General features: G+C 31.0%; 5 protein-coding genes across 6 annotated transcripts in view; 2 read left to right on the forward strand and 3 right to left on the reverse strand.

Annotated features, from left to right (window-relative positions):
- Nucleotides 1-1,755, forward strand: part of LOC113867239 (superoxide dismutase [Cu-Zn] 2) — a 6,317-nt gene extending 4,562 nt beyond the window's left edge. Inside the window, exons 6-7 of the mRNA XM_027502408.1 lie at nucleotides 897-950; nucleotides 1,510-1,755. Of these exons, the coding sequence (XP_027358209.1) occupies nucleotides 897-950; nucleotides 1,510-1,538 (83 nt within the window). The 3' untranslated portion in view covers nucleotides 1,539-1,755. The remainder of the gene's footprint in view (nucleotides 1-896; nucleotides 951-1,509) is intronic.
- Nucleotides 1,756-5,628: 3,873 nt separating this feature from the next.
- LOC113867337 (eukaryotic translation initiation factor NCBP) lies at nucleotides 5,629-9,825 on the reverse strand. Its single transcript, XM_027502598.1, has 6 exons — nucleotides 9,502-9,825; nucleotides 8,729-8,824; nucleotides 8,525-8,629; nucleotides 8,351-8,428; nucleotides 6,352-6,471; nucleotides 5,629-6,269 (listed from the first exon to the last, which is right to left on the reverse strand). Exons 1-6 carry the CDS (start codon nucleotides 9,673-9,675, stop codon nucleotides 6,138-6,140), a joined length of 705 nt encoding a protein of 234 aa, XP_027358399.1. The 5' UTR covers nucleotides 9,676-9,825; the 3' UTR covers nucleotides 5,629-6,137.
- An 8,147-nt stretch (nucleotides 9,826-17,972) lies between these two features.
- On the forward strand, nucleotides 17,973-26,118 carry LOC113867833 (5'-adenylylsulfate reductase-like 5). Of its 2 annotated transcripts, XM_027503327.1 has the most exons (6): nucleotides 17,973-18,475; nucleotides 23,881-24,062; nucleotides 24,558-24,682; nucleotides 24,838-25,230; nucleotides 25,921-25,965; nucleotides 26,083-26,118. In XM_027503327.1, the coding sequence occupies exons 1-6, from the start codon at nucleotides 18,296-18,298 to the stop codon at nucleotides 26,097-26,099; spliced, it is 942 nt and encodes a 313-aa protein (XP_027359128.1). In that variant the 5' UTR covers nucleotides 17,973-18,295; the 3' UTR covers nucleotides 26,100-26,118. The 2 variants fall into 2 exon arrangements, with proteins under 2 accessions (XP_027359128.1, XP_027359129.1); XM_027503328.1 differs by lacking the exons at nucleotides 25,921-25,965; nucleotides 26,083-26,118 and having other exon boundaries at nucleotides 24,838-25,696.
- A 1,099-nt stretch (nucleotides 26,119-27,217) lies between these two features.
- On the reverse strand, nucleotides 27,218-30,274 carry LOC113866584 (protein RRP6-like 2). The gene is made up of 11 exons (XM_027501404.1): nucleotides 30,122-30,274; nucleotides 29,464-29,619; nucleotides 29,206-29,364; nucleotides 29,044-29,127; nucleotides 28,792-28,871; nucleotides 28,593-28,643; nucleotides 28,294-28,402; nucleotides 28,007-28,089; nucleotides 27,756-27,801; nucleotides 27,525-27,612; nucleotides 27,218-27,429 (listed from the first exon to the last, which is right to left on the reverse strand). The coding sequence occupies exons 1-11, from the start codon at nucleotides 30,272-30,274 to the stop codon at nucleotides 27,218-27,220; spliced, it is 1,221 nt and encodes a 406-aa protein (XP_027357205.1).
- Nucleotides 30,275-43,024: 12,750 nt separating this feature from the next.
- LOC113867746 lies at nucleotides 43,025-49,225 on the reverse strand. Its single transcript, XM_027503198.1, has 3 exons — nucleotides 48,586-49,225; nucleotides 48,188-48,377; nucleotides 43,025-44,951 (listed from the first exon to the last, which is right to left on the reverse strand). Exons 1-3 carry the CDS (start codon nucleotides 49,143-49,145, stop codon nucleotides 44,733-44,735), a joined length of 969 nt encoding a protein of 322 aa, XP_027358999.1. The 5' UTR covers nucleotides 49,146-49,225; the 3' UTR covers nucleotides 43,025-44,732.
- Between the last annotated feature and the right edge of the window lie 5,050 nt (nucleotides 49,226-54,275).

Raw genomic sequence — 54,275 nt, forward strand, 5'->3', positions numbered from 1 at the left:
CTGAGACAACAATTTCAATTGAGCAAAAGGATTTCCAGAACGATGTTCATCGTAACAATCGAAGAGAGCAATCTTCAAGTTCTCCCAAGATAATTGAGGATTTGATTCCCTCAACACCTTGAACCAATGCGCAAATCCCTCCATACAAATATGCGCAAGTTGACCACGAGCCTCAGGCAGTGTTCCTTGAATTGTGAAATAGGCTTCGCTCTAGAAGTCCAACCAACAAGATCGATCCCCTGGAATGCAGGTAGTTCAATCCGTTTGGCCATGAAACGATACTAGTCAGGATAAGGTATCGATGAACCTTCTCCGGTGTGTGTTTTCTCTTTTCTTGATCCTCCGATCACGTCCAGTGAATTCCCTGGTGACGTCAGAATACTTTGTTGTCACTGGAATCCCTCTCGGATTTCAGTTTGCATTGCCGCAAGGGGAAGAGCAATTTCCCAGACGCTAGCAAGCAAGGAACCCAGTTTAGCTCAGTGTCGTCATTCTCCTTTGCATGCACAAAGGTTCTGGCATCAGTGTGAAGATCTCAATGAAAGCACCAATTGATAGGATTAAATTTCTGAGAGAAATGAGTTTATTGAACTGAAATTCAAATGCGATAACAAAAAGATAAGAGCAACGCTCCCAACAATGGAGAGAAGCCCAGCCTAAGCTTAAGGAAAAACTGAATATACATCTCCCCTCCAACCCTACTCGTTATCCCCTACAAATTCTCTCTTTTGTAACTAATTCTTCATACCTCTTGCGCCACCGGTCCGCCTTCGACCTTGGCCTACGAAAATAGGTCTTTCCCCAATTGCCCTTATTTGGTTGGCCTTAGTAGCATTTGGCCCATCATATCTCATCACCATTTTTTAGTTTTTGACTTTCTGTTTATTATGAAACAGGTGGGCATGAGCTCAGCAAGACTACTGGAAATGCAGGTGCAAGAGTAGCATGCGGTAATGCTCACTGTTGTTCATATTTTTTCCATACATTAATCAATTAAGATCTACTCCAGGGCTTGAATTCATTGCATGCATAATTTGTTAGTAGCTTAGTGCCTCTACAATATGAATTTTTCTTGTCAAACTTAAATAGGTACGGTCATAGAAACACTTATTGAGTAAGGATGATAAGACCTTGTTCACTCACAACATGATAAGTTATATGGGTGTAATTTGGATAAATTACTCAATAAGTACTTGTAAAAAAAGAAACAAAAAGGTAAAATGAATCAAACTTCTCCCATAAGTTAAAATCAATTTATATACTCCAACTTTTGATAAAGCTAAATGAAAGATCTTCTAAGAGAGATAAGGTACATAAGTTGATTTTACCTTATGAGAAAAATTTGATTTATTTTTATATCTTTATTTTCTTCTCTTATTGATAAATTTATTCAAACTGAGTCATTATCTGTTATATAGTTGAAGTGGTAGCATGTGACATTGTACAATTCGGCCTGCGGCTTCTTGTTCTATATGTTGAAACGTCTGACAATTGCTAATTGTTGATCAGGTATCATTGGGCTTCAGTCATCTGTTTAGGATAGTTTGCCTACAGATAATATATTCAGAGATGGTGTATCCAATTTCATTTAATTTCTGTATGAAATTACAATCATGATGTAACTACTGTATAGCAACTCTTATGACAAGCTGAAGTTCTACTACATTGTTACTCGGTTTCCTTGCCCTCTAGTATGCGAGGACTGGGCTGAAGTTGATATACCATCTATATAAGCCATAAATGCAATAAAAGATTACTATAAACTAGTTTATTGTTGGGTAATTTACGAGTGTCTAACAGTTCAATTTAGTTCATTTTTACTCAAAAAGTCATCTGAACCCGACATAAAAATAGTACCTGATTCAATTTGAATGTAATGTCAATCGAATAAACTCAAACTGATATTTTGCAGTGGTTTGGATAAATTCTTTTGGTTTTGTATTTATTTTTAAATGAAATTTATTTTCTTAAAATTATTTATTTTATATGACTATTCATTTAATTTCAAATTTAGATTAAATAGTAGCCTAATAAAAGTGTTTGTTGAAGAAAAATAAAACAACGTTAGTTAAAAGGGAAAATTTTAAAAGAATAGTAGATTTGTTTATAGAAAAGAGAAAAGAAAGGATACACAGTCGAGAAAAGTGAGAATAGAGTAAATGAAGAATTTTACCTTATATTTATACAATATTATTATAAGAGGAAGGAAATAACAATAATAAGTTTTATCTCATCACGTGAGATTAGCTTATAAATGTCATTAAACTGATTAAAAAATAAATTCTTTGATTTGTTATTTATTGTTAGATTTTTTTAATAATTTTATCCAAAAAAAATTTAAATCTCTATCCTTTTTTATTAGAAAAATTATGTCATTGATTTCTTTACTAGGATTTTTAGTAGTCTTCTTTTGCTCGTGTTTAAATTATCTTTAATTTATTATCATTTTTTTTCACATTAGATGTTACTCTGATATTTTTATTTATATAATATTATGTTTTCTCTTATGTGATCGTTTATTCATTTTAGTATTTTTATTTATGCAACTCTCACTTTTTTATATTGTTTTATTGAAGTTTAACATTCGCTAACATTCAAGATAGTTAATTGTAAAGTAATACAAAAAAAAAAAAAAAACTCTTTCAACTCAATAGGTACTTTACTTTAAATAATCCTATAATGTATTTGTTTACTTAAACAATTTGACTTGTATTTGATTAATAACATCATTAGTTTTTCTATGATCCCAAGTATTTAAACTTAGAGATCTTAAGTATATTATCATCTTCAATTTTAACTTTCAATGCATAATCATCATTTTGTTTCTTATTAAAATTACAATATGTATACTCTTTTTTTCTTCTGCTAAAGCAAAAAATCCTTAAATTTCAAAGTATGTTTCTAAAGCTCAAGTATAGAGTTAACCTCCTATTTTGATTCCTTAATCAAGAATATGCATTTAATTTAGGAATAATTTTTGCATGTCACTCATAAGCACATCTAAACTAGCTTAAATAAGGACTCAAAGCAAAATCTTGATATAAACATATTTTTATAGGAAAGTTCTTAAATACACTTGCAAGAGTTTTTACATTTTTAGTTATTCTCTTATACATATGTTGTATAGCACCAAATGTATGCTACATAAATGCATTTTTTTCTAAAGTCTTCCTTCCATAACACTTCTTTGAATACACAATCATATACTTTTTACAAGTCAATAAAAATTATATATATATATATATATATATATATATATATATATCCTTTTTTTTAGTGTACTTTTTCATAAACTTTCATTTGTAAAAGATATATAGCATTTATTGTAAACTTTCTGGATAAAATTAAATTAAATTAAATTTTTATCATTCCAAATTATTATTTTAATCTATGCTCAGTCACCTTTTTCGTGCTTTTGAATATAGAAACCAAAGTGTTATTCCTCTACTCATTTGGCATATTTTAAATCTCAAAACATTGTTAAAGAGTTTAGTAAGTTAACCAATTCATTATTCTCTTGATCAATTTATATTAAGGACTTATTTTTTGAACCAACTTGAATTTTATGATTGTATATTAAATATTTGCTTGGCTTTCTAATCCTTTTATATTTTCATTTTATATCTAATATAATAGAAAAATAATATAAATGTATTATAGATGCGGTTTGGTTTGATTCAGAAACTTGTTTGACAAATTACAAGAGCAAGAATTAATTCTTTCTACTGTGACATGTTTCAACTTAAAATTTATTTTATAGATTAATTTGGATCGTTTTAATTACATTTAATATTTTAAAAATAATCACAAAATGAGCTTAAATGGTTGATACTGTTTAACCAACAATTCCTGTGAGTAGGAATGGTCCGTTAAGAACAGAAAATATTATCAGTAGTTTTACATGTTCTTCAAAGCTTTGTCCATGGTACCGATCAATATTCAAGCATAAACGTTAGTTTTAAAGCAAATTCATTGTATTCTTCCGTTACATATTTTCAATTCTATTTTGTTAGATTGCTTGCCTTAAGAGTGGATCTTCTAATTTAAGGCCATTATACAAATATTCGTTGTGAATAATACCTGTATTACAACTTTACAGTTATACCAAAAATAAATTACAACATTCAGTGTTTTTATTCATAAATCAATATTTAAATACCAAAGGCATAAAACATATTTTTCATGCGTAATTGAGAAATTTTAGAGGCATTGATTCATTTTTCATAAATATATCACCTATGGTTTAAAAAATAGAAGTAAAATTAATTTGTAGGTCTTTATAGTTTCACAAAATTTATAATTAGGTTTTTGTATTTTAAAAATTTTACTTATTTATATTATTTTTTAAAAAAGAAAATCTATGAAAGATAACACCATTAAAAAATTTATCCATTTCGTAAATTGAATTTATATCGTCAAACTATTTGGCTCGTGAGTTTTGACCATTATTGCTTGCAATTTGATATGAATCAATTAAGACGTTAATTACAATGCTATTAAATCTGTTAAAGCAGTAGTTAGTAATTACAAGGATAAATATAAATAGAAGAACAATCAAATTAGCAGGTATTTTTGAATACTTGTAATTTTTCTTAATTTCATTGACTTTCTAGTTTTTAGATAGTTTTTCCATTAGATAATTTTTTTAAAACTATCTCTCCTATCACAATTTTCACTAATTTTGTGGTGCTTTTTTTAATGTGGTTCCTGTCGTTAACCATTTTTTGTTGGTGTCGTCCATCACACCCCTACTTTCTCAACCGGATTGAGTAAGGAAATCCAATGGCTTCAAACAGTGATATATCAGCCTACTAAAATAGAACATAAAAATTATGGCAGGGTGAGAACAAAAGGTAAACTATGTGTAAATAATTCCACAAAATTTCAAATTATGTTAACCGTAGAGGGGAATAAATTTAGGACTTGTTTGATTTAGTTTTTATTTTATTTTTTAAAAATTACATTTTAAAACAATTTAATAAAACTGTTTTTAAGAAAAAATATAAATAAAATTTTTTTGGATAATTTATTTTTTAAGACTGTTTTTAATTGAGTTTTCATTAGTTTTGGAAAGAGAAATAGAAAAATAAAAATAAAAGCATCCTAAAAGTAATTCTGATTTTTAATCGTAAAAACTGAAAATAAAAAATTATTTTTAAAAATTATTTTTAAAACTTAAATTAACAAACAAGTTTTTATATTTTTTATTTTTGAAAACAAAAAAATATATTTAAAAAGAGAACAAACGGCCCTTAATTTTTCTAGTTATCCCTGCGATACAAATAGAACGGCCAAAGCATGGCTTCACTCACAAATGGATTTTAAAAAAGTGGGCTAAATCAGATTTTGGTCTTCCAAAAATTTTAGATTGAACTTAATTTGTTATGTTCACATAAAATTAAAGTTAGCTCATAATTTTATTAAAACATAATATAGTCAAGATGTTTCATCAATAACATTGTATCATTATGCTTTTAGTAAAATTATATTGTCTCTTAAAACTGAGATTAAAAAATATATATAAAAAAATGGAAGTATAAATGCTATATTATCATCCACGTCACATTTTATAACATGTTTTAATAATATTAAATTAATCAAATCTATTGACAGAAAAAAGTGTGTTTCGCGATGGATCGCTAACTAATCTCATTTTATAACATTTGTATTAACCATTATGCTTAAAACCCCCCAGATTGAGACCTTATCACAACAGTGTTCAAGTGGAGACACAAGTAGACCCTAATAAATAAAATTTCTTCAGTTTAAAGGATTGTGTCTTTGTGTCAAAATGCACTACTGAAGTACCTATCATCCATGATTTGGATGAAAATAAAAGGAAATGCTTCTCTCCTTCAGCGAGGTTATAAGGCAACAACACGAGAAACTTTATTTACAACAATGAAGTAACACATTACATGAAATTAGAGAGAAACCCAAGTAACCAAATGGAACTACATAAAGCAGTCAAAATGTAGTTGTAGCACATTGAATTCAAAAGACAGAAACCAGTCCTGGAAAACTCAGCACCATCATTAGAATGTAGCCAATGATTAGTTTGGCCGAGTGAAAGCTGTGTCAGTATACAATATAGCTTCGACAGCAGGGACTTCGGCAAGAACACGGTTGTATCTTCTTTAGCCTCTCAACCAAGTGTTCCTATAAGATGAATTGTCTCGCAGAGAGGCATCATGGGGCTTGTACTCCATAACATAGCTGTGAGGAAGCTTTAAGTGACGTTTAATTGAATCTCTCAGAGCCATTACAGCCTGTAATGAGAAAGCAGGAACATTACTAAGGACAAATATGAATGTATATTCGCAATTGCAAAGTATCAGTAATAATTCCAACCTGATGATCAGAAGCATTGCGATTCCACACACTCAATATATCCTCATTGAAACGAATGCTCAGTACAGCACCACATATGTTATCCCCATAATCCAATTGGTCACCCACTAAGGCAAGAACCTGCACTTAGCCATGTAATGCTATTACAAATTTCAAGTCTCCAACAATAGAAGACACAAATATAAGTAGAATCAATGGTATGTCATGAAGTCAAATTCACAAAGATATATTCCAAATGGTAATTTAGCTGGTCAACAATTTGCCATCATTCAAAACCTCACAACAGTATACAATATTAATGTGGAAACCAAATGAAAGGTATATCATTTGCTAAATAGCCATTGCATACTGTTTACATTAATGTCCAAAGAATCAGCATCATTCAAAACCTCACAACAGTATACAAAATTAGCCATCACAGATGATCTAGTGTTAGCTACATATCGTAAGCAGTGGGTTGCTATCCATTGTAAGGTTTATGATTACTTGATAGAATACCCAGCTACCGGCTATATTTAGAAAAATGGTCTAAGAAAAAGAAAGGGCACTCAGGATTCAAGAAGAAAGTCATTTACCATAATAAATGAAGAATTCCACCACTTCTTGACAAATTAGAAAAGTCCTTTACATTGAGCTTAATAGTCCTACTTCTCAATTGCAGCGGCAGATAAATTTTAAACCAACCAGGTACTTATGTGCTAAACTCATTAGCAAACAAAAAGAAAATCAGAAATTTTTCCTTACATTATTTGAAAATTAGCTAGTCCCATTAATGTGATTCTGTTCTGCACAAGAAGAAAATAGCTTCCACAGAAACAACTTCATGGAAATCAATAAACAGAATTACTTTCCAAATCAATTTCTATCAATGCTTCCTCCTCTAGTTATCAGGAACGCACCAACTTTATTTGATAGAAACTTACTTATTAACTAGTTCATATCATATAATGAAGTGGAATTTTTTGTGGAAAATAAACAAAATTTTTTTGCACAAATCAAATGACAGGTAGATTAATGGAGGCCTAGCTACTCAACATTATTCCACTGCAAGGACAATGGACAAAAACTAATTGGGCAACAAAACCAAGTACCCACAAGTCCTGGTGTTTCTAAAAGGATTAGTAGGTTTCAGTGGTTCTATATTAAGTTCAAATATTAATTGGCTGCTTTCGATTTGATCTTAACTTGCACATAGGGTTAAACTAAATATATATCACCCCAAAAATCAAAGGGCTTAATAGTTATAAAACAGAACAAAAGAGGGAAAAATACAAAACAAAAAACAAACTTGGTGGGGGCAGCCATTTTGGTAAGTAATTTTCTTACGATGAAAACAGCAACTGGTTAAATTAGCACCCAATATCTCTTAGCTTCCACACAAGAAATGTAGGCCCAGTGGGTCCAATATCTACTAGTCTGCCATCCACTCAGTGCTAACTAGAAGAATTCACTTTTTGAACTAACAAAACAAGTCTTTTCATTTTCCTTTTTCGGTTAAAAAAATGTTGACAGGGCTTCTGAAACATTTTCCCACCCCAAACTAAGTGACAAATATGTCAAGTTGTAACCTAGACAACCTCAAATGTGTGCACTGTGAACAACCCTGTGGAACATAGAAATCATGCTTCACAAACGGAGTAGTTCAGAGACAAATTTCTATTTTATAAATGGTAATCAAAAACTAGGTTCTGTCTTCACTTTCTGTTGAAAAAATCAACAACGGAACATTTTAGGCCCATAAAACATTTCAATTACTTGAACATAGCATAATTTTAATGGCAAATTTAGATATCAACAACAACAACCAAGAAATATTCTATTTAGTGGGATCAACTACATGTATCAAATGAAGCTGTAAATGAGATCTATCAAAAACCAAATTTTCATTAAAACTATTTGATGGAAGAACAAATTTAAATAAACACTCAATAAATTAAAGTGTTAACATTTTATCAAGGAAGATACAAAAGATGCTTTGGAAGAAAATCTTTGCACTTACCAGGTCTTCCCAAAAACGACCTGAGACAACCTTTTTGAATCGTATAATCCATTTACCACCATTGCAGTTAGCAGAGTCCTTCAGAAGAAAGTCATGCACCATGTCAAATGGAACAGCTTATAATTCTCAATCAACAAGAAAATACAACTCCAGCTACACATTTTAAGAACCTACCTCCCATAAGGGACGAATTCCTTCCTTGAAAAGGTGCAAATCTGTTGGACTAGGCAAAGAAGAAGGACGAGCAAGATGGCAATAGCAGACCCAAAATCCTTCAACCTATAATAGTATTAACACCCACATTTGCCAAAGTAAGAAAATTTAATGAAATATAAACTACAATTCAACTATAGTCCCTCATAAAGCAAAAGACCTTACCGTACTGAAATCAACAATTTTCTTTATGTTGTCTTCGTACGATGTTTGATTTCGAACTCCGGGCGTTCGACGTGTGTACCAAAATACAAATTTGTGCTGCTCATAAAGACCACCACCACCGACACAAAATAAATCAACCAAAATGTAAAATTGCACAAACAGTAAACCACACAAAGATAGAGTGAAATAAATAAGCATAGCCACCAGCCCACCACACATAATCTACAAGCATGTCAAATCATTAAGAGCCAAATCTAATCAACAGAGCATAATCATCTCCCACATATCTGCATCAAAGAAGAACAACCCACTACACCCAACATAGCATTTGATCAACTCTTCCAGGATCACAACCATTTCTATTGTAAAAAAAAAAAACCAAAAAAAATAAGACTCTGGAGGCACAGTGATAAATCAAAGCAAGCTACCCTTAATCAAAACCTTTACAAAAACATGCGAAATTTTTTAACCATTCATTATCTTCCTCATCAAATAACATATACCCGCAACCCAAAACTTCCGATTTGGTTCATTATATTCCACCTCAGCATGTCTATGCGTAACTGCAAACTTCAGTTATATCCATAAATCGCTAATAAAATCCCGAAATCTCAACAAAAAAAAAAACTAAGAAACATTAAAAATCTAGATATCAATCACCAGACTTTTCATTTAACGCATTGCATACAAATTATTAAAAAAGAAAAGCATCGGCTCAACGTCAAAATTACCCTAAATAATAATAATAATAATATTTTTGGTACTGTTTGAACCTTCAGGGGGTGAAGACCAGCTTTAAGGTCACGGGCTTGTCGTTCTTCGGCTTCTTTGCTGTTGCTGTTAGCATCAGCTGCCAATTGAGAAGAAGAATCCAACGTTTGATGAGTACTTTCGGGGTTATTGTTGTTGTTGTTCTCAGACTCCTTCTTCTCCGCTGTCAAATCCATTATCGCTTCCCAAAACCCTAAGCCCCTTTTTTCCTTCTGCTTTCAGTGTTGAGGTTCAGATCAGAGAGATAAATTGTGTTTGGGGTTTTAAGCTTTATAGGTAGCTTCAGTTCTCAAATATTTTAACTTTTTTTCTTCTTTTTTTTCCCTCATTTCTTGATTCTGTCTAGTCTTATATTAGATTTCAAATATGAAAAATACAAGTTTTTTATAAAAATATAACGTTTTATTTTTTATAATATTAATCAGGTATAATTTATTAATGATTTTTATTTATCTTAATGAATATTTTAAATAAATTAATTATTCAAAAAAATAGTAAGTTATTCAAATAATATCTTAAAAATTCACTGAATATTAATTTAAAATAGTCATTTCATTAAATCATTATAATTAAAATAATAATTATTTTAATTATATATGACAATTTATCTTCTATTTAAGAATTCATAGAGGGGACATAACATTAGGGACCTTGAAGTTGAAGGTCTTTTTTTATGGGAATGGGAAAAAAGACAATTTTAAAGATATGTTATATTTAAAATAAAAAATAACGAGGTACCTGGGATTTGAAGATATACCGTGGATGAATATAATTAGTTTATTAATTTAAATTTATTTTTAGTATATATTTTTTTATAAAATATTTGTTTTAATACAAAATAGTCTTTTTGAAAAAAGAAAGCACAGTGTTTCATTTCATTTTCTCTGACTTTTTTTTTTCTTTGTTCAAATTTTTGAAATCTTTTTTTTTATTTTTTATAGTTATAAGTATTTGTTTTTTGAAAAAGTCTTTTATATTTATTTTTATTTTATTTCATCTGCATAGACGTATGATTTTCTTTAAGATTGACCTCTTTTTCAAATGAGTCAAACCTCAATACCACATTCATCAAAGAGAGACGACAATCTCTAAAGGTCAATAGCCTCCTATTAGAATAATTAGACGACAATCTCTAAAGGTCAATAGCCTCCTATTAGAATAAGCTAATTATTTCTTTAGTTCTTTATAGTTGTAAGTATAAACTAAGGTGTATGAGTGCATGATTTTTTCTCCCACGAGTTTAGAAGAAAGAGACTGCAAGAGGATATTAAAAATCTACAAATTCAAAAGTAGCTACTTCCTTAAAACTACTCCTCCGAGATAGTTTCAAAGAAAAACTCACAAGCAGAAAAAGGGTTTTGAAGAAGCTAACATAAAACCATGATAGATTGATTGCAAAAACTAGTAACCATCAAAAATTATACTAACAAATGAAATTCAATTAAATGGTGGACTAAATATTCATAAATTACTTGAGTAAGAGAGGTTCACGAACAAAACATGAAGGTTTGTTCAATCTGTAACAAAAATCACATTTCTGCAATATATGGGACTCGTCATACCAGAAAAATGCAAAGAGGCTGAAAATGAAAAATAATTGAAAATTGTAGGTGAGAGTAAAGATAAGAGAAGATATAACACCCTTATTTTATTAGTTATTATTATTACAATTTATGTTAGTTATTTGTGCATGTTATCTGAAATTAGGAGAGTTTGATTGGTGTAAACTACAAAATATCTCGTTGAGCAAAAGAGATCATCCAAAACCAAGCCCTCTCACTATAACGAGGGAGTCTCGCTGTAGTGATAAATAAATAAAGATGACCCAACAATACTCGCTATAGCGAGGGATTTTTGCTGTAGCTTAAATGACAAACAACAAAAGGAAAATGTTGTCTGATTTTTTTTGCTGTAGCGAGAAAGTCGTGAGTTTGAGGGATATTTAAAGAATTTCTATCCTAAAAATCTTTATTTTAGAACCAAAACGCCTCTCCTTTTCTATTTTCTCCATTCTTCCCCTCTTCCTTCTTAGAGAAAGCCTGTCTAACCCTAAATCTCTCTCGAATTTCAACTCAAAAGTATATTCCACTCAAATCTAAGTAAGTTTTCAGAACTTAGTTCTTGAATTTTGTTCCTATTTCTTTGTTCTCTTTTTTTGTAATAATACTATACTCTGTGATGTTAGGAAGAACTTTGGTATTTGGATAGTATCTTTGGTCAAGATGTAGAGTTTACTTTAAAACCCACGAATAACTTAGTTTTAGAGATCAATTTCCAGGTAAGGAGAGTTATTCCTAAACCCTAGATATCACTTATATATATATAGATTTTGAAAGAATTGAACTATCTCATTCCAAATAGCAAATCTATAAAGTTTTCTTGCAACTATATGGTGAAAATAGATTTTTGGTATAAAAAGGGTCAAGATAAAGTTTATGGTTGAAGTCACAAACAAGAATGAGTTTAAGAAGTTTTATAGATAAGTTACTCTATATATATATATATATATATATATGTGTGTGTGTGTGTGTGTGTGTGTATGTGTATGTATAACTGATATCGTAAGTTATTATCTCTTTGAATAATATATGTGTTGAATAATGAAAAAGTAGAGAATGTTAAACTTTAGGATAGAAGACTTTGTTAAGATAAAGAGAATATATTCTCTAGCAAATTATTTATGAATTGCAAGATTGGTCTGAGTCCGAAGGTGTCCAACCAAAAAAATGTTTTCTATTTTATAATTATATGCGTGATTTATTGATTTGGTATGATTGATGAAGAATTTGTTTAACGGTGTGAATGATGAAACGTGTTTCGTCATTTATATATGAAATAGACTAAGTCTAGGGGTATGAAGTATTAGACACGTTTCATTTAATAAAATGATGAAAAAGAGATGAAGGAAAAATTATTATAAGTGAAAGGTAAAGGAAAGAATTGGTGTGAATAATTGAGAACTATTGAGAATAATATGAGAAAATGAAAAAAGAGCAACTAATATGTGTGTCATAAAAATACCAATTAGTGCGATTATAATATGTGTATTGTAATACATCGATGTGTGAGATTATAATATTGATTGATATAAATAGTATGATTTTGATGTGTCATTGTTGAGATATCGTAGGAATAATTCACGAACACACTGGGGGTATAGGGTCTGAAGTTGTATCCATGTGTAGTTTAACTTATCAACCACTATTCATGCGGTGTAAGTTCTTTGTAATTAGGAAAAGTGCGTTGGTAGCGATTTAGGGGTCCGAGAGTTCCTGAAATACTGTTAATTGATAAAATATTCATATTTGAAATAGATATAGTGGCACGAAATATTAGAGTAGATAATGATGTTTGGTTAAGTGTGGAATAATGTGCATGGATGACTTTTGTTTGATTAAAATTGTATAAATAAATAAAGTGGCAGTATGAGTTTAACAACTAAAATTAATTGGGTTGAATTAAATAAGGAATGGAATGTGTATGGTTAAATTTATTAAGAATGGAATATATCTATTTCGTTAAATGTTGTATTAGAAAATGTTTCTGCCTTTATTTTGATTATTTTATGAAATAAGAATTTTAGTGGGATGAGAGATGATCACCCTTACAAATATTTTTAGGTAAAGAAGAAATAAATAAAATTGATCTGTTCTAGGATCATACTCGCAAAAGATGATATAAAAGGAACTAGTATGTAGGATTTAAATTTATTAAAAAATGTAATAATATTGATTGAATTTTCATTCAAGTTATTTATAATATATAATTATTATAAATAATGATTCAAAGTTGATGTGTAATATTTAATAGTTAATTGTTTAACTTTTAATTTATATCTAGTTTTAGTTAGAAAATTATTTTTCTTAAAATAGTTTGTTATCATGAATTTGAAATATGTATATATAATTTGAAATTTTAACTTTTATTTTATTTATAAATTTAAGTTATGAAACATGTTTTATTTTGTATTGTGAATGAAATTTTATGCGGATGAAATTTTTTTTTCTCATTTTTATTGTTTCAGATTTTATATATATGAAAATCTTTTTTAAATTATCTATTTTTTATTGACTTTAATCACATCATATTAATATCTATATATTTAAAATAAGAAATTGTTTAAATTTTAGAAGAATGTTACTTAAGAAAGTTAGGTTAACCGAAATCTTCATACTTTATCAATGTTTAGATCTTAAATTAAAGTAAAGAATTATTTAATAATAATAATTAAATATTTTAAAAAATTAATTAGTATATAATTTTTTTAAACCCTTTAAATATAAAATTAAAATTAATAAATTTAGAGAAGATATTATACTCTCTTAACAATGAAGGGTACAGGAGATTTTACCAAATAATAATTGTATTTTCACTCTTTTATTCTATTAGTTCTTTTTGACTTTTGGATTTTAGTTTTAAAATAAATAATTTTTGTTTGTATTTTTAATGATCTAATTTAAATAAAAAAAATTCATAATATCTTATTTTCACTCCCAAATTGTGGGATTTGGATCCCCCCATGTTCGATTTCGAACATGACGGTTATGTTCGCATGTTTTTTAACTTTCACTTAAGTGAGTAAATTTCGCTTAAGCGAAAGTTAAAAAACATGCGAACATGATCGTCATGTTCAAAATCAAACATGAAAGGATCCTAGCGCCCAAATTGTGATGCGTTTGAGAGTGACCGTGAAAATATACCAAGAAGTGAAAAATGAAGATAAGATAAGGAAATGCCTCGAAACAAAGAATAAGAAAGGATATTGTGGACAAAGTCAGAAATAGACAGTATATATTTTTATTAATAATAAGTATTATTTATTGAATATAATTTAAGTATTTAATATAATTATATTTAATTTTACTCAAATTCGATATTATAAGTTAAGTGGTAATAATTTCTTATAATGTTTAATTTAATATTTAATAATTTTAATATCATTAATATATAAAATATTATTTAATATTATGTATATTTGTAAAATGTTATGGATATATTTTAAAAGACAAAATTAATACGGTCAAAAAACTTAAAATTTTACATTATAATTTATAACATTTCATCGTATATATTATTTTATACTATAATAATAATTTATTGTATATAAAAAATTAATTAATAAAATAGTTATATATATCTACTCTTATGTAAAAGAATTATTCAAAATATGTGTTTTATATTAATAATTATTTATTTTTTATTTCAAATTATTTTTTTTTAATTTTTTTTTTAACTATTAGATAGAGTTTGGATACTGTTCCTAGACAATAGAGTTAAAGACACTAAAACAATGAAGGATAGAGATATTAATGTTTATGTTTATGTATTGTGTTTAGAAGTGATGATAGGATGTTATGTATTGCATCTTGTATTATGTTTGAATGTAAGAGACAAAACATATAAAGGTAGTGTATGTAATTTTGTAGAATTATCAGGAGTATTTTATATCTTTAAAAGTGTAGCCTCTATGTCCTAACGCTGAGACACGAATGTCCCTTCTTGCAGGAGATACAAGCGTGTCCTATATTTGTGTCTTTTCAGTGAGACACTAACTAAATATGACATGTATGTCTCTATTCCATTATCTCTGAACTAAACACTATTTTAATATTTATCAAATTATAAATAATTTTTAAAAACATTAACTTTTATTTATTATTAATCTTATTTGTTTGACGAGTTTACGAAGATCTATATTAAATTAGTTTTACGTGATAAAAAAAATATTTATACTTATAATTTATTAGTCATAGCTATAATATTAAAATTGTCAATAGTTAAATTTGAAATATTTGTCACTTATAATAAGTAACTTAGATAACCTTTGAAAATTTATATTTAAATTTCTTAAAAAAATTATATTTATGTTAGAATAATCTAGTATTTATATTCATAACTTTGATTATTTTTTATGTTATTATTTATTTTTTAATTTTAACTAGAAAATGTTTAATATTACATCAATATAACTAAGTATTTCTATATAATCTAAATTTATTATTTACTTGTTATAACATTAAATTTTGTAAGTTTGCTTGGTACATTAGTATTTAATATATGTATATTTCAATTATAACGAGTTTCATGATAATAAAAATATTTAGAGTTGTTTTTAAATTATAATTTTTAATTAATGGATAAACCTCAAATTAAATATCATTTTTTATTTATGGAAACAACTCCATACAATTAAATACATATACAATCTAATTAAATTATACATTTATATCATAATCAACTTGTTAAGTTTTTTTCTTCAACATATACTAGTAAATAACTTAACATTTGCATAAAGCATTATGTTTCATAACACGTTGCAAAAGTTATATATCTTTAGAACAACAAGTTTGCTTTAATAATTGTTTAGATTAGTAAAACTAAATTAGAAAATTTATATGCACTTCTAGTGATATATGAATGCTATTTTAAATCAATTAATGAACCGTTTTACACCTTTAGCTTGATAGGTTCATGAGAACTCTCAAAGAATTTTGAAAAAACTAAAAATATTTGATTGAGGGAAGGCATTGTATTATTGACTTTTTGGAAAAAGTATAAAAGATAAGATGATGATACAAACAATAGGTACATTATTTATCTCAAACCATTGTTTTTCTAATATTGTCATATCATGATATGTTGATCAACAATAAAATTAGGAAATATATGAATAATAAACAAATATTTTTATATCAACATATTTACTAATCCAAAACCAAAATACTATAATTTTCTCTCCATTCTTTAGGAATAACACACACTAGAACAAATAAAAGAACTTTGTCACTAAAATCTAACTCTTTTTGCTCCCAATATCTTTTAAACTTTCTTCTACTTTTTACTTACAAAATCCTTTTTATCAAATTTATAGCTTCCATTAATCTCTTTTCAATCTTGTAAATCTATTCATATGTTGCTTTTTGTTAATGAATCTCACTATAATTTTTATATTTCACATCCATCACATTTAAATTAGTTATTATACTCATCTCTGCAAACTATAAGCTACCAATGTGATGAGATGACCAATTTTGCCTCAAATGAGTTTTGAGGGTTTACTTGGTAATTCAACTTAAAGGACTTGACTATAAGCCAAAGTCTCAAAGTTCTTATTCTAGGAGGATGATCCCAACATGTATCTTTTATGTCTTTTATAATAACATATAATTATTGGGCATTATTGTGATCACATTATCATATCATAAATTAGGGCCAAAATGACATGAGACAACATAACTCAACCTTTAAAGAAATAGTTATATATTATGAGCTATTTATTGGCTAACATTCTAAATATTTATAAACTATTTTAATGAGTGAGTCAACTATAACCTTGAAGTTATGAGTTATTATTAGTAATATAACCTTAGAAGTCTGTGATATATATGAGACAATTGATTTTAGATTCTTGGAAGACTTGAACTCCTTGTTTCAATTGATTTTAAGATAAAGGAAGACGATGATCTCATGTTAAAGAATTTAGGCTTGATGTGAGAAACACTGTATCTTAGTATAATAGTTAGAGTTAATAAGTTAAAAGGAGTTAGATCCATTCATATATGAAGCTTTATGATAAATATTGTCACTATGATGAAACATGAAGGTGGCAAAAGTTTGCTGAAGACTAACTTTATGACTAGGCATGATTTGAAGTTATACAACGTTTTGTTTCATTGCAAGAGTGTTATATACCATAGATATAGCATATAACAAACAACCTTCGAACTTAAAATTCACTTACTAATTTTATAAGTTTTTATTAAGCAATTGTTTTATAAAATATAAATTCATATTCACTTTGGTAAGAAAGGAGTTCAACGTTTCCACTGTTTGGCTCCTTCGATAACTGTTATTACAAGTTTATCTTTTAAAGACTTATCTATTGGAGAATTTGGAGAACTTCACATTCATTTGCAGTTTCCTTTTTCCCGTTCTTTGTATTTTTTACTGATAAATAAAATAAAATAAAATAATACCTGTTGTTTATATATATATAAGCAAGATATTTTTATACAAGTTTAAAATTTTTTATATTTAATCTGAACATTTTATTTAACTTAAATTTAATTAGTTATAATTATTATTTTATTATATTAATATAAAAGGATCTATGTATATATATAATTTTAAAATAAATGAGCTTAATTTTTATAATAATAAAAAAATAAAGTATTTTTATTTGTATAAATCAAAAATAAAAATGATAAATTTTTAATTTAAGAAAAACAAAAAAACTGGCATTATATTTTCTTTTTATTTAAATACTATATATAGTTTATTAATTTACACAAAAATAATATACTTTGTTATACTTTTATATTCTTATTAATCATTAAATAAAATTTAAATAATTATATAATCAAAGTTTTAAAAAATAAAAATATATATTAACTAAAGTTTGAGTATTAAAATATAATAAAATCTGCAACTTTTTTTTAATTAATAAAAAAAGAATGGCTCCGGGAAACACACACGAGGTATACACGGGGGTAGGAGAGAGAAAGGGATTTTTAAGTATGAAAATGTAGAGAGAGAAAGAGAGAATACATAAATAACCATAAATATATACATCATTTCAATTTTGAGCTGGAAAGGTTGCTTCTTTGTCCTCACACCCTTCCTTCCTTAAGACATTACCCAACCAAACCAAACCAAACAAAACCAAACCCACTTCGCCACCGTCACCGTTACCTTAGCAACCCACACGACACAAACACCCAAAATCTTTCAATTTTTTCTTCTTTTCCTGTTTTACCCTTTCCTTCCTCTTCTTTTTACTCTTCCTACCCTTCTTCAATGGCGTTCTCGTCTTCTTCTCCTCCATCCATGGCTGCTTCCTTTCTTCTTCTCCTTTCCGTGATTCTGCTTCAATCCGCGTCTGGCTCTTCCCTCTCGTGCCTTCCCCATCCTCCTTCGTTTCTATTCAATCTTCAATCTCAGTGCCCAATCTCGATCCCGTCGAATCCACCTCTTCAGGTACTTTCCCGTTCTTACCTGATTTCAAAATTGCGTTTGATTTTAAGTTTTGGATGTTTTGGTGGTTTTGTTTTGTGTTTTTACTTTTTATCGGATTTTATTTCAATGTCTGGGTGGGTGGATGAACAAGGGTTCTGATTTGATTATGTGAAATTGGGAATCGGGGATTTCGCATCTTGTAATGACGATTAATATGGAGAATTTCTTACCCTGGGAAATGATTTTGAAATTTCTTTATTTTGCTGGCTTGAGATAATTTCTCATAATTTCTTGGAAATGTGGTTAAATGTTTTCTTTCAACTTTTTTGTTTAATTTTTATGGCAAACAATTGAATTTAGATTACCTTGGGCCTTTAAGACTTGTATTACGACTTTAGAATAGGATAGAGATTACGATGCTTAATTTATTGGATACGTTCAACTATTGTACTCTTTGTGGTTTTGGTTGAAAGGGTCAGTTTTGTTGGATCCTAAGGCATCAAACCTGGGTTTGGCTAGTTAAAAGAAAAGAAAAGAAAAAACAAAAAAAATATGAGGATAGTTTTGTGAGCTTAAAATTGGGGATCTAATTAAAATCTTCCCTGTAAACATTTTTTAGGGTCTATACCAAGTAGAGTTGTCAATTCGGGCTACTGGACCCGAGTCAGGTCACATCGGGTAGCGGGCTAATATAGGCGGCCCACTGTATCATACTTTTTCTCTAAAAATAAAAGATAACTTTATCCAACAAAATGAAAGTAAACCCTACAAAATAAACATTTTAACTAGTCTCTTATTTGAACTTTCATGAGAAGGTTTTGTATCTTCAATTGCAATGGCTTCCCTCGTCATCCTCTTCATCATAATTTAGAATCAAATATGAATTATATTGATAGATTTTATTATAAAATAAATTAATAATTTTAATTTTATAAATGACGATGTTAGTTTAAAATACATATTATTTACAAAAATATGTAATTAACTACGTGCACATGAGAGCTTGAATTGTTTCATCTCCCAATCAATTTTTATACTTGTTTAAAATTTGAAAGCCAATGCTAAAAGCAAATTCTGATGCCACATTAGTTATTGGAATACTCAATACATCACAAACATTTACAATTCTGTTCCTTTTAAAAAATCATAATATAGAAGCAATCTGACGGAAGAAGCCTTCGCTCTTCTAAATAAATATCAAGTTCTAACTTCCTGTTATTAATAGTTCTTGCACTTTCAAATTCTTCAATTTTTTTAAAAAATAAATAAAAAAATAAAATACCAATATTTATGTATATATATGAGAAAATTATTATTATTATTATTTTTAATTCTAAAATTAATTTACTTTATATAAATAATTCATATGTATATAACACAACATCAAGAATAATAATAATAAAAAAATATTTTAAAATTAATAGCGCAACAACAATATGCAAGTGCTCAGAGAAAGGATGGAGAAAATACAGGTGAGTTGATGTAGAAGTCTTGAAAAAGTTATAAAATTAGAATTTTGATATAGTGAAGAATGTACAAAAATAGGATAACATTAAAAACTAAAGAAAATCCCTATTGGAATTCGGAGTAATTAGTCACGGCCCATAATCATATTCACTTTAAAAAAATAATGCTGGCTGCAAACGACTTTTGGCCTAATCCTTCCTAAGCTTGCATGGGTTCGGGCTAAAAAGGCCTGGATTATTCGGACCTTCAATTTTAAAGTACAAACCCTCTTTTTTTGCAGGTATTTTTGGGCAAACCTATCAGGTAGGCCCATTTTGCTGGCTCTAGTCCTAAGCATCTAGATAAGTATATAGTTTGTATTAATTGTAGCTGAATGAGAAGTAGTTGACTTCATTATTTTTACTGGGTAGCATGGTATCATTGGTGTACCAATAAAATAGGTCCATTTGGGGTCCTCTAATAACCTCTAGTGAGTTATCCACTTTCCGTACAAGTAATAGTTGTATATGAATTATTGCTTTGATTCATGAGGAGATTGCATAAATTTCTTACTTTAAACTTTTAACATATTTTTTTACAGATGAACTTGGTAATATAATGCTGTTAATTTTTGTGATGGTCTCTAGCATCTCCTGAACCACTTGACATGACCACTATCATTATATTGTCTTCTTGGAAAAACAAAAAATTCCTATGGTATCTTTTGAATGATTATATTTTCCTCAGGAAAATAGATGACATTTTGATTCTATCAATGGGGTCATTCGCATTGTAGCTTTAATCCAAATCCTGAATAATGTCATTATTTTATTTCTCCTTGTTTCTTAAACCATTGGTCTCATAACCCATGGACAAAATCAAAATGTTGTTTAAAGATGGATAGACTCTGATATCATGTTAAAAAATTTGGGCTTAACTCACTTCCCAAAGCTAGTTGATAGGAGGAGGACTGCCTTAGCCCTTATAAGAAGTATTATGGTTCTATTCTTAACCAATATGGGACATCTTAATAATACCATAAGCACTTAAATAATTTCTTCGATCGGATGTAATTTGCATTTGCTGAACCTCTACATGACCCATAGCTAAACCCTTGGAATGTGATCAGCATGTAATTAAGATCTAGTGCAAAATTAATTTCTAACACATACTATGTTCATTGCTTAAAGTTAGTCAAGTTTGCTGAAACCTCAAAGTAACAAAATAAGATTAGTCTATTAGAAGTTTTCATATTATATGCATTTTCTTTTAGTTAATACTGTTTATTCTCATGGGCTGGATTGCTTCTGCTGATCCTTAATCACTGTAGACAATAATTTTCAACTTTTCTTTCTTTATAACTAGATTGTAGCTCGTTGGTTGGACATCCATTTTTCTTCTAGAATGTGAGATCCACACTGCATTGATGTTTATATTTTGATCAAACATTACCAAACTGTCACTATTGATTTTGAAACTAAGTGCTGTGTGGCTTTTGCGAACTTTGGTATTTGGATTTAATACTGATCAGTGATGACTGGCTGGAATTGATTAGTGTTACATGTGTTGCTATTTTGGTTAATGCTTAAGAAGCACAGGTACTTGTGAGGAAAATTTTTTAGTCCTACTACTGTGTTTGATCCTTTTCCTCGATCATCTTTTGATGAAATGACAAATCTAAGAGAAAACTTCCAGTAGAGTAAACTGGCTTGATCTGATGGATAAAATAGACTTCTTTTATCTTCCATTCATAGACTACTACTGATTCCTTTCCTTTTTCTCTCTGATTTCTCTTGCTCTACCCCTAAAAGACTCCCATACACAAACCAAACAATTTGCATTTCTTTTACTCTAACCTCTCATTCTTCATTTCTCTGGTCACCACACCCAAAATACACTTCAATCATCTAGTCAGTGTGCAGCAGTTCACTAAAATTGTATGTTCTTCTAAACTTGTCATTAACCAAGAGAAGACCCACATAAAATTTCACTGTCCCGGAATAACAACTAGAAACATACTTGTGCATGCATTGGTACTTGAAAATTTTTGTAAGAAAAATAATTTTTAATATTATTTTATAATTAATAACCCAACTTATTAGCATGTAAATTGAATGTCCATCTTATTAACAAAGAATAAGGATTTGAAGTGATGAGATTTCCATAAGACATCTTTGACTAAATGGTTGAAACTTGATTGGCTAATTTAGAAAACTGTATGAATAACCTAGCTGATATGATCTAGATTTGTCAAGATCACATATCCTTTTAGCCATATAAGAGTGCTCCCAGATTTTTCTATAGAAAAATTGTAGCAATGTTTATATGGCCATTATCCAAATATAATTTACTCAGAACAGGCTTGTGTAAAAATAATGTAACTTTTGAGTCTATTCTTGTCTTTTTGACCAATCAATGTTTATTTTAAACAATTTACCAAAAAATTGTAAAAAAACTTCCCTGTTTGTGGTTGTTTTGGCCATATGTACAGCAAGTTTCATCCGTGTCATGGGCGAAACAATATAATAATATTAAAAAAAGAAAACTAGTTTTGTATTTGTAACTGATGTAAATTTCTCATGCTAACACATGGTGTGTGTGTGTGTGTGTGTACAGAGTTTTTGTCCAAGCAATGGACAAAACTTGCCATACAAAAACAGACTACCAGCCACCTAGTTGGTGGAAAGTTTTCAGGAAGTATAGTCTAACTACTGGGCAAAACTAAAGAAAACAAAAGAAAAATAGAGTATTTGTACCATGGGAAAAACTCTTTTTTCTGAAAGTAAAGCGTTGAAAAACTAGCTCTGGTACTACCAAATGTTGCAATGGATATGTTCTTCACTTCTTGTAAGTCATAACCAGCACAAACATAATATTTCATAAATAATCTTACTGCAGAATTATTCTCAATTGTCGGTCCTTCCATTGGGCCAGCATACTGATTGAACATTTTTTTCAAGTCATGTGGTGGTACCAGTGCTAGTTCCAACGCCTTTTCTTAAGGAGAGTTTTGGCTGTGGTGTGGACAAAATACTCTTTCATTTTTGCAGCAATTGGGTGACTGGTAGTCTGTTTTTCCTTTATTTTTCCCTTTGCTTGAGCAAAACTCTCTGCATATGCATCACGTGTCATGATGCTTGAGTAAGGTAGGGTAATTTGTTAAAAGTAGGTGAACAGATGGTATTAAGAAGAGAAATTGACGCAAAATTTAACATTGTTAAGCCAACTGTGAATGATAGGTTTACTTCTATGAATGAAATCAACAGAGAATTCAGTATGATGATGAAGATTACAATGAATAGTTCAACACGCAAATCCTTCCCCCAATGCACACAATGTCTCACTATGATTGGTATTATTATGTGATTAACTTAACTAAAATTCACATAAACATATAAATTTCTTGCTTGGTTTAACCATGGGTTTATTGGGTTTGGTTACATGTTTGGTCAAGATCAAATGCAAAGGAGGTTTCCATTTTATGTGCTTAGCATGAAACCACAATCGTGGGTTTGACATCACATCTTTAGTTGGTAACTACCCATGATTCTTCTTTGCAAATAATTTGGCAGGATATAAACAGGATTTTATTCTTTGTTGAAAATGGTTATAAATATTCCCCATTTTAAAACCAGTTGAATTTTGAATTAATTGAACATTTATCAAGTTTAAGAAAATGGTATCTTTATAGACTGAAGTGACCATATCAAGGCAGAGAGAGGGATATATTTGCTTTGGGTTGATGGGATGTTGGTTCATTTTGTTGGTAAAAATCAAAATTTAATTGACTTTTCTTTTCTTTCCAGGCATGCTTGACTTTTCACTCATTTTCCATTTTTTTTTAAGCCTAATGTAATTGCTTCTGGTCTTTGTAACAGAGCTTTAATTATAGATTTGAGTAAATAGTTACATAGTTCTGTGATGTACCAATTTGCATATTCTGACATGATGTATTTATTTTTTTATTTTGATTTATTCAGGTCGATGGAAATTTCATAGAAGGAGTTCTGTCTGGCAGAAAGCGGATAGAGTATATTTCTATACTCTTCTATGCTTCCTGGTGCCCATTTTCACATAAAATGCTTCCTAAATTTGAAGTTCTTAGTTCCATGTTTCCTCAAGTAGAACATTTGGTTCTTGAGCAATCATCAGCTTTGCCAAGGTTTTGAAGCTATCCCTGTTATTATTTTTAAGTTTCTGGATATTGGTGAAATTAATTTCTTTTCCTGTTTGACTGGTCTGGGGATGGCATACAAACTACAATTGTTAAATCTATTCCTGGTTCAGCAATCTAATTTCCTGTTGAGAAATTCTAGCAACACACACTGACACACCTTTTTGGGAAACTCTATTATTGGGTGAAATCCATCTGGAACCCTAATAGGGAATAGGACCCACCAAAGGAGTGAAGCCCACATCATTTAATGGAAGTTGCGTATATACTAATAATAGTTTGTTGAAAAAAGTGTATTAAAAAGAGTATGTTGCTAGGATTTCTCAATTTCCTTATGGTTAGGCTAATGCCATTAAGTAATGTTAAATTTTTTTTTTTTCCTTTTCTACTTTATATTTTATAGGCGAACAACTGAAATTATGGCATACTCAATTGACTACCTTTATAATGCATGTTGATATCTACTTTTGTTCTGCTTTGCAGCTTGTATTCAAAATATGGAATTCATAGCTTGCCTACAATATTACTGGTGAACCAGACATCAAGGTTGAGATATCATGGTCCAAACAATCTTCTCTCCCTTTCGGAATTTTTTGAGAAAAACACAGGTAATCATATCCTTATTCTTGTTTCTAAAGATGCCAATGTATTATTTAAGACAACCAATTTTTCACCCAGATAACAACTCATGTGAAACTTAAGAAACTTCATTGACTGATTTTTTTCCCTAATTGACCTCCAATGACCTGTTTGCTTCTCTCAGGGTTTGAAGTTAGTAGTAATATTGCTGTTGGTCAACTAAGCAGCTTGATGAGTGATGAAAATTCAATCTCAAACCCGTTGATGGCTTTGTCTCTGAAGGAAACAATGAACAGAGAACCCTACTTATTACTCTCTGTGTTGTTTCTATGTTTGAGATTACTTCTTTTTGTATTCCCCAAGATTTTATCACGTATCCGAGCATTCTGGGTTTCTTGCATTCCCCAGCTGAACATGCAAATATTCGGTGAGACAAGCCAAGTGATGGGACGTGTGCTTCAGGTAATTGATGTCAGGAGGATTTGGACCAAACTAAGACTATGTAAGACCAGGAATTTTCACGAGAGGGCAAGGAGTGCCCGTGTTTGGGCTTCGTCTCTGGCTTCTGTGTCTCTGGGTGAGTCATCATCAGCTAGGTCGTCAACCCAAGGTTTGAACTGACAACTTTATTATGTACTTTTGAGGGTAGTTAAGAGTTTTCTTTTTATCAGTTAATATATCCTCAAGCTGCAGTGAGTGAAGCTTGGCAGCACAGTCTTCTCTCTTGCTAATTTTGTTGTTACTTGTTAGTACTAATAGTCAAATGTTGATTTATGTCTTAATCTGGGTTTAAGGAGAAAGCGAACAGGCATGTAAATTTGAGAACTGTTTCCTTTCGTGTAAATTAGTTGTTTCTGAATGAAATCATACACACATTACTGTGATATAAGCATCCTTCCCAGCCACCCCCTCCCCACGACACACACAGGCTACAAGTAAAGCAATCTGGAGTGTAACTGATATATTACTATTTTCCAAGTCTGAAAAAATGTACACGGATTCCGCCATTATCTAGTTGTCTAAACTAAAGTACGGCTGAGTGTGACTAAGTCCATGTTTGGTTTAACGTTTGTTAATTATGGATTCAACGTTTTTATTTATAGCTTCTAAATTTGGTCCACGTTTAGTAGCAGCTTTTTAATGACAATCTAAACGCACACTAAGTAGTGAATTATTGCTTCCTATATGTTATCCTTTTTCTTCCAAAACTGAATTCACGTGTTGTCAAGCCAACTTTCAACAGTGACCTTTGTGCTTAAGCGTGCAGCTCGTTTGTTACAGAAACCGGTCTGTTGCTACGTTTCGATTTCAGGTATTGGGTGGTAGGATTGCAGGAAAAGGGTTTTGCAAGTTTTCATCATTAATTTGCCTGTTTGTTGCCCCGTTTAAAACTTTGTTCAGTGCAATTGAAACCTTTTTTTATTTTCAGATCGTAAATCATGGTAAATCCGTCCAGTGGCATATACAGACTCTTAGGTGAGGTTTACCTTCTCAGTGCCATTCATTCTTTGCGCTAAAAGGGTACTACAAACCGTTGAACAACTACATTTTACTTTTAAAATAATAAAATAAATAATTAGAAAATCATTCTTAAGCCATAATTTCTATGAGTGATCCGAATCAAAACAAGCCCCAACCGAACCCGCAAAAGAAGTCATGTAGAGCTGGATCGTGTTGGTGTTGGATGAGAAAAACAAGAACGGTCCCAAAGAGTCTGGTGCGGGTTTTAAAATCTATATTTATTAATAGGAATAGTTGTCGTTTTGTTTAATTTGATTTTTAAATACAAAGTATTTTTGACCAAAAAATTAAAATAAAAAGTAATTCAAAATGCTTATAAAAATAATGTGAAGTTTAATTTAGTTCATTTTGGATGTAATATTAAAGTTAGATAAACCAAACTGATCTTTTATGCAAATGCAGTTATTTTTATGGCTATTTGGAACTCGATGGACATTTCATTTTATATATATATATATATATATATATATTTATTTATTTATTTATTTATTTATTTATATTTTTCATGTAATATCTGAAGTTATCTGGCCTTTAGAGGTTTCATCTAGTTGCATGACTTGCAAGAATTATTACGATAAACTTAGCTTCTTGGTTCCCATATAGAATGGGTGAGCTTATGATTAACAATTTTTTAGTGGATTAAGTTTTACAAATCTTGGTGAAGAGATATTAGGAAAACATAATCATTTTATCATTAGAAATTCTGCAAAATGCTACTTGTTAGGCCATTTGACAATATGTTGCGACTTTCAAGTTGCCACCCTTTTGTAATGTTTTTAAAATTGGATTGGTGAGGCATTTAAGTATAAAAGTTCTAATGCTTTTGACGAAATAGATTAATATTTTTTCACGTATAATATAAGAAGTTTTAATTGGTGATACTAATTAATAAGATAATTATAAATATTGTTGAGAAAATAAATTTAAAAAATATTTTTATTATATATCCCATTCACCGTCATACAAGTTTATAGATGTCTTTATAAGTACAACAATATCTAGACATGAAATAGACAAATTCATGCTTAAACATTCATATTTAACTATATCTCATTGTTCAAGTGTTGAGTTACTTCTTTAATGGAAGCAATATCAGCTCCTTCTTTCAATAGACTAGCAACTTCTTCAAATGCAGCAGCATTTTCAATAGCATAACAAATTAAGTTGACGATGACATCAAGATTGTTGTCAAGATAAGGGTAGTTTGACTTCAACAACATGGATAACTTGCTTGTAGTGATTGGCATATGCTTAGCTGAAAATAAAATAAAATAAAATAAACATATTATATAATTAAATTGTTAATATTTAAACAAAAGTTTCTAACTATTGAAAAAAAATATTATTTACCAATTTTAAGAACAAGTTTATTTGGTAGTATATATCCCGTACTCTCATCTTTTAGACGTGCAATAAAGTCACGCCATTCAAATAGAGCCTGAAAGCAATGTAAATAGAACATGAATTATAATAGATCTTGAGAATTGAGAATAGAAAAATTCAAATCGAACGCAGTATAAATATGTAATATGTCAATATGATCTTTTAGTTCTATAAACAATAAATTAAAGAGTCACTTACCGACACAATGGCAAGTTGTTTAGCATTAAAATTAGCCTCTTGCAACCTGTTGCAAAATAGTAATTGAATTTTATTCTACTTTATTTCAAAGATATTATAAGCAAAATAAAATTTACATCATATTTCTCGTATAAAAGAGACAACAAATCAATAAATAAATAAAACAAGAAATAAAAAAAGGTTTAGAAAACTTGCTATTTGTATAAAATACTAAATTAATAAAAAGAATAACACTTGAAAATGTAACATACCCATAAAGATGAAGGTAAGAATTCTCTGTTAGAACTTCTTTCTCGTATAGATGCATGCAAACGTCATAACTTTGCTTGTAGACCTGATAGTTAAGAGAAATTTCGATCATATAATAAAAAAAAAAATTTATTGAATCAATCGTTAATCATGTTATATGCTAATTAATTAGATTGAATAAATACTTAATATGAATAGGGGAAAAGGTCAAACTTGTCTAATCTTGCAAGAATACAAGAATAGAAGTTTAAACAATTAAAATAATTAATATGTATGAAAATAAAATTACCTCCATTAAAGGTGTATCAATGCTTTCAGGCTCTTTAGGCAAGGCAAATAACTCAATTCTCATTAAATCATATATGTATAGCAAATAATGTGTATCTTCTCTGGCATATCTGTTATTAGAAAAGTAATTAAATAGATTGAAGTAATTAGTATGGTTATGACAAAATATTTGGAAGGAAAAATTTAAACCAAACTCAGATAATAAAACAAAACAAATATATAATAATAGTAAAATATGAGCTAAAACAAAGAAAGAATTTAGGAGAGAGCAAATTTGATAAGTTCATGTTACATTTATACCTTAACATCTCATCAGGAATCGGACGTAATCTCCAATCTGCCGTTTGATATCTGTAAGAATTTTAATCATGAAACATTCATAATTTAAGTATTTTTTTTTTAAAAAAAAATCATGCTGGAAAGAACAATAAAAGATTAGACTATGATAGGATAGGCTGGATCCAAAAATTTAAGGAGCAAAAATTTGAAAGCAACATACTCTTTGTTTGCAGTGACTTCGCAATAATGACTTAGAAGATACTCCAAACTCTTTCTTTCCAATTTTAAGATCTTTGAAGCCTAATTAATGCAATAAAATTTATTAGTCTAGATTATAAAAAATAAGAGAATTATAGTAACAATTTTTATCATAGTTTTTCATGTTACCAAATAAACTAATACAATATTGTTATCTTATAGGTAATAAAAGAAATAATCTTAATATTGAAAAGTTAAAAACTTTAAAACAAACCTGATGAGTGTCAAACAAATTACAAATGTAAATGCTAAAGTCTCTTTGAAGCCACTCAACGTCACGATTCGCACCATGCATAACCTAATTGATGATCAATAGGGTCAATTAAACGAAACAAATATGTCAAATTAAATGCAAAGTCAATTATATGAAACTAACCTTCTTTATTGTGGGATCCTTAAAAACATCTCTCAAATAAGCTCCAATATAAATGCGAAGTTTGAAAGTATCAACAATAAAATCTTCTGTCCTTGTTGATATTTGCATTAGACAAGTCAAACCTTGGTAAGACCGGTATTGATTATGTTCCAGATCAACCTAAATAGTGCAAAAAATACATCAGCCAAAAATTAAGTGACATAACAAGTCAAAATAAAAATTATAAATAAAACTTAAAAATTAATGTTTTATTATTACAGCAAATTCATCCACGTGGTGTAACTTAGTAGCTAATTCTTTCAAATCTTTAACCGTGTCGACAAACTTGAAAGAGGTACTTTCTATTGAAGCAGGCTTGATTGGCACAATGTCATTAAGATTTGTGTCAACAAAATTGCAAACTGAGAGGTATTCCTGAAATTATAAAGAAATTAATTAGTACTCAATAATTTATTTCTTTATGATTCTATTTGAAGGCAGGATGTTAAATCAGGCTATCGTCAGTCGAGTAAGCCCTAAAGGATATGCATAGCAAGGCTTCTGTTTTGAGGGGATGATTTTAGCACAGGAAAGAAAGTCATACGGAAGGCGCTAATGGCCCATCTTGTGTGCATCTTAGGAAGAGAAGTAGGCAAAGAAGCTCTTACAGAATAAGCTTCTCTTCTTTCATAAGCAAATGTACTTGTGACATGCTATCTTTCCCCTCTTCATTCCCAGGTACCCAAAAAATGTAATAGTAAGTTTTTATTTTATTCCTCTCATCTTTTTGAAAATTCAACATCCAGTTCTAGAGAACTGCCTACTCGACGCAGAATGTTAAACCATATTTCAACGCAGAATACTTTTACTGTGCAGAATTTTTACGTGTGAATAATTCGTAAACTAAGTTGAAATTAAAAGAAAGAAATAAAGTTACCAGTGGATGAATAAATCGCTTCTCTTGATCACTCCATTCTAACCAAACATGATCAAATTGTTGCTTCATGTTGTTAAGCCTCATTTTATATTCATGTTGAGGTTTCTGAATTGTTGAGACGTGAAAAGGTACTTTTGATTTCATCAAAGTCATTGTGACTGTAAATGGAAGAAATTGTAATTCTCGCACTGCACTTTGCTCTCAGTTCAGCTGAGTGGAAAAATTGTGTGGAATTATTCTTATGAGTCCTCTATTTATAGCTAAAATTGGAGTATAATTCAAGTACACTTTACTGGATAAGATACTTTTAACCGAATTAGATCACTTTTAAATTTTAAATTGTTAAAGAGATACTAATTAAATATAACAAATTACCTGATATAGATAAAATATTTTTGCTAATATAGATCAAATATTTTAACAGAAAGATTTTCTTCACAGCAAATAATTGGTTATGTTTGTGCATTTTGAGTGAAAGTGGAACATAAATAATATCATAGTCTAAATTATAGAGTTATTTTCTGTTTCTGTCAATATTATTCTACCGTTAAACATTGCCAATAACCAATAAATTTGAATGGCAGATGAAATTGAGAGAAAATAAAAAAAAAAGTTTTATTATTTGAATAAATAGATATAGGAGATAAAAGTAAAAATAATTCTTTCTACATGTTTGAATAAATAAAAAGGAAAGTAAAAAGATATACTGTATAAAATATATTTTTATAATAATAAAAAATTTAAATTTAAATAAAAAATAAATTTTGAATATAATACTTTCTGAAAATTTTTCGTTTTTATATTATTTTAAAAAATATATAATATTATAATAGTCTAAATCACAATAATTGTCAATTATTAATTAGTTCCAAATAGACAACAAAAGATTTGATGGAGATTTTTTTATAATAATCAGTTAGTTTATTCTGTTTCTAAGATGTTAAATTTTAAAAATTTTAAAATTTTAAAATAACAGATTTAATTTAAACAATTTGAATGTTAAAAAGGTTAAACGAAGATAATTAATAAAAGAATTAAAATTATACATAAGTTATAGTATAAGTACCAATAAGAAAAATTTTGAAATTAAATTTTGTTTATCCTTTTCCAAAATTAAATGAACCTTTACCATATTAAATAGTTTCTTTTGATTATTTTTAAAACTATATTGTGCTGGATTCATCAACTTGTTGGCTCTTGTATCAAATAAAAATTGAATTTGCTTAAGATAACCACAATGAGAAGCTTAGGCAATTTATTATAGATTTGGATTGTGTAAATATTGTCCATCTCTCCATACATCTTGAGGACTTAGTATTATTGGTTTGAGGATAACAGCTTGGCCAACACGTGTAAGAATACTTGCTGTAAATTTCAACCCGTGAGCCAGAACTGAAAAGGTACATTTCATCAAATCCATTTCTTCCAATTGACACTGAATTTCTTCTACCCTGAGAAAATCATGTCAAGAATTTCAAATAAAATATAATATAGTTTACCTATTCAATGGAACTAAAGTAAAATGAATTTAATTTCTCTATGTGAGGAGTGTGTAAGATCTTGTATGCATGTCAAGTATCATTAATTTCAAGTATTCATGTCAAGTAAAATGAATTTAATTGTTTATCAATTCTACCTCATCAAATATTCTCAACTTGTCTAAGTAAAAATAGTTAGTATTACCAAATATTGCAAGGGCAACAAACCGCTGCTATACATAATAAACAGAGAAATTGTATTCCTACAATTTTCATATACAATAAAGAGCGAGCTAGGAAGAGAAGAGAGTACGTGCTAAAACAGTTGATGTAATGGAGAGAAATAGAGAGAAAAAAGAGTGTTGATGTAGGAATAATATAACTCAAATACATGAGTAACTATAGGAGCACATACGCATAACAAAAGCAGAAGACATATTTTTGACATACAACGTATATTTGCTTGGACTTTTTACAAAGCCTAAGCCTACCAAGTGTACATCAATTCTGCTGTACCATGATGTCTTGTTTTGGCCCATATAAGTCCTTTTTTAGTTTATATACCCTCTCTTCCTGTCCTTGAACAACAAAACTTTCCGGTTGTTCAAGAAAGATTTCATCCTCCAAGTATCCATTCAAGAAGACCGACTTGATGTCAATTTGATGTATGACCCAACCATTTTGTTCTGCAATGTGTTAACAACAACTTTATGGTATCCATTCTAGCCACTGGAGCAAAATTTTAGAAAAATCTATTCCAAATATTTGGACTATCCCTTAACAACAATCCTTGCTTTATGCTTGTTTATAGAATCATCAGGATTATGCTTGGTCTTGTAAACTCACTTAACTCCAATAACTTTCTTATGATTGGGTCTGTCCACCAATTCTCATGTCTGATTTTTTTCTTGAACTCCTCCTTCATTGAATTTATCCATTTTTTATCAGTTGCAAGCTCTTCATATCTAGCAGGTTCCATGATGGCAACATCGCACCTTTGATAGATGCCAGAAAGTGGCCTTGTTCCTTTGACAAGGTTTTGATCTACATTTCCTGAAATTTAATCTTCTTGTCATTTTCCCAACTCCATCTATCTAACTCCAAGAATATGACATCCTTACTAACAATTACTTTGTTTTGGTATGATAAATAGATCTTGTAGGCCTTTGAAATTAAGCTATAGCTCACAAAAATTCCAGGTTCAGTTTTCTTGTCCAGTTTATCTGTCTCAGGAAAATGCAGGAACTTTGTCAGGGATGTTTTCGCAAGATTGTTCTTTATAAAGATTAGAGCACTATGGTGGAAATGGCCTCTTGTGCCAAAGCTCTGTACAACTAACCTCTTTGTGTACTACAACCTGCTCCTTCAAACTAAGGGGTGTTAGTCATTACCCTGTCAATCACTGTGAAACTTCCAAGCGCATCTGTTCAAGGGGTCATTTCCCGCTTAGCTCTTTTGTCGACTATGTGATGAAGCTAAGTAGACTATATTTCTATATGAATTTAGCTTATTATAGAGGTTTATATGGAATTTTTTTTAGTAATTTATCTTAAATTATATGATGATTAAACTAATTTATATATTTTTATCGATTATAGAATCATTGAAAAGAAGTTAAAGCTCAAAAGAAGTCAAGAACAACAAAGGAAGGAAGCTACGAGCAAGAACTTGGGTGTAAAAACGGCGTTTTAATGTTCGGAATTACAAAAATACAATATCAGCGCTTACGCTTGGGCATCAAAACAACCAGGATGGGCGTTTTAACACACATTTTTTGACACTGCATGATGTGCGTAAAACCGCTAGGACTAACATTTTAACACGAGACTTGACTCTAAAATCTGTAAATAGATGTCATAGAGACAAATTTAGAGAGCTCATTTCAGTCAGTTATAGTTAGTGCAATTTCCATTTTTCATTTTCTCTCTTTCTTCTGCACTCTGATAAATCTATATTTTAAGTGTATTTATAAAGTCAATAACGTAGAAAATGATAATAAGACAAATAGAAATGCATAAGAATAGCAACAAATTACTTAATTCTACATAAATTGTAAAAAGAAAATAAAATTTACTCAATTGCAATTTCTTTGACTGAATTGATTCATTTTTGGTGCATTCTCAAGTGTAGATTGAATGATAAGCAAATTGTAAGGAGTTAGAATGGAAAGAAGCAGGAAATAAGCTTGAAGGATAGTTAGAGGCGGTAGAAGGGACACTCATAAGCTTATGACAACACATTCTGACAAGAAAAACCCTCAAAACCTAGCACGAGTCCAGCATACAATTCTTAATGTCTTGACATTTGGTGAACTTCAAAATTATCTAAATTCTTCTAAGAGCCTACTTGTATATCGACTTCTGCAGTTGTATAACAACACATTGAGCTATCAGATGTCTAAAAGTAGCTCAATGTGCAGTAGATTGTTAACGGAGACTTCCATACTTCTATCTCATCTCAGTTTGTCTAAGATTGAAGTGAGAAACCTTAGATTCAAGGATTTAGCTTCAATGGAGGTCATCTTTGTTTGTAGATATTCCTTCTACGCTCATTTTTTTTGTATTTTTGCAATCTATTTCTAATTTCGTAGGTTGGCATAGGATGGATTCCAGATTGGACTTCATTTAATTCTTTTTCTTATGAATCTAATTCAGTTTTTCATGATAAATTGTATAACTTTACTTATGCACTTAATGCTTCTTCGGTTTGGTCAATAGAATACATGAATTTTAAGCATATTTCACAATTGACACATCGGTTTTGTGCGTAGATCTGAAGTAAGTTTCTCTGTTTTCTGATTACCTTGACATAAGACTTAGGATTCAATGTGATTGCTATCAATTTGTGAGCTGAAATGATGCTTCGAGTTAAATCTATTTTTGAAATTAGGTTATCAATAAACTTGGTCATAGTATTTTCGATATTCATAGCTTAGAATTTCATACATGCAATTAGTTGTAATTTTTCTTCTTGAATTTAAAAATTCACATAAAAAATTTAGAAACAACCAGCGCTGGAACTCCAACCTTGGCGTTCTAATGCTCATCTTACAAAGATGAACAAATTTGAAAGTAATTGATGAGGGTTGAAATGTTGGAATCAGTGTCTTAATGCTCAATAACCTTGTTAACAATTACAATGCTAAAATTAGACATCATAATGTCCAATAAACTAAAAATTGAAAATTAGTTAGAAGCACCAGGGCATTAAAAAAAAATAGAAGTAACTAAGCATTGCAACGTGCACAAGTTAATCAAACTTTGGGAACCCTCTATAATGAGAGCATCTTAATGCCAATAATACTTAACATTGAAACACTCGTTGTTGACAACGGAATGTTAAGGTTGTCGAATAGCTCTATAAATTTCTATGAATTCAAAGAATTATGAAAGTAAAAGGAATCTATAGGAAAGAAAGGACTCCAATGCTTATTAACTGAAGAGAGTTTACAGAAAGGTGATTACAATTTTTCAATGAATGACTGAATATTTCCTATACTTGCTTTATATAGCTAACTATTACAACAACCTAACTAAAATACCAGAAATACCCCATATCAATGCCTTCTCCACCAAAAAATCCTTGTCTTCATGGATGGAAATTAGGGAACTTCTTCAAATCATAGTAAAACTCTTAGGTGATTTCTTTTGACAGCTGAGGCTTCCATTTAACCAATACCTTTGTGACAGCATGACCTCACTTGGAATGGTCCAAAGAATTTTGGTGCTAGTTTAGCATTGCTTTTGTAAGAAACAAATATTTGCCTATATAGGTGTAGCTTTACATAAACCAATTCCCCTACTTAGAACTTTTTTCAATTTTATGTTTATCAGCTAATTGTTTCATTTGTTCTTGAGCTCTTCAAAGATAAAACTCAAGTAGCTTCAACATTTCCTCTCTCTTAGTCAAACTCCTATCAACCAAGTTGATTTTTGAGTCCCTTTTTAGGTAAGGTAAATGTGTTGGTGGTGGCTGTCCGTATACAACTTAATAGGGTGTAGTGTTTATTGAAGAATGGTAGGTAATGTTATCCTACCATTTAGCCAGTGATAGTCATTTGGACTATTGTGAAGGATTGTTAGAACACATACACCTGAGATATGTTGAGGCACATATTCATGATCTTTGTCTGCCCATCTGTTTGTCGGTGGTAAGCTGTAGAAAGCTGAATCTAGACCCTTGATAAGCCATGAAGTCCTGCCCGAGCTGGCTAATGAAGATCAGGTCTCTATCACTAGTAATGGAGTCCCGAAACTTGTGTTGTTTAAATTCATTATCAAAGTAAGCTTGGGCCACTTGAGCTACAATGTAAGGATGTTATAAGGTCATGAATTGGGCTGCCTTACTTAATATGTCAACCACTACATAGATAACTTGTTTACCATATGGAAGTGGCAGCCCTTAAATGAAATCCATGGTTCTGGGTTGCCATACCTGTCCAGGGAAGGCCTGGAGAAGCTATTGTTTCATACTTAGACTATTGGTGTACATGACATTATTGAATGAGCAGCTTGACATCCTTGGTCATCCTCTTGCAATATTTAATAGATGTTATTCTTTTTAACGTGGCATTTCTGCTTAAGTGTCCACCTACTGCCTCTAAATGTAGCCATTGAGTGATGTCATGCTTTAACTTCTTGTCTTTACCAATTACTAATCTGCCTTTTCTTCTTAGTTCATCCTTTTGCCAAATATAATGCTTATGCGTAGAAGGATTGGCTAACAATTCTAATATTATTTTTTGTAATTCCTTGTCAGATTCCCAGTTTTGTTTCATTTTGTTCAACAAGTTAGATTCCAACCGGTGGATGTTGAGAGCTTGGCATTCTACTGACTTAATCCTTAAGAGAATATCTGCAACAACATTTTCTTTTACGTGCTTGTATTCAATGGAAAAATAAAATTCCATGAGCTTGACTAACTATTTTTGTTGGAAGGCAGTGGTTAGTCGTTGGTCTAGGATGTATTTCAAGCTTCTATGTCAATTTTAATAATGAAGTGTCTGTTCAACAGATAATGCCTCTACTTTTGGACTGCAAAAACCACTGCTAATAGCTCCTTCTCATATATGGACAAGGCTTGCTGCTGCTGGTTTAAGGGCCTATTGATAAAGGCTATTAGGTGGTGTTCCTGCATGAGGATAGCACCTTTGCCTTGGCCTGATGCATCCACCTCTGCCATGAATGTCTTAGAAAAATTAGGTAAAGCTAAGATTGGTACCTGTACTAATCTGTCCTAAGCTGTTGAAATGCTAATTTTGCTTCGTTAGACCAATAGAAACTGTCTTTCTTCAACATCTCAATAATGGTTCTGGCAATACTACCATAACCTTTTACAACCTACTTGTAGTACCCTTCTAGGACTAGAAATCCTCTTATTTGTTTCAAAGTTTGAGGTAGAGGCCATTGTTGCATTGCTGCTATCTTATTAGGGTTTGTAGCAACTTCATCCTTAGAGAGAAAGTGTCCTAGGTATTCAACTTTGGGTACCCCAAAATAGCATTTACATTTTCTGGCATATAGTGAATTAGCCCTCATGGTGAGTAGTATTTGCTAGAGGTGGTAGTCCTCCAAGCTGCTACTGTAGATCAAAATGTCATAAAAAGAGACCAGCACAAATTTCCTTAAAATGTCCTTAAAAACTGTGTTCATGAGTCCTTGAAAAGTGGCGGGGACATTAGTGAGGTCAAAGGATATCATTAGGTACTCAAAATGACCTCCATGTGTCTTGAATGTTGTTTTGTAGACATCAATTGGGTCTGTCCTGATTTGATTGTAACTTGATCTTAAGTCAATTTTTGAAAGAAAAAAAATAGTTGATCCATAGAGTTCATCTAATAAGTCCTCAACCAATGGAATTGAGAATCTGTCTTTCATTGTGGACTTGTTCAACACCAATACTACTAGACTTGTAAAAAGGCTGTTATTGTTTTGTATTATTCCATTATTCAAGTATTTTTGTACCAAATTCTCAATGATGTCTTTCTGGTTTTTTGCATATTTGTATGGCCTTTTGTTCACAAAATTAGCCCCTTAAACAAGAGGGATGTTGTGATCATAAGATGGTTTGGATGGTGTCAAGGAGTTTGGTTCCCTGAATACATCCTCATAGTCAGCTAATAATTGATCAATAGTAAAGGTAACCTTTGGTTGGGCAATATGAGTTGTCAAAGCATTCAATAGACAACCCTTTTAATCACACAGTTGTAATAGAGACAAATGGACCCTAGTGTCTAGAGTTCTTCCTAGCTATTGCATTTTGATAGTCTTAACAACAATAGAAGAGGAATCTCGTAACACATGTCTTCTTTTGCCTTGTACATGGAAATCCATTGTCATGTCAAAAGTAAATATAATAACAACAACCTAAAGATAATAACATTATGTTAGAAGTAAAAGAAGTTTGCTGGATGCTCCAAACAATTAATTACACTGTTGTGCCATCTGTAACCAACACATTTAGTGGGTCAAGTTCTTCAATTGGACATCCTAATTTCTTGGCTATTTCCATATCCCGAAAATTGTGGGTGCTCCCACTATTGATTAGAATATGTAGTGGCTTCTTGTAGTATCATGTGAACCTTATTGTTTTGAAATTGGCCACCCCTATGAGTATGTCCATTGTTGTAGTATCAGTAGTATTCCGATGCTATGTTTTTCTGTCGTAACTTCATTAGCTTTGCCATAGGATTGGCTCAAATGTCTCCAAAGTATTCGATTGGAATATGTGTATATTCCTTCCAAGATGAAAAAGAATGTGTATGTACATTTTTTATGAAAGTCGTGTACCATTCCAGTCATTTTCTTCTAAATGCACGGCTATGAGCTTTACCTTCACCTCCTCAGGTCTGCCATCAAGCAAGAAGTAAGTATCGCACTAATAGATCTAAAGATTCACATTTTCCCTGTTGAATCTTACGAAATCAATGCTTGCCAATCGTGTCCCACACGAATATTGAGTGGCAGTGTTACCCAATTGTGTTACAGTGGCATACAAGTGGGTATTTGCTTCAGAATCTTGGGCTTTTTTGATCAATTATTGCATGGTATTCTGCAAGGATTTGCCTAATGTCCTTTATATTGAGCCCACTATCTCCATCAGACATGCTTCCACTTGTGATGTCAACTTGTCTTTCAAATCCTTCATTGCTACTTGTCCTCTGGTTGCCTCTGCCATTATGGTGGTCTTTGGAAGGATAAGTTGATACCTGTTAAGGTTGTAGAATAGCTCTATTAATTTCTATGAATTTGAAGAACTACAGAAGTAAAAGGAATCCTATAGCAAAGAAAAAACTATGATGTTTATTGATTAAAGAGAGTTTACAGAAAAGATGATTACAATTTCTCAATGAATGACTGAATATTTCGTATACTTGTTTTATATAGCTAAGTTTTATAATAATCTAACTAAAATACCAAAAATAACCTATATCATGGAATTGTTTCATAAACCTGCATTTAATGTCACAATACTTAGCTGAGCATAACACAACGCCCATACACAAAAGTTATAAAGATTCAAGGTACAAATGCTTACTTTTATCAAACATTCATATTTTCCTTCTAATAATTATCTAAATTCGCGCATTCACATCTTTTCTAACAGTGTTGTCGAATGACAGAAATGGTGGCGCCATAGCATATTGCCATGGCAGTTTTTGAGCTTGTCGTTAAACTACTTTTGTTATATGGCTTTTTTATGTGGTGGCGTACCATGGTGGCCGTTACACACATAGCGGTAATGACAGCTATGGCGGAAAACTTTCAAAAATAAAGGATTCAGTAATTTGGGCCCAAATCCGACCCGGTCCAAGGGTGACTCGCACAAAAAACTTAGGTAAGTCCTTTTATTCGTCTTGTATTACCCTACTCTCTCATCTCTGTTCGTCTCCAATCCCTCTTATCTTTGTTCGTCTCTCTATCTTCTCCGATGTAGCACTAGTCTTAGATCATCCAGTGGAGGAGATTGGAGAAGATAAAGTTGTGTAAGTGATAAAGGATAATGGAAGTAATTATGTCTTGGCTGGTAAGATGTTAGAAGCAAAAAGACAACATCTTTATTGGACTCCTTGTGCAGCTCATTGCATAGATCTTATGCTTAAAGATATTGGAAAACTTCCCTTGATAAAGAAGACAATTCAAAGGAGAATATCAGTTGTTGGATTTATTTACAGTCATTCAAGTACCTTAAGTTTGTTGAAAAATTTTACAAATAAAAGGGAATTGGTGATACATGCAGTTACTCAATTTGCAACTTCTTTTCTATCATTAGAAAAGCTTCACCAAGAAAAAGAAAATCTTAGAAAGATGTTTACTTCTGAGGAGTGGTGTAAAAACAAGTTGTCAAAGGAAGCTAAAGGGAAACAAGGAACAAAAATTCTATTAAATCCTGTATTTTGGAATGATGTGATATATACTTTGAAAATCATGACTCATTTTGTCTAGGTGTTATGTTTGGTTAATGGGGAAAGAAGACCAACTATGGGGTATATTTATGAAGCAATGGAGAAAAGTAAAGAAGCTATTATGAAGTCATTCAAAAATAATGAAAGTAAATACAAAAATGTGTTTACAATCATTGATAATAGATGAACTTGTCAGCTTCACCATCCATTACATGTAGTTGGTTACATTTTATATCCAGAATTCTACTATGACAACCCTCAAATAAAATTTGATTTGGAAGTTACAAATAGGTTGTATGATTGTATCAAGAGGTTGGTGCCAAGTCAGGATGTGCAACAAAGCATACTACTTGAATTACCAATTTATAAAAGTGGTGGTGATCTCTTTGGGTCTGACTTTGCAAAATCAAAAAGAAACAACATTGCTCCTAGTAATTCATCAAAATCTTTAACATTTTAATTTTAGGGTTATAATTCATCTTTAGAGTTATAATTTATCTTTCATTTTATAGCTCAATGGTGGAGAATGTATGGACATTCAACTTTATATTTGTAGTAACTAGCTCTCAAAATTTTGAGCTTGACATGTAGTGCATCTAGATGTAAACGCAACTAGAGTATTTTTGAGCAAGTAATTTCTTATCTCTTGAACCTACTACTTTCTTTTAAAAATTAGAAAGAAACTAATTAATATTCTTTTAATTAAACTCACGTTGCAGATTCATTCAAAGAAGAGAAATATGCTTTATCATAAAAAATTACATGACTTGATTTATGTGAAATACAACCAACAACTCAAAGAACGTTACAATCTTAAAGATGTAATTGATTCAATTACACTCAATGACATTGATGAGTGTAATAAGTGGTTGGTTGGAGAAATGAATGATGATGCTCAAGACGAGGATGCTGGAAATGACTTAGTTTTTTTTATGGTGATAACACTTTAAATTGGGCAACTGTTTATGAAGCTTTTGGAATTGGAGAGCCTACAAAAGAAAAGAAAGAGTCCATCAAGTGGTATCACTATCAAAGCTGCAAAAGTTTATAAGATCAAGACATATTCAACAACAAAAGGAAAAGAGAAAATGGTTCTTGAAGATGATGACGAAGAATTAAAAGATGAAGAGATGTCAGAAGAAACAAAAGATGAATTACAAATTAATCTTCCACAATCTTAGGGAGAAGAGGAGGGATATGCTTTGGTGGATGACAAACAGGATGATTATATTGGAGTTGAAGAATATGACTAAATTGATAATATTTGTTTTTAATGTTAACTTGACATTTGATAATTGTATATTTTGTATTTAATTATGCTTTGGATTATGGGTTATACTACATATATTTTGAGTTAATTATTTTCTATCATTTTTTTTGACCTATAGTATTTTTTTATATATTTTATTATATCCGCCATAACCTGCCATGGCCGTTGCCATAACTTTATGACAGTTTTTTGAGTTTTCGCCATGAGCTGCCATCCACCATTGATAACATTGTTTCTTAATTCTTCACACCAGTTTTACACTTCATTCATCAAGATTCAAGGTACAAATACTCTATGTTCTTAATTAACCTTCATTATCTCTTCTATTTTCTACTTTTACCTTCTCATGTATTTGGATTATAGTAAGAAAACTCTAGGATCTTAATTTTTGTATTTCTTAATTTTTTTATGATTGATTCATACTTATAATTGTTGAATATACTAGAGAATTTTGGTTGAATGTAGTAACCTATGAATATGTATGTGTAGTACAATTAGGTTTAGTTAGTGTAATTTATCTGTTTGATAAAATGTCGTATAATTTATCTGTTCGATAAAATGTCTTATTGAGTTTTGGTGCATAAGTTAGCAAAATTGGGATTTAACATATGGTTACTAACTTCATTCCAAAAAAATTAATATACATATAAGGTTTAAAGTTTAAGGTACAAGTAATTGAAAATATCAAATCAGTGAGTGTGTGTATTGATTCAATTGTTGAAATACATCAATTGTACACTCTTAATTGTTGAAATTATTTCTTGAATAATACGTACTTAAAAGAGCAAGTGAATTAATTTCTTGACAAATATAAATACATATAAATTATGGATCTATGTAATTTGATTAATTGTGAAATTAGTATGCAGGTGAGAACCAGAGATGATTTTTCTGAGACTTTACAGAAAGAGAGCTAGAGAAGAAAAAACAGTAGAAAAAGTTGTTAGAGAAAGTAAAAGAGCCAAAAAGAAGGAAGTGGCTAAAGGGAAAAGGTAGATACATATTCCCAACCTGAGTTTCAAGAATCCTAGAGGTTCAGCTGTATAGATGCTGAGAAACAATTCAAGTTGCACTGTCAAAGGAGACTGGTGACTAAAGATAGGGCAATTCAGTTGCAAGAAGACGACTATCCCCTAATCACCACAGAAATAAAGGAGAGAAAACGGGAGAGACTTTGCAATCTGGTAAAACAGAGCTACTAAGAGATAACTAGGAAGCATGATTCAGTTTTAATGTGAGGGACCAACTTATCAACTTCAATTTAGCAACTATTAATGAGTTGCTTGAACTTGAATACATGCAGATTCCCCTCCATGCTAGTTTAGGAGGCTTGTGGATCAGTATGTTGATGAAAAAACAATCCTTACTATCCTTTGCAATTGATGCACTTGCAAAGCCTTATTTGCTTTTACTTATTCAACTTTGTCACTCTCCTAGGATTTATGACGATTTCTTCAAGAGCCAAGAGTCAAGAGTCTTATATATCATATTTCTACTAACAATTCTACTATGTTTCTTATTATCCCTATTTGTATTTGTGTGAACATATATAACTAATCATCCTTGATTAAGAGAGGATAAACTCCTTTAATTCTCATGTATTATTAATGCAATTTCATTCTTATTTACCTTTTTTCTTGCAATTGATAGAATTTCTCTTCACTTAATGCATTATTTGGTTTGGTCACCTAAAGAGTGATATCAAACATTATTTCTCAATTAAAAATTTGGTTATTCAGTGAGAACTGAGTAATTCATTCACCATACTTATTAACCTAAAACCTTTTTAAAATCTCTTTGTTGGGCTTTTTCCAATAACCTCATGCTATCCTATGAATTACATGTCGTAGCATGTCATTACCACTACACGTCCATGCACATTTTAACTTGTGCCACGACAAGACATCATAATATAAATTATCATCGTGAGCTTATTACGGTGCCATCTTTTGACAACATGAACCTGTTTGTTGCGCTTTTTAATTTTTATTGACCTATTTGGACTTTCTATTTTTTTTTTTCTTTTGAGCTCAACTTACCTAAAAAGCATTAAAACAAGTATTTATAATTCAAATATATCTATATGTTTTATTTATATTATGACATTCATGAGTAAAACTAACCAACACCAAAGAACTATAATTTATTACAAGAATCACTCTACCACACCCCAAATAAATATTATCATATTGGTGGTTAGTGAACCATTATTGTTTCGTTATTTTCACTCAAACTAAGAATTTAGTTGAAACTCTCAATAAGTTCTCAAAATTTGATAAGTTGGATTGACAAGAAAAAGTTCATGACTCAAAAAGAATTCTATTTTTATGTCAAATCATGAAGCTACAAGTTTTTCTCATGCATCATGATCATAAATCATTTGAACTACAAGTTTAGCTTCGTATGTTTACCAAAGACATATTTGAATTGAAATTGATTATATTATTTGACATTTAATTTCTAAATATTTACTTTTCATATATTGTTATAGGAATGTGTTTTTTTTCTGGGCTGGTGTTTATAGATTAGTAGGATGTTCTGCCCTTTTTTCAAGATTAAAATAGAACTTCCAAAGGCACTAAAAATGGGTTGCATTTTGGATTGGATCACTTAAACTTTGTTTGGGAATTGATATTTAGAAGACGAGAGAGGAGAAAGTTTCCATTGTGGTTATTCTTGTTTGGAAGTTTTAAATGAAAGGGAAAAGGTTTATTAACCTTCCAAAACCCTCCTAATCCCATGTTTTCAAAGTCACCTAATTTGAAGAGTTTTGTATTAATCCTTCTTTCTCCTCTCTTCCTCTCTCCCAAACTCTCAAATAAAGCTTTAAGCTACTTTTGCTCCAGCTCAGATGAGTTCAATTCAGAGTCCCAACCTCTGTATACCCTCGCCTCCAACCACCTCATCCTCAAGGTCTGAATCTCGGCTCCCAACTCTAAGGACCCGTAATCTGAACCAACGGTTAATCAATGTCTACATATGACCCTGAATAAGTGTCTATTACTGCATTTCAGCGCTTTTCTCTTTACAATCTACTCCCGGGGATTGGTGTGGGCCTCCAAAACTTGGTATACAACAAAATCTTCTTACATGCACTATCCTTAATGCCTAAGGACAAATCCGAGAGATCATTTAGTTATTTTTCTGAATAGACTAAACACCTGCACGGATTAAGTAAATCATCTAAGTTCATGCATTTAAATTAGGGGTTACCTTCTTACTTGACAAAAAAGATCTTAATTTTCAACATAGCATGCGTTAACAATATGAGGAGAATGAATTTAAAGGATCACCCTTGGCTCAGCTTATTAAAATACACGACAATAACTCCCCAAAAGAAAAAAAGAAAAAAAAAACAGATACATATCCCTAAGCATTGAATGCATTGGCTCCAAAATCTAATTTTAACAGCTTATCAACTTCCCAAAAAAAAAAAAAAAACCAAGAAAAATCAAGTAATCAAGGAAGGATCTTGCGTCGCCGGCGTGGAGTCTCTCGCCTCACATACATTTTCTCCATCTCGTTCAGTGATCGGGTTGATCCATCAGGCATGCTAGCAAATTTCCAGCCGCCGCCACCTCCACGCTTTCCCCGGGAACCCATTTTCTCTACTATAAAAGTCCATCCGTCTGAAGAGCGCCGTCGACTATACTTGTGGCATTTAACCTCTCCAGCCATCTGCGCAGAACGAAAATCACATTGTTCAATGAGATCCACAAATAAGAATCTGAATAGCAGCAAACAAGACAGAGAATATGTTCAACCATAGACCATAGCAGTAATTAAAATGTGTAAAACAACAACCCAAGAATAGTTTGCCACAACTAGTTTTGAACTATTATTTCTTTTATAGAAAAATATTTTGATTAAACAATGAAAAAGGAAACTAAATAACAACCAACTTTTATCTTGCTACGGACAACTATACATGGATTAATCGATGCTATTGGACTCCATACAAAACTAAATTTTTCCTAAAGCCATTTAAAACAATGTTAGTGGTTATTGAATTCTCCCAAAGTTTTTATAGGTTTCTATCTACCATTTTTAATTGGAACATCATCCATTAGATTTATACTAGAGCTTCTATTTGTCTCTTTCTCACATCATCAGACTACTTCAGAGTTCAAACAAGCTTTCATAATCTCCTCCTTAGTAGGTGCTACTCTGACTTCTTCCCAAATATTTTTTATCCAATTCTTTCAGATGTTCACTCATCTAACTTAGCATTCTGATCTCTGATACACTATTTTTGTTCTAGTTTGAACTTCATTCACAGCCAATATTCAATACCATAAAATATGGTTGGCAACTGGCACCTGTGTGATAGATTTTTTTTTTTTCCTTTTTTCAGTTGATAGCCACTTGGCACTCAAAAATTATGCCTGAAGCATTTGTCCATTTCAACTACTAGCTTCAATCCACATGACAATCTGATAGGCTCACAAGAGTGTACAATAGAAAGAAGTGGGAGGGAATAGGCGGGAAATTCAATAAATAGCCAATTTTAGTGGTTATGGCTGCTGTAATTTTGTATTAGTTACCGTTAAAAATAGTCATATGATGGATTAGTGAAGTAGTTGTTTTTTGTAATTGGGAAACTTGGAGAGTGGGGTTCTCTCAAATAACTCCCCTGGTAATCAATTGTAAATCACTATCACTTTGGTACTGATTTGGGAATCAGGGCTTTCTTAATAAAATTCAAAAGTTTTTTTCAGTAATTCTGTACTAGTAATATCAACTGGTATCAAAGCGCCAATGTTGGTTTTGTGGTTCAGCCAAAATCTATGGTGAATATAAGGATGGAATCAAGGATTGAGATCTTGGAGCAAACACTTCAGGAGGCAAATCGTGAAAGAGAGAATCAAGAAAACATGCAACATGAACACTTCCAAAAACTTGAAGATATGATTAGGAATCTTATAGATGTGGTAGGAAGATTGTCACAGGGAAAGAAACAAGATTGCTAGTCAGATGTTGATGACATTAGTTCAAACATTGGGGTCCAAGAGCAAACAACTACAACAAAACCATAATTCTTGATGGCAAAAACTCGATATACCCATTTTCGTTGGGGAGGAGGCATATGGTGGACAAAAAGGCTCTAAACTAGTTTCAATGGTCAGAATCTTGTAATCCAAATCGTTCAAAATAGCAATGGTAAGGTTGTTCCAACCTAATATGATGAAAAACCTGTTTGAAATTCTGATCAGGTTGACACAAAAGGGTACCGTACATAGAACAATTTGAGGTTTATGCAAGGTTCTTGAAGGGAATGGAACAAGATTATTTGGTGGGTATATTTTTAAATTGATTAAAGGATGACATAAAGGCAGAAGTGAAGCTACATGAACCAAACAATTTAGCAGATTTGATGACAGGCTCAAATGGTTGAAGAGAAAATTCACACGGTGGTTAAAGTGGAGACACAAGCAGGGAATAAAGCAACTAGCATGTACAGACCCTATTATGCAACTAGAAGCTATTCTAGAGACCCAAGACTATGAAACATAAATCACTTTGGTGGATAAATTCTGCATTTGCCGTTTCCTGTCAGCAAAATGTTCTATCTGCCCTTGAGCCTTAGTCAAATGAAATTATAATTGACAGAGTGCTTCATCACGGTCTTTCAAATCTCATGCCACGGCTACACGTGATTCTCCTTCACCATACCCGACAACAGTAGGAGGCTTTTGACCATAGACCTCTTCAAATGGGGTAGTATAACTGGAGGAGTGATAAGTGGTATTATATCATAACTCTGCCCAAGACACCCAAAGGGACCAATTTATGGGTTGCTCAGAAGCAAAGCAACCAAGATATGATTTCCAACATCGATTTACCAATGTGTTTGCCCATCCGACTGTAGATGATAGGAAGAACTCATCGGCAACTAAGTGTCTTGCAGGGAAAATAATTCCTACCAAAGAATACTGATAAAGATGGGATCACGATCACTCAAAATAGACAAGGTCACAAGGGCATGCCATGTAACTGAATAATGACTTGAGAATAGTGGACAACTACTCCAACCTGATGCCACTATAGCAGCATTACTGCACAGTACTAACAACTATATTTGAACCTGGTCAATTACATTGCTTGTTTTATGCATTAATGTTAATTTGTTAGAAAATGGATCAAATCACAGATAGAAAAGAGAGGAATGTTAATTGGTGCAATCAGGTTATTTTCTCTTAATTATGAAGCAGTCAAAAGAATCGATGGAAAATGAAGCAATTCAACAGCAATGTTTAGATAGGTGGCTTCAGCTTACTTTTTGAGAGGCTTTCTTCTTCCTTTTCTTAAGTTGTATATTTTCATAATATGATTCCAATTGAGCAGCACAAAATTAACCTGCTAAATGATTGTTAGGGTGCTAGGGCAGGATAAAATCTAAATGATTTTGTGTTGCCTGTGTTTGGTGGCTAGTGCGAGACTTATCTTGAGTTAATATTAACGTTTAACTACCTGTGTGATCAACTTGAAAACTTGCTGTAAGGCCTTGACCAAAATTAAGGATGGGTAGTCTTGTCTCATGAAACAAAGCCCACTACAACAGTTCCAGTCAGCATCAACAGCAAATAACAATATAACATCACTTTTGACACAGGAGCACTAGAAGCGGGTGTATTTTAGCAGCAGGGTTATTCTGTAATTCCCCAAATATGCTTCTAGTTATGGGTAGTGTTTTGGGTCAGATTTATGTAATTAAGAGTTCTAATGTCTTATCTGAGTCCCAAGATTCTTGCACCCGCTTGAGTTAGTCGTAAGCGTCAAGGATTACATTTTGCTAGCTTTTTTCCCATAACTTGCTATCTAGTAATACAATACAGCATTACAGCCATGCATTTTATGCTTTCATTCACATGATTGGCATGTCACAGAACAGATTAGCAGTGAAGGGAACTTACTTTCTTTTTATTGAAGTTCATCTTCTCAACAAATTCTTGATAAAGCATCTCATCCTCCCTTTTGGAGATCTCATAATGAACTTGATCCACATCTTTGGTAATGCCATCCCAGCCCTCTGGCATAACCTTGAAGTCAGGTTTGTAAGGAAGCGACGCAACATGGAACTCCCTATCATGAGAATTAAAAAACCTGGAAGAAACAAAAAATCACCATAAGATGCAATTTACTATTTCTCTTTCTCATTCCAAATTCAAAATTTTATTCACAATCCCACTAAAGGGGCGTTTGGAATAGCTAATCTCATAATTAAATTTATACCAAAAGGTAAGAGTTTATTGAGTGATAAACCTAAAAACAATCAATTTTGATGCGAAAACAAAGAAAAGGCTACACTGACTCGGGGAAAGTATCGAGCAAGAGCTCAACGGAATCATCGAGAGGGTGAGGGAGGTTTTTCTGTTCCTCTTCCTCAAGCTCCTTAAGCCAGAGAATGGCGTGAACCCTCTGGCGCATGATCCTATAGTCCTTAGCGAGCTTCTCAACTGTGTAGAGCTCAGGGTTCTCCTTGTGCAACCGGTAAATCTGGGCTTTCTCGGAATCCTTCAGATAGGAGCCTCTGGCACCGGGTTCCTGAACCTGCTTGAGCAACACGCTGGTCTCAGCCATGCGTCCCTGCCAGCTTTCAACGAAGCCCTTGCTTCTGCGGTTCTCGGCTTCCAGTTCACGGATCTTGTCCTCCATTTCTTGCAATTCGGAGAGAGACATGTTAGAGTCTTCACCGTTGAAGTGGCCGGCGGGGGACCAGGACGGAGGGCTTTGCCATCCCATCTCATCTATGCCTCCACTTTTTGAATCCGTTGAGAAACACAACCTTCTTGAAGGTCCCCAGTGCCTCCACTTTTCATGTGCCGCCACTCTTCGACTTGTTGATGTAATCAAACGTTGCAGGATTTGCATTGTATTATTGTATGTAATCCAGTTAGGGGGAGTGGCAGAGATAGAAGAAGAAGAAGAAGAATAGGGTTGGTCTTGGCTGCTCCTTCAGTGTTCTGCTCCGTTGATCAAGGTCTATAACCCAACCATGATTTTTTGGTCCGATTAAAAGATGACCGTTCGATATATAATTAAAAATATTTAAGGGTAGGATCTATCCGGGGAACCTGGTTAACAAGTTACACGTCAAATCAAGGTTATTAGCAAACAATGGAGACACTAACACAACAATGGAGGCAGTTCATGTTTTACAAACACCAAATTTAGATTTTCATTTGGAATTTAACAAATATTGTAGCCTGAATCACTTCTTCAATTTTTTCTTTTTCGTTTCATACGTAATTAATCAAGTTTTTATAAAAACTAGTAAATATACCCTGCGCAAGTTTATTTATATATTTTTTATTATATTATTTTGTTTAAAATAATTTTAAAAATTATAATTTAAATATAAAAATTTTTTTATAAAAAATTATGGATTTATTATTTCCTAAATGGTAATAGAATTTTATTATATTAAATTACATCAAAATGTAATTGTACAATGAAAAATTATGAAACATTTTATTATACACAACACAACACTAATAATTATGCTCATGCATTGTACATATTTATTTATATTTTTTTATTAAAATATTTTATTTAAAAATAATAATAATTTAAATATAAAAAATATATTATTTATTAATGGTAAGAAAATTTTATTAAATTAAATAACTTTAAAATGTAATTATACTAACAAAGATTATGAAATATTTATAATACTATAATAAATATATTGGGACATATATTCATTTATTTTTTTAGTAAATTATTTTATTTAAAAATAATTATAATGTAACATCCTTTATTTGTTTACATAATTTTTTTAAACAAAAATAAAAGTATCAATATGATGCGATTAAAATAAGTAAAAGATAAATAAATAGAAAGGATTTTCATGTATAAAAATTTAATTTACTAAAAATGAGAAAAACTTTAAAATTTCGTATATATAAATTTTGTTCATAATAGAATTGAGGATATAATTTCAAGATTATCAACTTACAATTACAGGAAAGCTGAAATTTCTATATTGATTATAAATTACTAAATATTAAACATGTGCTTTGAATAGTCATTTACAATAAATTTATTAAAATACTTCAAACTCTCATTAAGAACTTAATTAATGTAATTACATTCTTTACAATGACCGATCCTAACATAGCAGTCTCTTTCCTAGCATCCCTTGCACGTATGATCCTAGAACGAATCGACCTTCTTTACCTGAAAAATAGTTGTAAGGGTGAGAGCATCCCTTACCCACTAAAACTCCAAATTTATAAAGTAATCATATCAATCCAGAGAGTATTTTCAAAATGTACACCTAATAAGTTAGGAACATTCCATTCTTAACAAATTTATTCATATATATTATTTATCACTCAATCAATTAACATCTATTTCTCATTTATTACTATGGTCACTCCCTTCCGCATTTTATCTCACTTTAATAATTTTGATTTCAAAATATTCATCAATTCACATTAAAGGTACATGCATTCCTACTTCATCTAATTCACATATGTAATATAATATTTTTTGTTATTTAAAGATAGTTAATCTATTGACATCAATTCTATCAAATACTTAACTTTTCATATAATGATAAAACAGGAAAATACATCATTTCACACTTGACCAACTATCATTACTCAATACATAACGTTGTGTCACTTTATTCATTTCAAATATTAATATTTCATTATTCAACGGTACTCTAGGTACTCTCAAGGCTCCTAAATCGTTGCTAACACACTCTCACTAGTTGCAAAGGATTTACGCAGCATAGATAGTCGATGGTAAGTTAAACCACACACGGATACAACGTGTGCGTTTACAGCCTTCCAAGCAAAGGTATAGTTAGAAGTTCAATCAAGAAATGAGCGTGGAGCTTGTAAATGCATCCTACTTTTACATCGTGTATACATTAGTGAACCACATTTACCATTCTCATTTCTCCCAAATTTTCACAATCAACTCTAAACCCTATACCCCCAGTGTATCCTGAACTATCCATACCATATCTCAACTGTGGCATATCACTTATACTATTCTAATACATATGATGCAACCACAATAATTGATGTATTACAACATGTGTTATAATCTCACCTGTTGATGTATTACAACACATATATCATAATCACACCAATCGTTGTATTTGTAACACACGTACTAGTTTTTTTATTTCTTTTCTCCACACATATTCATCACTTTTCATATCACATAATTTTCCCAAAAATCATAATCATGCATCCTTATTCACAATAATATTTTCCATCCTCTTTCTCATCATTGATAATTTAAAATATATTCAGTAATTCGTATATTAATACATCGATTCTTCCCAGTACCGACTAAATTTCATCAAATTCATACCATTATCATATTCTATTATTTTATTACATAACCTCAAACAATAACACATCATCATGCACTTTAGCACAATTATCATATTTTATCACTTCATCACACATTTATCAGACAATACATATTAGCACACAATATGCCGGTTTCAGACTCAACGCAAATCATGCAGTTTCATAATAATTCACCAGAGGTCATGTTTTCGCAGTCTCAATAAAGTCTTCTAACCTAGAGTTCAGTATTTTTTGTCTTTTATTACTTAACTCTTGTACATCTCAAGTAACTTAATTATAAAATTTCTTAGTATTGTTCTAGCTCATGACTTTTGCTAAGAATTTGATTCCAGTAATTTCAAATAAACTCATAACCTTTCTTTATACTAAAAATCCACTCTTACCATATAGTTTCATAATTTCTTTTTATAAATTATTACTAAATAAGTGACTTTAGCTCTCATGGGGTCACTACATATAAAAATAAAAGTAGGGCTTAGAAATACTCCCCTTACCTGGAAATGGATATCAGAAAACTATGTTCTTCGTTGCTCTAAAGAGAAACTCCACGTCTCGATCTAAAATACTACCCAAGGACTAGAGTTATTCCTAATATCACAAGGTATATTTCTATTATGAAAAAGAGAAAAGAAAAATAGGAAAAAGATTCAAGGAATGAGCTCTAGAAACTTACTTAGATCCAAGAAGAACAAATGTCTTAGCTCAAATCTGAAAGAGATCTAGAGTTATTGGAAGTTTTTTCTGAGAAGGAAGAGGAAGAGAATGAAGAGGATTGTGAGGGATATGCGATTTGGTTAAAAATGAAGATTTTAGGGTGAGAGTTCTTTAAATATCTCTCAAACTCGTGACTTTCTCGCTACAGTGAAAAAATCAGAAGTTTTCTTCCTTTGTTATTTGTCATTCTAACTATAGCGAGAGTTCCTCGCTACAACGAGAGATTCTAGCTACAATGAGAGGGCTCCAGAAGGTTCCATTTTTACCACTTCATTCTCGTTACAGCAAGATATCTTATAGTGCATATCAATTAAACACTTCTAAATTCAAATAACATTCACAAACAAATAACATTAATTACAATAATAATAAATTACAAAATGAGAGTGTTACATATAATTTATATATAAAAAATATTTTATAACAAATTATAAATTTATTATTTATCAAACAGTAATAAGTTTTACTATATTAAATGTAGTTATAATGAAAAAGATTGCGAAACACTACACTATATACAATTTTTTTTGTATATTTTATATATTTATAAGCATTTGTTTATATTTTTAACAAAATTTAATATAATTCTTTAATTTTTATCAATTTAATTGAAAATAAGTAATAAAAATTTAAACATGTGTTTGGGGTAAGAAAATTTTTCTAAGTTAAAAATCATGTTGAAAGAAGCTACATTTCGACAAAATGTTAAGAATCAGGAAGGAGCCTAAAAATAGGTGTAAACTTGAGAAGTATTAGAAAGTTATCCAAGACCTTTTTGTTTCATATCAAAAGGATATATTTCGAGCTATTTTAGAGGTTTTTGTCACATCGTTGATTTTCCTCTAAAACTGCTCAAAAAATAGGATTGACAAGAAAATATTTTAAGTCCACAAAACTGATGGTCTTTTCGAGGAGTTTTGAGGAGTTTCCAAGTCCTTGACACCCAAAACTGCTCAAAAAACAGGAAGTGGTCAGAAAATATTCTAAGTCTGCCAGTCTAGTTGAGCTCCAGAGTCCCTCCAGAATTGCTCAAAACACATAAATGAGCAAAGAAAATATTCTGTCCTCAAGACCAAGACAAGCTCTCGAAACTCTAGAATTGCTCGAAAAACAGAAATGAGCAAAGAAAATATTAAGTCCACAAGACCGAGACAAACTCTTAAAACTCCAGAATTAGTGGAAAAAAGAAGTCAAGGAGAAATTATTCTAAGATCATAACACTAAATGAGCTTCTTAGATTTCTCCTAGAAACACTCGAAAGATAGAAAAACAAAAGTCTTGATAGGTTAAGTCATTTCAAAATCCAAAAGCAGTTACCAGCAGTCATTAACATTCACCACTACGAAAAGGAGATCGTGGGCGATAGCGGTTACGAAAGAAGCCCCAACCAATAACACGATCACAAGCAATTGTGGATAATGGGCATCAACAGTTGAAAGTAGTTACTAAGATGTGCCCGCAAAAGGAGGAGAACAGTGGTGGTCTTCCTACTTATAAATACTCCAAAGCGTCATTTTACAGAGGACGACTTTTTGCACCCTGACACTGCACCTAAATTCTCTAAAACGCTGAAAACCTGCACCGCGTCAGACACCAGCTACCAGGATACTCACGGTGGCCGCTGTTCGCTGTTGTGAGGAGTCGTACATTTACATTCCTGCACATTTACCTTTCTACATTTTAATTCCAGTTTGTTGCTTATTTTCTTTCTGTAATTTAGCTCCTATTTAGCATATTTCTATAAAAATATCTACTTCTGATTAAATTCTGTTTGACTATTAGTTGCTATTTCCGTTTAGTCCTCTACTTTATAACGCCAATTTTACTGTTACGTTAACAACACACTTAAAAGAACCTAAAGAGGACCTAATCCAGTCCCCAGATTGTTCTTGGATTATTTGCTTACAAAGTTGTCATTTTTCACCTTAAACAATATGATAATTAAATAATG

This window comes from Abrus precatorius, unplaced genomic scaffold (assembly GCF_003935025.1).
Source record: "Abrus precatorius isolate BTA unplaced genomic scaffold, Abrus_2018 Scaffold5, whole genome shotgun sequence".
Lineage (NCBI taxonomy): Eukaryota > Viridiplantae > Streptophyta > Magnoliopsida > Fabales > Fabaceae > Abrus > Abrus precatorius.

What these genes read in the sequence shown, in the direction of transcription:
- LOC113867833 (XM_027503327.1), top strand. Translation starts at nt 18,296, where the DNA reads ATGGCGTTCTCGTCTTCTTCTCCTCCATCCATGGCTGCTTCCTTTCTT. An exon ending in ATTTTTTGAGAAAAACACAG is followed by an intron (nt 24,683 to 24,837) that starts GTAATCATATCC and finishes TGCTTCTCTCAG; the next exon opens with GGTTTGAAGTTAGTAGTAAT. An exon ending in TCTGGCTTCTGTGTCTCTGG is followed by an intron (nt 25,231 to 25,920) that starts GTGAGTCATCAT and finishes TTAAGCGTGCAG; the next exon opens with CTCGTTTGTTACAGAAACCG.
- LOC113866584 (XM_027501404.1), bottom strand. Translation starts at nt 30,274, where the DNA reads ATGACTTTGATGAAATCAAAAGTACCTTTTCACGTCTCAACAATTCAG. An exon ending in AGCGATTTATTCATCCACTG is followed by an intron (nt 29,620 to 30,121) that starts GTAACTTTATTT and finishes TTATAATTTCAG; the next exon opens with GAATACCTCTCAGTTTGCAA. An exon ending in ATTCCTGATGAGATGTTAAG is followed by an intron (nt 28,403 to 28,592) that starts GTATAAATGTAA and finishes TTCTAATAACAG; the next exon opens with ATATGCCAGAGAAGATACAC.
- LOC113867746 (XM_027503198.1), bottom strand. Translation starts at nt 49,145, where the DNA reads ATGCAAATCCTGCAACGTTTGATTACATCAACAAGTCGAAGAGTGGCG. An exon ending in TTGCTCGATACTTTCCCCGA is followed by an intron (nt 48,378 to 48,585) that starts GTCAGTGTAGCC and finishes TGTTTCTTCCAG; the next exon opens with GTTTTTTAATTCTCATGATA. An exon ending in TGAACTTCAATAAAAAGAAA is followed by an intron (nt 44,952 to 48,187) that starts GTAAGTTCCCTT and finishes CGTTCTGCGCAG; the next exon opens with ATGGCTGGAGAGGTTAAATG.
- LOC113867337 (XM_027502598.1), bottom strand. Translation starts at nt 9,675, where the DNA reads ATGGATTTGACAGCGGAGAAGAAGGAGTCTGAGAACAACAACAACAAT. An exon ending in CTGGTCTTCACCCCCTGAAG is followed by an intron (nt 8,825 to 9,501) that starts GTTCAAACAGTA and finishes CTTTATGAGCAG; the next exon opens with CACAAATTTGTATTTTGGTA. An exon ending in GCAATGCTTCTGATCATCAG is followed by an intron (nt 6,270 to 6,351) that starts GTTGGAATTATT and finishes TTCTCATTACAG; the next exon opens with GCTGTAATGGCTCTGAGAGA.